The 72,089-nt window shown below is 37.7% G+C and overlaps 1 protein-coding gene across 3 annotated transcripts; it reads left to right on the plus strand.

Moving 5' to 3' along the window:
- The first annotated feature begins 6,970 nt into the window (after positions 1 to 6,970).
- On the plus strand, positions 6,971 to 58,993 carry HACE1 (HECT domain and ankyrin repeat containing E3 ubiquitin protein ligase 1). 3 transcript variants are annotated; one of them, XM_069851122.1, is made up of 24 exons: positions 6,971 to 7,100; positions 11,867 to 11,921; positions 13,079 to 13,168; positions 14,966 to 15,070; positions 16,397 to 16,472; positions 16,746 to 16,877; positions 18,051 to 18,133; positions 20,476 to 20,572; positions 21,777 to 21,878; positions 24,273 to 24,379; positions 26,072 to 26,222; positions 31,470 to 31,807; positions 36,528 to 36,596; positions 37,253 to 37,340; positions 39,092 to 39,203; positions 39,295 to 39,392; positions 40,489 to 40,576; positions 41,447 to 41,596; positions 46,400 to 46,596; positions 51,324 to 51,455; positions 52,163 to 52,261; positions 52,558 to 52,628; positions 57,572 to 57,685; positions 58,131 to 58,993. In XM_069851122.1, exons 1-24 carry the CDS (start codon positions 7,025 to 7,027, stop codon positions 58,231 to 58,233), a joined length of 2,733 nt encoding a protein of 910 aa, XP_069707223.1. In that variant the 5' UTR covers positions 6,971 to 7,024; the 3' UTR covers positions 58,234 to 58,993. The 3 variants fall into 3 exon arrangements, with proteins under 3 accessions (XP_069707223.1, XP_069707222.1, XP_069707224.1); XM_069851121.1 differs by having other exon boundaries at positions 26,072 to 26,318; positions 58,131 to 58,992; XM_069851123.1 differs by lacking the exon at positions 6,971 to 7,100 and having other exon boundaries at positions 11,871 to 11,921; positions 13,079 to 13,236; positions 26,072 to 26,318; positions 58,131 to 58,989.
- Positions 58,994 to 72,089: the final 13,096 nt, after the last annotated feature.

A 72,089-nucleotide genomic window follows, 5' to 3' on the forward strand; every position in this document is an offset into this window, starting at 1 on the left:
GTAAGATCATTTAGAAATTGGAATAAGCTCTAATGAAATTAGAGTAAGCTTTGATCTTGGTCCTTGAACAACCTTAGTTCTTCAAAAGTTGGAATAAAAGGGAAAAGCTTTGGATATGCTCACAGTTCATCACTGTTTAGGAGCACACTAATACTGTTTATTTTCATGAGCAGCAGCAGCCTTTGGCAAAGCTGAATGCGAAGCGTTGCCAACTTAAATATAGAAGCAGAACAATGAGGGGAGAATTGCATTATATTGTTCGTTTTACTTAAGTAGAATTCAAATATTAATTTTTTCTAAGTATACTTTAAGTATGGAGACATTCTATAGTCAATCCTTTTTCTTTCCTGATATCAATGAAATAAGAAAGAGAAAAAGGCAACTATAGAATGTTTCGGATGAGTAGAGGTAGGCTGTGACAGAGGATGGATTTCAAAACCATGGATAATGTGATGACACTGCATTTATATCACATTGCTTGTTCCATTATCTGCCAGAAAAGTCATGTGATAAACTCAAGTTAGGCTGATATTCTTGTCAAAAGGGGTCCTCTACTCCATCAAGTATTTGCAGCAAAATAAATCACATTTTTACATAATATTAAAAAAAAAAATTTTTTGTGCTCTATAAAGCAAGTATGGGACGCTTACAGGAGGTGTTCTGTACGAGAGCTGCAGATGAATATTGTCCTGGCAACAATATCATGCAGGTCTGGAAAGGAAGGACGAAAGTGTAGCAAGATCCAGAGAGCAGAACCCCGTGAACAAGGATTTTTTGGCAACGCAGCTAGCAATAGGCACATTTACTCTTCTGTGGAGATCCGCAAAGGCATCTGCATGGAATTAAAAGTGCCAGATGTGAGCACATGCTGTTCCCAATAAGAACTGTTGTACTACATAAGGCCAGTCTGGCTTCTTGTGTCTGACCACGATAGGTAATGAATACGTCCTCTTATGGAACAAGGCATGCACAGTGTAATTCTTTAGCTGGTTTCCACACCCAGTTGTGGGAGTCTGTCATTTAGTGACTGAGTCAAGATTCACCCACCCTCATCATGCTTAAAATATGCTGATGACCCAGTATTCCATGTGCTGTTTAATTTTTACTGGAACACATTTTGCACACTGGCTTCTGCAACACATTTGTTTTAAGCTTGTTGCTTGCTAACTTCATTTCCTAGTCACCTTCTCCACACAGATAAGATTTTAGTATTTTATAAACCTTTCTCATGCTCACTTGAATCCACCCTTTTCACAAGCAATGGTTCTAGTCTTTTTCATCTAATACACAAGCCATTCCACGTCATTGACCATTCTTCTTGCTTCGCTTCCTGAGTTTTCAGAGGCAATAAGAACTTTTTTTTGAACCAGGTTGACCAGATATGTGTCCATAATATTCAAAATATCTATTTTTTTTTCTGCTTTTACATGCTACAGAGCTACAAAATCAACAGCTTCACATATTGTCATTTGTAATTTAAGCTACCATTCTATCACCAATAAAACAAAGGCCTGAGAAAACAGATGGGCTTTGCAACATTCTTGAAAGTTGAGATTCAGACTGTCAGATGAATGGAGACCAGGAACTCCAGTGCTGAAGGTCTCTCACTGTGTGTGCCCTCTTAACATTCTCCAGTATTTTAATGGGCTGACTTTCAGATGGAATACTTCAACTGCAATCACCTGCCAGGGGAGTTCAGGCACCTTGGTGTTATCCAGATATCTCAGAGCCTTCTGAAGATCAGGCAGTGTTATTACATGTTGGCTTGGTTTTTTTATTTGGGTTTTTTTTTTTCTTTTAGATATGTAGGCAGGTTAGCAACCTGTTTTCTTCCTTTGAACCTTCACTTAATATCTGTTCATTTTTTCCCTCTTGTTAAAGGCTGTCTTAGAATTTAAACAACTATTCTGTTTTTACCTGCTATCTGTAAACTAAGTCTGGTCCCTAGGAAGCACAGTCACCTTTCATTCATTGTTGGGGTGTGTTAAAATCACAAGTCCTGTCTGCATAATCAACATCTCGATGATCTTTTAAAAAACACTGTGAAAAATGAATCTGATAAAAGGACTGGAAGACATCTTAATTTCTTAGAGAAGACTGGAGCTTACCCACTACATGTCTTGTAGGTATTAGTTTGAGACAGGAACTCATTGATGCAGCACACTAATAATTATTCTCCCTCTTTTCTGACAGATCTACTACAATATCCTGTGTAATGTTAACCATTAGAAACATTCATCTGACAAAACAATAGTTATTAAATTGGCATTCAAATAATTAAGTAAGCCATTTTGCTGAGAAAAGAAAGTTTTTAGTTGGTATCTCATACATAAATTAATGGTAAAGCTTAATTTCTTAAGTTTATTAGCATTTTCAAAATACAAAATTTGCATATAATGAATTAACTTACAGACTTCTTTTTTAAAGTGCTGTGGGTATTTGCAACATTTTTTTTTGAAAAATGGAACTTTTTTTACATTTTCACAGTATTCCATCATCCTTCGCTACAACATTAAAACCCGCTGTATAGTTCTATTCCTCCTCAACGATTTTGTATTTTCACTTAAAATTGTCCTCTTTGCATTTTGGATTTTTTATATTATGTAAATTACCTGGTTTTGTGATTGGGAATACTTGTTTAAAAACATTCAGGGTGTGAACAATGTGTGATTAACTGACAGCAATCCCCATTCCTCATCCCCCTGCGCCATCGGCTGGGGAGGAGGTAGAGAATTCTGGACTCAAGTTGAGCCTGGTGAGAAGGAAGGGATGGAGGGAAGGGTTTTTTAAGATTTAGTTTTTATTTCTCATTATCCTGCTCTGATTTGACTGGTAATAAACCTAAATTATTCTTTTTACCCAAGTTGTGTCTGTTTTGCAGATGACAGTAATTGGTGCATGATTTCTCCCGATCCTTATCTTGACCCACAAGTCTTCAGTTATATTTTCTCTCCCCATCCAGCTGAGGAGGGGAGTGATAGAATGACTTTGATGGGCACCTGGCATCCAGCCAGGGTCAATCTACCAGTTGTCTTCTGTGGATGTTCATTTCATTAACTTCTGCAGTGTTATTATGTCAGTTTTCAGCAAATATCACATCATTTTGCAAGAGCTGCAGTTTCTTGATTGTCCTTGTTGTCCTTTCTGAATTTTTTTCCAATTCTTAGATCTCTTTTCTCTGATTTATTCTTCCAGGTTGGAGTCATTGGAAAATGTTATGGTATTACCTCACTGAAACATTGTATAGAATGAAACAATGAAACCATTACACAAAGTCAGGTCAGGACAAATCCCTGTAGATTCCCACATGCTTCCTTGCTTTTGGAAGTATATAATTAATAACAACTTGTTAGGTTATAATTATCCCACCATTTTTATGTTCTCACTATACAGCTTTTTCATATAACCCACGCTTCCCTGACTTGCCAAGATTACATTAAGTAACACCTGAAGCATCATTAAAGCCAAATACCTGACATTGAATGCTTCTTCACACTTGACAACATGTATTATACTGCCAGAGGAAGAAATGAATTGACAGACTCATGTTGGCAGTTGTTTCCTTGCACAGTTCTGGGTGTCTGCAGTTTTTGTTCTGGCACTTTCATTGGAATTTAGCTTACAGAGACTTGCTGATAAATTCCCAGGTTTTCCTCCCCCATACTGGCAGGTACTACACCTGCTCTTTTCAAACCCCATCAGTCCTCCAGGAGTCCATTTCAACAAGGCTTTGACAAATCTTAGGAGCGAGATCATGAGGTGCAGCTGACTTTAGAGCACCTAACTGATCTTTCCTTAGCCTATTCTCAGAATAAACACTTTCTCCTTGGATTCAAGTACTTTATCTGTATTTCTTTTGCAGTTGGGAGTGACAACTAAACCAAAAATTACTTCACAAATAGTTTATGAACATTGGCTCTTTGTTTCTTATGTCTTACACCATTTATTATCACTGTTATTAAATGCTTGTTTCTTTTTTTTTAAGTTACAGGTCCTAAATCTTCCTTTTCCTGTGTTTACTTTGAACGTGCTAGTAAAGCTGATCACACTTTTCATCCTTGCTACATGCCTTCTTTTTCGGTAACTCCTGAGGTTTAAAGGTCCTAGAATCTGGTTGGTGAAAGCCTCTTTTCCCCTAGCCTGGGGGGGTCTTTAAACAAGTATGCAGCCTGGCCTGCAATTTCAGGGTAGGGATGACAGCAGAGCTGCCCCATCCTGCCTCAGTGCCTTTGCCAGGCACTGTTACAACCTCTGGCTCTGCGGGAACAAAGGCCCTGAAGCCACACTAGCAGGGCCACTATTTCAAAAAGCAGTAATTTTTTTCAAAAGCTGTAACAAGCAGATGTTTAAATACCTATATTCCACAGATTTTGAAAATCTATACTCCTACATCCCGTTATTCCCTTAGGAAACTAAAGCAAAAATGCATAACGCTCCCCTGCGAGGAGAGGCTGAGAGAGCTGTGGTTGTTCTTGGTGAAAAGAAGACTCCGAGGAGATCTTATCGTGGCCTTTCAGTACCAAAAGGGGGTTTATAAGAAAGATAGGGGTAAGCTTTTTAGAAGTGCCTGTAGCAATAAGACATGGGGTAATGGTTTTAAACTATAAGAAAATAAGTTTAGACTAAATATCGGGAAGAAATCTTTCATGCTGAGGGTGGTGAAACTGATACAAGAAGTGGAGTGTTTTTGATTTAAACTAAAGTTTCATCTAAGTAACTGTACGTCATGAAAGTTAGACAAAATGTCCATCCATCTGATAGTATGTTTTCTTTAAAACTGTTTTTCCAGACATTGTTCATTCTTTGAAGAAGGTAATATCTTGTGTGAAGTGTGATCTGTGCTGAATTGTGGGAGAGACACCAAGTATATGGAAGATGAATTGCGACTAAGATAAAGCATGAAGCTGGTACCAAGCATATCAGAATAGACAGGATTAAAAGACCAGGTGATTCCAATAAGAATCTTGAGCGTGTGAGAAAGCCAGGCTGGAAAATCTCACCTGGGAATGAGAATGTGTGTGTGAAATAGACAACCCAAAATATCCTGTTCCGAAATATCTTGTTTGTCTTCTTAGTTTGGGAACTGAAGAGCTGTATAAATCTGCTTGAAAGAGAGAAGCCAGTGTATTTTCTTAATTGGACTTCTGTGTGCCTTTCTGATTAAAGGATTATACTTAGAGAAAACTGCAAGGTCTGTGTCTCCATCACCAAACTGAACAGATGCCTCTTCTTCTGTAATCACCTCTGTTTTCAGTCTTTCCCTATATTGAATGTAAGGTTATAGAGAGAGCCAGAGGCAGCTCAAAATTAGCAAGAGTTTTGACTGTTATGAAATTCATAATAACATTAAAAGTAGACTTTGGAAAGTAATAGAATATGCATAAGGTTTCTGGGAAAATTTATACATATGCATCTAAGTGGGAAATATATTTTGTAACCAGCTTTTGTCTCGTTGTGCGTGGTTGATCACTCTCTTGTGTTATCCAGGCCTGACAAAGGATGCTTACTTTCTGAAACTCCAAAACAAATCTTCGGAAGTTTTATTTGCTGTCATTTTCAGTATCAAAACACTGGAGCAGGTTCCCCAGAGAGACAGTAGACGTCCCATCCCTGGAAACACTCAAGGTCAGGTTGGATGGTGCTCTGAGCAACCTGATTTGGTTGATGATGTCCCTCCTCATTGCACGGGTGTTGGTCTGGATGTCCCTTACAGCCGAAACAAACTTGACATGAGCCAGCAATGTGTGCTCGCAGTCCACAAGGCCAACTGTATCCTGGGCTGCATCAAAAGAAGCGTGGCTAGCAAGTCAAGGGAGGTGATTCTGCCCCTCTATTCCTGTCTTGTGAGACCCCATCTGGAGTATTGTGTTCACTTGGAATCACCAGCATAAGAAGTATATGGAACTGTTGGAATGGGTCCAACGGAGGGCTACGAAGATGATCATAGGGCTGGAGCACCTCCCTTGTGAGGACAGGTTGAGAGAGTTGGGCTTGTTCAGCCTAGAGAAGAGAAGGCTCTGAGGAGATCTTGTAGTTACCTTCCAGCACCTGAAAGGGGCCTACGAGAAAGCTGGAGAGGGGCTGTTCACCAAGGCTTCTGATGATAGGACAAGGGGGAACGTGTATAAACTGGAGAGGGGCAGATTTAGACTAGACATTAGGAAGAATTTCTTCCTAATGAGAGTGGTGAGAAACTGGAACAGGTTACCAAGGGAGGTTGCAGATGACCCATCCCTGGAGGTTTTTAAGGCCAGGTTATATGGGGCCTTGGGCGGCCTGGTCTGGTGGGATGTGTCCCTGCCCATGGCACGGGGGTTGGAACTAGATGATCTTTAAGGTCCCTTCCAACCTAAACTGTTCTATGATTCTGTGATTCTATCACTACAAGCTTTTGTAAAAAAAAAATTCTATGGGAGGTGCTCCAGCCCTTGGATCATCCTTGTACCCCTCCTGTGGGCCCATTCCAACAGTTCCATATCCTTCTTACGTTGAGGACTTCAGAACTGGACACAGTACTCCAGATGAGGTCTCCCAAGAGAGGAACAGAGGGGCACAAAAGAGGAATAGAGGGGCAATAGGACTGGGGGCAATGGGTCTAAACTGGAGAGGGGCAGATTTAGACTAGACATAAGGAGGAATTTCTTCACTTTGAGGGTGGTGAGGTGCTGGCACAGGTTGCCCAGGGAAGCTGTGGCTGCCCCATCCCTGGGGGTGCTCATGGCCGGGTTGGATGGGGCTCTGAGCAGCCCGGTCAGCACCAGTCGGACCCGCAGCCCCTCACCGCTGCCCCCCGCGACCCCTCACCCCCCTCAACCCCCCCCCGCCACGCGCCCCCAGCCCGGTGCCGCCGGCCCCGCCCCGCGCACGCGCAGCCGCCGCGCACGCGCAGAGGGGCGGGGCCCGGGGGCGCCACCGCCGCCGCCGCCATGGGCTGAGGGCTGGGAGAGGGGTTTGGGGTGTCCCGGCGGCGGCAGCAGCGGCGGCAGCGCGGGGTGGCCGCGGGTCCGGTCCGCTCGCCCCGAGGATGGAGAGAGCCATGGAACAGCTCAACCGGCTGACGCGGTCCCTGCGCCGCGCGCGCACCGTGGAGCTGCCGGACGGTACGAGGCGGGGAGGCGGGAGGCGGCGGCTTCTCCGTCCCAGCCCCGCGGGGCGGCGCGGCGGAACGGGAACCGGCTCCCCTCCAGCTCCCCGAGGGCCTCGTCGTTTGTTTTTCGTGGCGAAAACGACGGCGGCGGCGGCTTCCCCGCCCTCTGCCTTCCCCCGGGGTCTGCGGTGCCGCGCTCCCTGTTATCTGTCTTAAAATCCTCCCTCGGATGCTTCGTCGGTGGCGCATCCTTGTGCATTTGCTCTTTTTATAGTGCTGACTTTTCTTTAAAAAGGTGTTATAAGTCGCTGCTGCCGTCGCTGGTCGCCGCCTAATTGTTATTATTCTTTTTCCTACTCTGAACTACTTCTCGTGGGTGCTGCCCTCCCAGTACCAGGATGGTGATAGAATCATAGAATAACCAGGTTGGAAGAGACCCACCGGATCATCGAGTCCAACCATTCCTATCAAACACTAAACCATGCCCCTTAGCACCTCATCCACCCGTGCCTTAAACACCTCCAGGGAAGGTGAATCAACCACCTCCCTGGGCAGCCTCTGCCAGTGCCCAATGACCCTTTCTGTGAAGAATTTTTTCCTAACGTCTAGTCTAAACCTCCCCTGGCGGAGCTTGAGGCCATTCCCTCTTGTCCTGTCCCCTGTCACTTGGGAGAAGAGGCCAGCACCCTCCTCTCTACAACCTCCTTTCAGGTAGTTGCAGAGAGCAATGAGGTCTCCCCTCAGCCTCCTCGTGTAGCTTCACGTTCTCACGGCAGGTAGTTCGGTGTTCCAGCCGCCTCCAGCTTTGGGAAGGCTGCTCCTGCAAAAGCTGTTGGATGTGCAAAAAGTTTCTGTTCTTGTGAGTCATGGGCTGTCATTCTGCTTTCTTCAGGGTTTGTGTTTACAGGTGATGCTTTCTCTGTCTGCTTTCCAGCTTGCATTTCCCGTGGTGGAGGACAGGGAGTGAATGATATTCTGTTTTCTTTGTGTTCCCGGTTTGGGCTTCCTGGCAGCTGCACATGGATTTCCCCTTACGCGGAGCTGCTATGCTCTTTTCTTATTTCCTTATATGTCAACAGTTGTGGTGTCTGCCAGTGTAGTTGCTCATAAATTTCACAAAATGACAGAAATTTCCGGCAGATTTTGCTGCTTCTTTTAAGCTCTTAAATGGCAGCAGTGAAAACTGATGTAATAATGTAAGCTTAGACTTAGAGAAATATTGTAGCAGCCCCAGTTTAACTAAATGATGATGGTAGTAGGAATAACACTTAGCACAACTGCTTTGATTTTACTACAGTGCTGTTGTAGGCAAAGTCATTCTGAATTTGAGTTCAGCTGTTTTCTTCCCATCTTGACCATTCATTAGGCAATGGAACGGTCTGTCCAGAGAGGTGGTTGACTCGCCTTCCCTGGAGGTGTTTAAGGTGCGGGTGGATGAGGTACTGAGGGGCATGGTTTAGAGATTGGTGGGAATGGTTGGACTCAATGATCCGGTGGGTCTTTTCCAACCTGATGATTCTATGATTCTGTGATTATTATCTTATGCTTCAGAGGTTATAATGTCTGTGGCAGTCCAAGTACAAGCCCTGTGACCTCCGGAACAAATACTTATCTTGCCCTTAGTGCAGAAGGAAAGTCAATCCAATGTATTCTCTCAGAATTACATAAAACAAATCACAGCTGGACTGAAATAAGGCGATAAATGGATTTAGTCACTGAAGTCTCAAATTGCATTCCAAGATATTAGCCTGTTATATGTCTCCTTTCTTGATCTTGGTGTTCTCTAGGTTCATGCAGGCGTGCCCAAACTCTTCTTGAGAAGCAGATTTGTGTTGTACTGTTTTGTTCCAAAAATGTACTGACATGATCAGCTTGGAAAATACCACCGCTGGTCTAATATGGCATGTGGTTCGGTGGCTTCTTGTGTGCTGTGTTTGGCCTCTTGAATTATGAGGGTTATTTTCTCCACTTACGCATGAATAGCTTTAATTTGGAAGAGATATAAGATTTCCAACCTTAAATTAAGAGTCGTAGTACGCTCTTAGGAAATGAAAATGTATTGGAACTTTATTATGCTGAAGAAGGTACTAAATCCAGGTATTCTTTTGCACGTGCTGTAGCCATTAGGCTATTATATGGATAGTGCTAAGTCTTCTTTAAGATTGTGTTCTGTGCGAAATTCAGGCCAGTATGTCTTATGAAGATAAAAAAAAAGTGTTTACTGCTGAGTACAGTGCTAATGAATATCCTGAGCTGACCTTGCCAATAAGAAGTAGTGTTGTTTTTTCATCACTCTTCTGAAATATCCTTCAGCAAGTGTTTTCTGGGAACTTAAGGCTTGACACAGATTTCTGGATTTTGCTGTTAAAAGGTCAGTGCCTGAAAACTGGGTCTTGCAAACCAAAGCTTGTAGGTTTTAGGCCTTTTGTTGGCTCTGACTCTGCATTTTGGGTGCTTTTGTGGTCTAGATAGTGATGACTTGTAATGCATACAGGTTAGATAAGTTCTATGTGTTCGTGAGGCATATAATGATTTCTCTCTCTCTGGTGTCATGTACTTTAAGTCAATAGGAGTTTGTTTATAAATAGGGATAATATTTAATAAAAATAGGCACAAATCTCTTCAGTCTCACACCATTTTAATTCTTTCTATGCAGGAAAACTCTGGGAAAATGCATAATGCTCCACAGTGTCGATTCTGTTAATAGAAGAGTAAAGGACTTAGTTTTGCAACTGTGCCATAAACGCATTTTATGGCCCAGCCATACTCATATTTAACTGTTGTGTTTTTCTAGATCACAATACTTGAAATATAGTGAAATTGAATTAGATTCAGTATTAAGCATTTCCCTCAAGTGTGCTGGTATATTTATATTTAAAGTTTTTTTTTTTTTTTATTTGGTCTCGTCTCTTTAATAAAGCACAATTTTGGAAATACATAGGGATGTCATGCACAGATACAGTTGGCATTCTAAAGTTCTGTTTTCCATTTCAGTTGAAGAGCTTTATCTTCTTAGTAAGAGATCTGTGGAACAGAGCTCAAACAAGAATATTTTTCTCAGTTGCATATATAGGAGCTAATCGTAGGTACATTTAAAAAAAGTGATAGAATCTTTTCCATAATTGGTATCTTTATTTAGCATCTATTTAATTTTATTTCCAGGACTCTCTCTCTCTGCATGTGTCCCCTCCTTCCTAGCCTGCTCCTCCACCCCACAACAGTCAAATTCTAGTAGTGTGAGTTGGGTATGGAGTTATCTGATGATCACAGAGCTCTGCCATAAGGAACAATACATAGATAGTTAAACCTCTTGAACTTGGTGACAGTTAGGATTCCTTTCTGCATCTCTGGAACATCATTTGGTGTTTTGAGAGACTTGTGTCTCTTCTACCATGTATTCACAGTAAGCAACATGGATTTTTTTTTTTATAAATAACAGAGTTAATATAATTTGGGTACACTTTAGTGTTCAAAGGTAATAATAAATTAGCATTGTTTATTTTGTTGGCTACAGACTGCTTCAGACAGTGGGTAACATCACTAATCTTGGAGCACTGTAGAAGAATAATAATGAATAACATAGCTGCAGCATGATAAAGGTTTCTCTGATTCCACTTGAAGAATTCTTTGTTTAATGTTTGGTAAATGTCAGCTTGCTTATCTAGTGGAGTGAGTGAACTTAGAGAAGCAGGGTACGTAAAAGATACGAGAAGCTGTAGTTGTTTGGGTCTGTTTTAATTCTTCCTGTTCTGATTGCTTTGTAACTTTGGTATGTGGGTCAATTAAAATGATGAGTAAAAGATTCAAAACAAAAGTTTTATGAGAACAGTCCTATGCTTCCATATCATGGAACCACGTACCTGAGTTCTAAGAAAGTACAATCTCTCCTGTCATAAGCTGACACCTATGAGGAGTCTTTTAAGACTGTACTTCCAACGGTGGATAGTTTGCATTAAGACAGATATTATAGTCATTATAAATCAATAATAGTTGTTAGTAATTATTATCCATTAATATTCTTAATTATTATTATACATTAAAGCAGTTTAAATTTTGTGAAGTTCATCCTTTGAAAATAATGTTTTACTCCAGAATGTCCATAAGTGACCACACAGGCACCTCATACCTGTAGAGTGTGCTGCTGTGTGCAGCAGTAGTACTGAGAGAGACTATATAGCTGAATGTCATTCTCTTCCCGCTATTGACTTGGATCTTTGTGTTCTGGCCTTTTTTCATTGCCTTCAAACGTGGAAACTGGGTAGGAATTAAAATGAAATATATTGTATTCAGGCATTCAAATTTAGAGACGAAAATTAATGGTTATGGAATAATGTAGTTTAAAGAAATAACTTTTACAAACTTATAGGTATCAGGACTATGGAGGTCACCTTGGAACACAGGACATTTTCTTTTTAAAAGAAACTATTTACTTTTTTTTGTTAATGCACATTTCTTAAATACTTTGACTTAATTAATGGAATTGTCAGTTGAAATAAATTAATGCTCCATTGAAAATTCTGTAATTATTACTTTGTAAAAGAAAAAAAACTACATTGAAATGCCACGTATTGTGGTCCTGTTAATTACATCTTCTGTCTGAGTATGGTGGCTTTTTCTTTATAATGAAACTTTAGGTATGTATAACTTCTGTGAAAAGAATGGTCTATTGAACAACTATGATCTATTGGACACTTTAAAAGGTAAAGAAGTGCTGCTAGATGAGTTTACTTTACATAGAAGATTTCTTTTTGATAATGGAGTAATTTAATTTCTTCACAGATAATGAAACTGCTGTCTATACGCTAATGCCGATGGTTATGGCTGACCAGCACAGGTGAGAGCTTCTTTCAAATTTAATTTTTTTTTTTTAAGGTTTGGAAAAAACAGCTAGAATTGTAGTTCCTAGAGCATTCTCAGTTCTGCTGCTATCTTCTGTAGCTGAAGTTAGTTACTGACTGTATACATCCTAGCATATCCTTACCTGAGAAACTCCTTTTGTCCTATGTCATAGTCCAGGGCTGGGATTTGTTCTGTTGATGCATGTAGAGAAATTTGTCCTAGCATAAGAACAGCAGCATTGCTTTGTAACTGGGTTGTAGTTCTGAGTGTGTATTTATTGATGACATGGAAACTCTTAGTCTCATTAGACATCTTGGAAAGACATGGAATAAGAGTTTGATACTTCTGGGATTCCTCATATGAGCAGCTGTTTCCCTTATCCGGTTGTCGTCAAAGTGATTGGGATCTGGGGGCTGTGTAGCACCAGCTAAGTGGTGCTACCTTCTGTGGAGTTGTTAGGCAAGCAGGTAGTAACTCCTCCTGAAGCTGTAAACTGTTTATCTAATCAGGATAAACATTTGTTCTGCTACATAAAACCTTGTTGAGATTGTGTGCAAGGGTTTTAAGTTGTGTGGTCAGCTCATTACTGGAGGTTGAAATCACCAGTTCACTTTCAGTTTGTACTGTTTTGAAATATTTCGTCTTAACTAATTTTATATCTGTACTAATTAACTAGGGTTTAAAGTCTCCTATTTAAATTTCTTACCCTATTGGTGTATCATGTGTCCTACTTAATCATGGTGGTTTCACGTACCAGACTTCCTTCTGAACTTTGCCTGTGTTTGGGAAACCCACTAGGTTGGTGTCTGTGTTGAAAATGGGAATCCATGTTTTTCTCAAGCCAGAGCTATTAGTACACTTGTTTTCCCTATTTGTAAAGAATTTATTTGGCTATCCAGTCTAATTCTTACTATTTTACATTTGAAGCAGTTGCCCAGTGTCACAGTTCATTTTTTATGTTTAAGTAAGAAATGAAAGAGTAAAAATACTGTTGATACACAGATGCTTGAAAGCTGTTGGATCTCTTGTTCAGAAATTAGTTGCAGGGAAAAGAAGTGGTGATGGAGTGAGAAATGAGCACTTGTGTACGTGTTACGTTTGTTTGGATGTTGTGAGCTATTTGTTTAATTAAAACTGTTTTTCTGTTTGAAGGTCTGTTTCAGAGCTGCTGTCAAATTCAAAATTTGATGTGAATTATGCATTTGGACGTGTGAAGAGAAGTTTACTTCATATTGCAGCAAAGTAAGACTTACTTGAGTCCAGTCCAGAAGTTAACAATGAAAATTTTACCACAAATCTAAGGCACCAATGTAAGCTGGAAAACTCTGTAGTATCAGTTAACATTTTGGTTTTTTGCACTTACTTTTTGTATTTTGTTTCTTTTAGCAATGTGCCTGCCTCATTTAGAGGGCAGACTTCACACATGGCTTTCCAAATTTTAGTGAAGGAAATCTGGATGGATGCTTTTATCCTTTCTGTGACTTCTCAGTAGATGAGTCTAGAAATATAGCCATTATGTGTATCCTGTATAGCTGAGTTACTTTTGCCTTTGTAGACTTAGAGAAACTGTTTTCAGGTGCTGATTTTTTTTTGAAGTATTCTAAAACAGTGGGAAGCACTTGGATGTTCATTGGGAAGCAGCTGTTCCAAAGTGTTTCATGTGACCATAACTTTAGGACATACAGTTTGACCTCTCCTAATACATTTTTGTATTCTGGGTAAAGGACTTAAATGCAAATTTCGAATCCATTACCTAGATTATTTATTATTTATGTAGCTCTTCAATGGGGTTAAATTTGTATTGCCAAGAAACAGCCAGATTAACATTGTTGATAGAAATGAACCAGATGGTTTTTTGAAATGGCCTTTTGGGAAACTAGACTTTATACTTATGAATGAGTGCTCTATATTTGCGTTCCATTTAAAATATCTTGCAAGTTTTTACTTTAAAGTAAAAAGGAAGTAAAAATAAAAGAAATAGTAGCAGCATTGTATATAAATGGCAAATAATTGGGCACAATAAAGGCAGAAGTTCTGTCTTCAAGCAGATTGTTTTAGAAACACCTGTTTGCCAAACATTCCATCTCAAAATTACATGCTGCTTATATAAAGTTTACTTAAAGTACTTAAAAAAATGCAAGCAAATTTTTAGCAAACATCTTAAAATTATGTTTGAAAACTAATATCTTTGAAAATTATCTTTGAAAAGCTGTATTTATTGTGTTAGGCAGTTTGTGGACTCTTAGTTTGTGGATCATGGCTAGTTGTTGGTAAGAGATAGAGATCATCAAGGTGCTAATTTTGCAGCTTACTGTACAGTTAGAATTTAGTTTCTTTGGATTGTTATGTAGCAATTCTAGCATTGGGAAAACTAATAACAATAGGTAGATTTTGATGTATACAGAAATACTGTATCCTCCCGATCAGCTCTTTTTCTTGAAGAGTTCAGGAGTAAGATAAACATAATGCAGAGTTTCTTTGTTTTTGGTGACATTGATTGTCCTGAGGAGCTGCTATATTATGAAAAGTAAAAGGAAGCTATAGATTCAAAACAAATAGCAAAAATATTTGTAGGAGTTCTAGAATTTTTCTGATATTTAAACTTTTATATGTAACTTCCAGGCACTGGTGCGTAATAAAAAAAGATATTAGAATTTTTATTTAATGGATAATTCAGTGCAGTGAATATATTAAAGCTGAAGGAGTAGAGAGGAAATAGTAAGCAAAACATTTTAGACAGTGTATGTTTCAAACTGTTCGTAGTCTTAAAGAATCACGGTTGTTTAAGTCACTAGAATCACGTAGTATGTAAGTACACAGTTTATTAGTACAAGTTATGAAAAGTCTGTTCTCATTGCATTTAAGTATCTTTCCTCTAGCTTTGTGTGACTTGGAACTATGGAGGGTGTGAAAATAGTTTTGTGTAAAGATTTCCTACTGAGTGTATTTCGTACATAGTGTTGCTGTTGTCTTTGTCAGTATAGATTTGGTTTATAAATATCCTTGTTACAGTTTTTCTCTTCCTTATTTTGTTTGTAGCTGTGGATCAGTTGAATGCCTTGTTCTGTTATTAAAAAAAGGAGCAAATCCAAACTATCAAGACATTTCAGGATGCACACCTCTTCATTTAGCAGCAAGGAATGGGTAAGAAAAATGTTTTTAAAACCCTTAAATTTTGCGCATAGTGCATTTGAGCTGACATTTTGTTGTATTTGTGCGTAGTTCAAACAAAATACCTTTTTTATTTTTACATTTGAAAATGGAGATTACACACTTAGAGGTAACTTGGAGATTAAAATCTGTACTTGAAATATTCAGAAATTAATTTTATATAAATAGGAAATTGTTTGAAGTGCCAAATTCAGCACCAGTCATGTTAGTGTTTTCTTCTAGGCAAGCGCTTAATGGTTCTTACAACAGTGATCAAATAAAGGCGTGTGTTCAGCTTCTGGTTAGCTAAGTAAGAAAATAATTTGAAGAGAACACTGGAGCGCTTGGAAGGGTTCAGAGGTTTTGGATTTTTACTCGGATATTGTCTCCAAGGAAATTTTGACTACAAGGAAAGGAATACAAAGTTTGCATGATATTAGGAGAAGGAAATAAAACCCCAAAACAGTGGGAAAACACCTTTTTAAGATCTTTTAAGATATTATTTCTTGAATTATAGTATGTGGAAACACACAGCTGATAATAGTAATACTGTCTTTTTCTTATTAGAGTGTGTGTGTTAATAAAGTAACTGAATTGTGTCATGGTTGGTTCTTCAAGTGAGGAGCAGGTAGTGTTTAGTGTTTAGGTATGTGGGAGTGGTAGCTGTAGAAGGTAGAAAGAAGCAGCCAAATGGTACATGGTGAATACAGAAATACACAGAGGAGACAGTTATGTGGAAAGGAAGCATGAAAAAGTTGGAAGAGGTACCAAATAAAAAGAATTAACTCTTAAAGGTAAAGCACTTGGAGCAGTATAGAGGATTAAAAGACCAAACAAAACATGAAGTAGAAAAGCCAGCCTTGCTTTCATTAAAGCAGTTATTGTACTTGCCAGAGATTTACAAAGTGTTGCAATGAGTGTCTCATTAAATAATGATTTAGTGGTGTACTGTAAATGTGTTCACTGAAGTGTACCAATGATGATGAACTTCTTGGACTTCCATTAGCTGAACTCTAGCTACTTGTCTTAAGAGCGTAGTTCATGCTGAGCTGAAGCTGTTGGAGTGGTAGTTAAGTACTTCTACACTTTCTACAAAAACATTCAGCTCTACAACTGTGGTTTTAGCCCTGTGTTGTCGTATGCCACACTTGCACTGTATGAGTCTGTAGTGCTACTGGTGTGCTCAGTACTTTATTCCTTATAAATTAAAACTACCTGCTGTGATATGTACAAAGATGAATTGAGTGGAGCTTAAGAAGTTATTGGATCTTTGTGAGTGATTTTATCTGGCTGGTTTTTAATGTATTCTTTTGTTTATAGCCAGAAGAAATGTATGAGCAAGCTGCTGGAATACAGTGCGGATGTCAACATTTGTAATAATGAAGGCTTGACTGCAGTAAGTGCTGTTGATTCTCACGGTGCTCTTAAAATGAATGAAGAACTTGAAGATTCTCATTTCTTAAACTCTTGCAGTCTTACATGTAAATAAACAAAAAGGTTGTGTCGAGTGCCCTTAAGAATCAAAAGATTTGATCAAAGTACCTAAGCATATGATATTATTTCAAAGCTTCTCTTTGTGAAAATTTTGTCAATAGTATAACCAGATTTAAAATCGTATTTATGAAACACTTATTTCTAAAGAAAATATAAGTTGTAATTTTGTGCTTAGATTCATTGGTTGGCTGTCAATGGACGAACAGAACTGCTTCATGATCTTGTTCAGCATGTCAGTAATGTCGATGTTGAAGATGCAATGGGACAGACAGCACTTCATGTGGCTTGTCAAAATGGACACAAGACGGTAAGTTTCTAAATTTTATTAATGTGTTGGGTTTGTAAAGAATTGCTTAATGCCTCGGTGGTTTGTGTGTGGTTTTCTTTACAACCTTTAGGTGAGTCATGCATGTGATTGTGGTTAGAAGTGTGAAGAACTCTGTTGTTTGTCTAAGTATTGACTGCATGCACTTCCATGGGAATAACTGATTTATTCTTGTAGAGATGATTGATTTCAGTGTTTGTATGTTCAAGTGACTTACTGTATTCTATTCAGCTGTTCTGTAATACTATTATTGCCTTGTTTAATGAAGGTTTTGATGTACTGTTAAACATTTGAAAATGTTCTTCCTTACTTCTTAGAACATGTTTGATTCATAATTGTACCAGTTATTATGTGCTTTTGAAGTCTGAAATGATCTTCATGTACCGTGAATAAAAATGAACAGAGTTGGGTCATTTAGATTTTTAATATTAGAAATAAACAAGTAGGCATAGACTCCTTCATTTTTTATTGAGGCGCGTGAATAATTTTTAGGCTTAGTCTTGCATTAGAGCTGACTGTTTACTCTCAGAGTCTGGCTGCTTTACTTGAACTGTCTCACAGCCAAATAGAGTAGTGATTTTGAATTATGGAGATGTCTCCAGGTGTATGTACTGTTTAAAAAACTCATAAAAGTTACATTTTTACCCAGATCCTTTCTGTTGTCATTGTCAGAGCTCAAATTTGGAAGATCACGTTCTGTGAAACTGTTATCTGTATACTTACCTACTTTATGTGACTGGAAAATAGCAAAAGTTGTTTGAGAGTCTGCTTAATGTTCTAATATTTTAGAATTTGCTTACTTATTTCTTTTATTCCAGAGTATGTTTAAAACTTTGCCTTGTGATAAGGCTGTCACTGACCCGAAGCTTATTTCTCTAGAAAGTGTAATTTTCAGTTTTGAAATGGCTTGTAATTCCAGGAGTCTTTGGGATTAGCTGAAGTTCAATAAAAGGCATTTTTATTAAAATGGGAAGTTCAAAGGAAGCTTTATGAGCTTTGACAGCTATCATTTTCCATCTAGCGTTCAGGAATTTTGGTTTTGAGATTCATTACCAAAAATTAAATTTTTGGTAATGCAGACATGCGTGGCATGGTTGCAAGCCAATAGAAATTTCTGTTGCTCTTTCCTAATGCTGATATTTTCTTCTGTTCTAGACAGTGCAGTGTTTGCTGGACAGCGGTGCAGATATAAACAGGCCAAATGTGTCAGGGGCAACTCCGCTCTACTTTGCTTGCAGGTATGTATTCTTAAATTTGAATACTGTGCTATAGGTAGAATCGATTTCCCAACCCTCCCCACCCCCCGCCTTGTGCATTAGCAATGGTTAGAACACATAAAATCTAAGAAACAGAGGCTGACTGGTATCTATTTGATTGTAGTTTGGTGTCTTATTTAAATACGTAGCTTAGTACTGCAGGCGTGTATACCTGTTTCTAACAGATGTGTTAAACATATAGCTGTGCATCTTCTAATACGATTCATAAATTAATAACTGCTGAACTTTTTTTCTGAAAAAATGAGATCTGCCAACATAGACTATTTTGAGTAAACTAAAAATGCAGCCTTTTATAAGGCAAGTGCATTGCGATATTACAGTGTACGTGAAATGTGCATATATGCCTTAAAGTTACAATCTTGATTTGAAACTATGTTGTTGCTTTGATCAGTTCTGTTTTCTTCACAGTTTAGTTTTATTTCAAAACTAATCACATATGATAGACGACCTTTTGTTTTAATTGGAGCATTTCTGCTATTTGGTAGAACATTTACAATTTTATAATCCCTGTGCTTTGGTTACAGGTTAAATAGTTCACCTATGATTAAATGTTAGTATAAACAAAAGAGGAAATGAACTAACCTGGCAGCCTGCCAAGAGTTATGTTGAGGGAGTCCTGGTCTCTGGAGTTAGTTTAAGCTGACTTCTGGCAGTTGAGAAGAAGGGGAGAATAAATAGCTGCTAGCTAATTGAATGCCTCGGTGCTTGATCTAGGGACTGGTACTGGCATCCACTTTAAAGGAAATAAGCAACTTGCCTTGGCTTGGAGATTTGCGATGAGAAAGGAATGTGTTGCATCTACAGTAGTGATGTTCTTTTAGAAATTAACAGTTGGAGGCACTGACAGGCTAGAATGAACGGGATGCATAGTGGAAGTTGATGTCTTCGCATTGCCAGTTGATTGTGCTGCCACCAAGGAAGAAAAGTTGTAGATCCTGGGTGGTAGGAGGAGCAAGATGTGGTAGCAGTGGCTGGTTATGGCTGGAGAAAGGGTATGGACGCTCAAAATCTGACTCAGAAACCCCTGTCTTTTCAAGGCGTTGGGTTTTGCACTTACTCTAGAGAATTACAGTGAAGCGATGCCTCAAGCAGACTATTAATCTTAGCTCCTTTCTGAGATCTGGTACTTGACACTGAATGTTTGTTTGCATTATATTAACCTGTTGGTTGCCTGGGCTTGGAAGGACATGGTTGAGAAGAACTAAACAGGGAACTGTTGAGAGACCCTCAGATGTTAATTGTTGCTTTTTCCTCTGCCCTTCCTGAACTGTTAGTGCAGGCAGCCTTGGTGTGCTTCAGGGCAGCAAATACCCTTATACATTTGTGTAAAGGGCACACTACAAACTAGCTTGTGATCCAAATCTTCATTGAAAAACTTATTTGTAAACCTAATTATGTGTCTTTTGTATTGTTGTTTTGTTTCACCCGTTAGATACTTCTGTATTACATTTGTCAGTATGTTCACTAAGTACTGGTGAAGGCAGCAGTGAACTAGTGTGTCAGTGTGTTTTTAATGAAGTCAACATCTAACTACTGGTACCTAATTTCTCATTTTCTTCAGAAGAAAGGGTTTTGGAAAGCATGTACTCTAGGTGCTGAGGCATATAAGTCTTACTGTTTTCTAGGCAGTGATGGCCTGTTGGAATAGTTGTGAAATTCTCAACTCTAAGAGACATAAATGTCCTATATAACCTTTAAATAGATGAGTGAGACTATGAAATAAACTGAGTGCGAAAATAAAACTCATTGTTCTTCACATTTAAAGGCTAGGTAAAATATTCACTTGTATTGATTGAAAGCAGTCGGAGCCAAAAGTGATAATTTGAGCTCTGGTGCAAAAAAAGATTTTGTATCAATAAGAAAACCTACTAATGTTTTACTAGTGGTTAAAGCACAATTAGAATATTTTTTCTCTAGTAGGAATGAGCAAAGAACTTGGTGAAGAAAACTTTGTGAAGTAAATTAGGGTGTGAATTGAGAAAGAGGTCTTCTTTGGGTAATGCAGCTCATGCATATTTATGAGGCTAGGCTGACATGAATTATTTCTGAATGATGAGCGTGACTCTTGCTTGATAAATGGCCTATACTGAATTTTGTACTGTGCTTCTGCAGTGGGCTTGAAAGGTAGTAGAGCAATTTAAGTGGTGTTATCTTCCGTCCTGTGTAACTGCTTAGTTTCATACCATAACTATTTGTTTTCTTGTAACTTACATTGGTTTTGCTTGTTTGATGCAATAAAGCCAGATTCATCACTCGTAATAAGTGCTGTATTAACTCACTTTTTTTTGTCTTCTTTTGAATAGCCATGGCCAGAGAGACACTGCACAAATTCTTTTGATGAGAGGAGCCAAATATTTACCAGACAAAAATGGTGTTACTCCTTTGGATCTCTGTGTACAGGTATTGAGTTAGCAACACTATTTTTCTGTGAACTTCTATCAGTTACTGTAGTGTAGCCTGATCAGAGTTAAACTTTTTTTTATTTTTAAGGCCTTTTTTTAGGTGTGAATAGTGACACCTGGTGTTTGTTCTTTTGTAGTGATGATCTTGCTGTGTTCGTGATCAGCTAGTTTATAAGGTCATGATACTAAGTGAAAAAGGAAAAAACCAAACTATTTGCTTCCCTTTAACTTGAAGGGTTTTATCATTTGCATACAGCTTTGCTTTTCAGAGTAGATCCACGCTTTTAAAAGATTGAAATTAGCTTCGTATTTTTCTTGCCAGGGATATTACCTTGGTTTTGAAGAGCTGATTTTTAATTCTTGCAGATTCTGGATGGTTTATGTTTTAATACTTGGTTTCTTGGCTCCAGGAATGATTAAATGCATCTGTTTAATGAATCTGTTGTTAGTGAAGTGAGTTATAAACTGTCATGCAAAGAGAAGAAGCCTCTAGAGTTGCAGTATTTAATACATTGCATGGTCCTCTTTCTGGTGTAGAATGTGATGTGTTTTAAGTGCCTGCTTAAAAGTACACCTGTGTTAAATAAGTGTTGAACAAATAAACCACAAATTCAAGTTCTCTTCTTTCCAAAAAACGTTTTTCTCAAAAGTTTGTGAAGTTAGTCTGGGCTGTTGATTTAAAGCAGAAGTGGAATGATACTTGTGTGTTGATTTTAAAGTTAAATAACTCTTTAAAGCCCTAGAATAGAGTTTATTCTGTTTCTTCCTTTAACGAGTCATACTTGTGCCTTTATGAACCTTTAGGAAAATATTTGTTTTTAAGGATTAGAACCTGGATGTAGTTAGGTAGGTGTGTCATCCATCAGCGATGGGAAGAGAAGGTAAATACTGCACTGTTTTCAATTTCTGGTAAGCTGTAAGGAGTTCAAATGTTGCTTTGGCTTTCTAAGTGGTAAAGTGTTTACGAAAAACAGAAGAAAGGGACCAGGTGTATGTGAGCAGATACACTGAAAGTATTTGATTCCATCTTCTGCTGAAAGTTGTTGATAACTTTGAAACATATTTAATTCCGGTTTGTTTTAGGATTGTATTTTTTCATTCAGATTAAACAAAAATTGTAATCTTTAGTAGATTTTAGTGCCTATAATACTAGAGACCCTAATTCTAATATTTCTAATGGTTTTTCATCTGTTGATTTTTAGGGTGGGTATGGAGAGACTTGTGAAGTATTAATACAGTACCATCCTCGACTTTTCCAGACAATAATTCAAATGACACAGAATGAAGATCTGCGGGAAAACATGGTAATAGTGTTACGTATTTTAAAGCTACCAGTCTGTCTGTGTTGTGGAGACCTGATTGCTTAGTGTTAGTGTTCTGATTAGAAGACATTACCAGCAGTTGATGCACAGTGCTGCAGTAGATGACCACTATGTACTTTCTCTGGCTCCCCCATGGAAAATTTACAGTCTTCACATAGTTTTGAACACAAGAATTTGGGATTAAATGTAGGATATACTTTAAATTTAGTGTTCTGACTTTGGATATTTGCCAAACTTGTTGCAAGCTTCAGTACCAAGGTGCCGGTGGAGCGTTCTGTATGTACCATTTCTTTGCAAAATGGGGCCTGTTATCCTTCATTTAGTGAATATCTGCAGTTATCCATTTAAGCTGTGTCTTGAGGCTTGAATCATCTAGAATGAACTTGAATATTTGGCGTATGAGCTCACCTATATGAAGTTGCCTTGTACAATTAGAGTATAAAAGACTACAGCTGCAATTTCATTTGGTTATTGTTGCTGTAGATTGAACTGTTCCTTTTTTGGTGCTTCTATACCTATTTTTTTTTATTATTATGGGGTAGTACAATCTAAAGAAAGATAAAGTAAGGAAAAGAATTTTTGTTTCTTGATTGTGTAGGGAGAAGGAAGCATGGGATGCTTATTTCCCCTTCTTAATCCATCTAGCTGTGGGTTTTTAATATATTGTTTGCTTGAAAATAACTGCAAACAATCTCACAGACTTAAAAGTAAAAAAAAGGAATTGTGTATTTAGTAAGGTGTTGGCTGCCACTTCACTGAACTTGGTTTGCTAGATTTTTTTACGTTTGTCTTGTTCTCTGTAATACCATTATTTCCACTACGGGACTGAGGATTCACAAATCTGTTCGGAAACAGTGTTTAGATTTCTGAGCTAGAGTTGAGTTTTAAAAAATAAAATGGCAGGTGAGAGTTCTCAAGTATGTATTAGAAACATGGGGAGGTGGTGTAGATGTTTTCAAATAAAAGGGAGGGGTAAAGGACTAAAACCATGGAATGAAAAAGACGTACAAAACAGTAAATGGCGAAGTATGCTATCATGTATTGTAGTAGGGAAAGCAATAAGCAAGAAAAGTGAGGGTTTCGTCTGTCTGTGTAATGGTGGAGGTGTGTGCAAAACTGAGATCTGAACAAGGAAGTATACAGACTATAGTATATAATACATGTTATAGTTACATGCTTCCGTCAGTAACACATATTAAGTATGGTTTTCTGTGGCTAAGATCTGAGGTATTTCGCCCAAAGTCATATATATATATATGACCAGTTAATACTCTCATGTGTGTTAGAAGTCAGGACTCGCATTTTAAATGTTCTTGACAAACTGGAAAAACTATCAACAGACTGCACGGAGAAAGATACAGCCTTAGATATTTGTAGCTAGAGATTCAGCTGAACCCTGAGGAATAACTCACATGATCAAGGATGGTGAAGCATTAGGAGAGATCACTAACGCAGGACTTCTGGAGTAGAAGACATCTGTTAACCAGGCAGGCAAATTGGGCAAACCAGTTTAGAGCGCAGATACAAGTGCTTCTGTCTCAAGGTGGAGTGTTGGACTAGATTGTATTTGTGAGAAGGATTCCTTTTAATTCCACCTTTCTACAGTTCTGTGAGAAGGATTACAGAACTTTCTGAAGGTGAGAGAGAAGAGTGTAAATGAGAATACAGTAGGAGTTAATGAAGAGCAGTGCCACTAAAGAGTTAATTTTTCTGTGGTAAAAAAATAGTCAAGGCTACAGAAAAGTGTAGGAGAAAGGAGTTAAAGACTGGGCAGTGTCTGGGTGTTCGCAATGTACTCTTTGTGAGCCATTTGATGGTATTAGTGAAAGAAGAGGGGCAATTTTGAGAAGGGCGTAATCGTAACAGTTATTGATTATCAGGGTATGACTTCTTGTCCAAGAAAGGACATTCAGTATCTTGAGCAAAAAATTAATATAGTGAGAGCAAAGTCTAAGATGCAGGGTTCATTTACACTGTGTCATAAACTGAGGAGTGAACCGAGGAGAGTGTTAAGTTATGAATCATGAAACTTAAAATATACTTCTAGCTTTCAGAAGTTGAAAGTGTATTCAGCTTTGTTTTCATATTAAAATAAGTTGTTCTTATGAATTAATAATACATGGTTAAGCATCCAGCACTCGACAGGTTTCTGTAATATTACATATCCTATAATACATACATTGACACTAGAATATATATCTTTCAGCATACTTTTTAACTTACAGTGAAATGTTAACTGAGGTTAGATTAGCCATTGGACGATATAGATGTACATTAATATTGGTAAGTATTAATGCTTGGATGATAATGTTCTAAATTAAATGTTTATCCGATGCTTCATGACACTATGGAATTTCTTTTGTTTTTATGTATCAGTTGCGGCAAGTTCTGGAACACTTGTCTCAGCAGAGTGAAAGCCAGTATCTTAAAATCCTGACAGGTCTTGCTGAAGTTGCTACAACAAATGGTCACAAACTGCTTAGGTAAGTGTGAGAGGATCATAAGTAGCCTGATAAGCTACCTGGTAGTTAGTGTTACTAACAGTTATAATAGTCTAAACTGTCTGATGCTAGGCACATGCTGGAGTAGATGGATCTTGCATCTGATTCTGTATGACAGCACCTACTTAGATTGCTGTATTCATGAGGACTTCAGGAGAGAAAGTTGGTGTCCTTGTGTAGCTGCTGGCAAGTGGAAGCTTGAGTTCCAGAGAAGTGTATGTTTTGCTTGGTTAGTTTGGCTATGTCAGCTCTAGGTAGGGAAGCTTTTAGCCAACTATCAATCACACTTTCCCCCCCCGCCCCCATCTTTACTTTCTGCATGCTTTTGTTGTATGTTTGAAGAGATTTTTTTACTTGTGTTCTCAGTTGCATTTTTATTTAATGTAATGAAGATGAAGGCAGGACTTGATGAACACAGACCTCTGAGCTTGGGCTTCTTCTCTTTCCTCCTTCCAACATGTAGTGTAGAAAATGCACTCTGTACATTAAAACCTCCAATAATGATGCTCTTGCATGGCTGACCTAGTATCATCACTATTAATTTCCTGGGTGTTATCCTGCAGCCTATTGCTGTTGGGTTTGGTGGTTGTTTAGTTTAAAAGTGCCTTAAGTTGTTTCTTGTAATGCTTCTAGCAGGTAGCCAGGAGTGCCATCGAGATTCTGCTGGAGGACTTCTGACTCGAATACCAGAAAGGCTGTTCAGTTAGCTTTGCTGCCATCATGTATTTCTACTTTCCAAGAAATAATTGTACTATGGCATGATTTGGTCTTGCTGGTGCAGATAGAGCCTAGGTGAATGTTTAAAAATGTTCTAGTAAAAGCTTCAGTATACTGTTAAACACACTTCAAAGTTTCCCTTTTTAAGTCCTCTGCTTGGAGACCAAGGAATTTAAACTGAAATTTTGCTTGGAAAATGCTGCTGCTGCAGTTTTTGTTATGTGTTCAAGATAGAATTCTTACTGCTTGAGGCTTATAGACATAAAACTGAGTTGAATTTGATGGAGAATGTTCTGCTTGTGCATGAATTCATGAATATATCTGATTCTACACTGTGTTGGTACAGAGTTCAGTTAAGGCACCAAACTTTTAATGTATTTATCAGATAAAAAGCATATGAGGCTTTTACATAGTATCTTTTAGATCATGTTTCTCTTGATTAGTAGTGCCATCTTTTATCATCCTGATCCCTTGTCTAATGGAGGTAGTTAATGGGTGTGTTGGATAGTAGCTAGGTGAGGATGGGGCGTGGCAGCGTATCTGGTTAATCAGTACACTTCTACCATTGGATGCTATATTTTCTAGATTAAAAATGTTTTCAACCAAATATCCCAATTTGTTTCATATGTTGTGATCCTTACTGTACTAAGTTAAATTTCTTAGCAGTGGTTCATAAAAAGTTTACACGTGTGTAAAACCAAATTAAGTATTTTGCAAGACCTGGAATTCTTATTTCAATTCTAGTTAAAATTTTGGGTACATACTAGTAAAATTATAGTGCTTATGTTTGATATTTGGGGCTGGTGCAGGAAAGAAAAGTTAAAATTAGTTAGCGTTTAAAGGTTAGAATCTTTCTCAGCATGTGTGTCGGAAGCTACCATTAGATTGTTTACTCCTTAACATACTGAATTGTTTTATTTAGGAAGAGAAACTTATATATTCCATTTTTCCCCCCAGCTTGTCAAGTAATTATGAAGCTCAAATGAAGAGTCTGTTAAGGATCGTGAGGATATTTTGCCATGTCTTTCGCATTGGCCCATCCTCTCCCAGTAATGGAAATGACATGGGCTACAATGGAAATAAAACTCCAAGAAGTCAGGTGTTCAAGGTCAGAAAAGTATATGATGTTGTTAGGAAGATAGACGTTAAAGAGATGAATTTCACAAAGCATGCATTCATTAATCAGACATCTCATGAACAGGAAGTAAGTTTGGTTGATGTCCCTATCCCTTCTTAAGTTAAACCTACCTTTTTCCCTTTCCTTAATTATTTTTTTTTTTCACCAAATTCGTTTGGCCACTGATGCACATCTCATCTTCTGATCTCTGTTTATTTCTTGTTTACTGTTTCATTTATTAGATGTTGAAGGCTTAGTTGCAGAGCCAGTTTTGGTAAACTTTGTTTTTATTTCTATTATTGTATTTAGGAGCGTAGTAATCTCAAGATGTGATGATGGTAATATAGTAGATTTTATTAATATAATTTTAAGATGGTATTTGGAGAAGCATTGAGAGTTCTGATCACTGGTTCATACAGCTTCACAAGATAAATGGAAATAATCGAATTCTTAATCTGTTTGGTGTTTTCACTGTTATGGTGAAGTATTTTCCCAAGTTGTTCTTGAATGTTATTTTACGTATTTTGAAACATACCAGTTTACTACCACCCTCACAATGTTATTGATTTATAACTGTTTCCAAATGCATGCTTTAGGTGCTTGCCATCTAGATGTTTAAATTCTGAAGTTTTTAATTTTGGTACTTGTCTGAGGAAATCCCTCTGCTGAAAACCATAGCTTGCCTTTCTCTAAAGCAGTTTTTCCTGTGTGCCAGTCAATCTGCATTGGGGATGACTGGCATGCCATTCAGAGCACTTAAATAATAAGAACTGAAGGGTAATCTCTCTTTTTCCCTTGTCTCCCTCCATCCTCTTAAATAGCACAGTTCTTATCAAATTGAAATGGCAGTGATTACATGAGAATTTTCCTCACCTTTGCATTTCTTTCAGGCTCTCTTGAAAACAGTATTTTGAAATTACTGCATTTGTTTGCTGGTATGATGTGTTCATCAGGTTACTTCTGTTGACTTTTAAGACAGAGCTGTATTGATAAGGTCACGAAATATGATACTTTTAATTCCAGCTATATTTAGTTAAGTAGCTTATCTCTTGAAAGACAAAGTATTAGACTATCTAAAAAACAAGCACAAATGTTTGTTTTTCTGATAGCATAACAGTTTTAGTAATTGATTTATATAATGATTATAAAACTAGTGTTTGAGTATGAAAAATACTGTGTGAAAGTTGTAGTGCATTGTACATATGCAATGTAATAATTTGTCCTTTACACTGAACTGTGTTGAGATAGATTGGCACGTTGTGAATTTAACCAGATTTCTGTTTTCAAAAAACAAAGCCTTACCTGAATCACAAGGATAGTTTTGTTAGACAGCATTTTCTAACGGTTCTAATCAAAATTGGTTTAAATATACCAGCTTAAATAACTAGCAGATATTACCTGTGTTTAATGCAGGAACTATCTGTGGTGAGATACTCTGTCGCCTTTCTGTGTAGGTATTCTGCTACATTTTTTCTTCAAGGTTTTAGGAGTAACTGACCTCATCTACTTGCATTTTGTGTTTGTTCATAGCCCAAAAAGAAACAAAAATGAAGATTTCATGCTTTTCAACTCTAGATCATTTCAGAACTCACTATAAAACAAAAACACTAAACTTGATATTTGCAAAGGAAATTGTTTCAGCAGATTCATGTATCTTTGTGCCCAAACAACTTTGTGTGCTGAATGAGTTGTTTCTCAGTTTAGTATAAAGTTAAGTTTTTTTTGTAGTGGACTTACATTACGCAACTGGCAAATATCAGTATTTCCAGTTGTACTGGAAAATATCAGTAATTCTTAATTGTGTAAAACCAACATTTACAGTTTTAGTAAATAAGTAAAATACAAACTACTGTTGCATTAGCTAACAAACCAAGAAGTTTCAGGATTATTTAAAAATTATTATTGTTAACTTAGTTATTTGAGAAGTATTAAAACTGAGGCAGCCCTTCATTGGGACCACTTGTCTCCGTGATAATTTTAAGGTTGGTTTGAACTTCAGTCTTCAAAAAAACCTCAAAACTGCTGATGAGAATTTATTCTTGTTTGGAAATGGGGCACACTGGTCTGGCAATGCTAAGGTAGTCTTCAGTTGTGTTCCTATTAGCCTGTTCTGCCCTGAATTTACAGTAGCTGGGTAGTGGGAGAAGAGACACAGTGCTGTAGTCAGTTGAGTGACTTTTCATTCTACCTTATTCCTACCTTCCCTTTCCTTTTTTGTCCTTTCCTTGAACACATAGTGGTTGATGATCCCTTTGGCCTTTTAGGAGAAGGGAAAAAGCCTACTGTATATCTAGATTATTACAATGGTATGGAGGAGGCTACATGAAGACCTGTCAGTTTTATGTCTTCACTCGTACCAGTACTTGCGTGTGGGACGTGCATGTCAGTGGAACAGAACTGTTTTTCATTTTGTTTGTGTTTTCTTGAATATAGGCTGCGTAACTCTTTAGTGGAGACTATTAAGGAAACTGTAGAGATTGCTGCTCTTACAAGGAACTTAAGGATTTCAAATTTCAGATCAATATTGAAAATTTTAGAGAAAGTAGCTTTAAATTGTAATTTGCTGCCAATCTTAATATTCAATTATGGATATAAATATTGTAGATAATTTCAATTTTGATGCAGGTTTTATGGGAAAAACAAGTCTCTTGGAATGCTTGTTCGTGTCCCCTGTAAGATCTTGAGTACTTTACAGAGCACAATGAAGTGGTACAGGTCACCACCCACACCTTGAATGTACTTCTGCTAGGTCCAAATAGATTTTTACCTGATGACCTTTAATGATGCTCTTCATAACTCCTTTTAAAAAGCTAGAGCAAAAACATTTTATCCAGTTTAAGAAATAAAATATTTCTTGTGGCTTTTTTCCTAATGCTGTTCAATTATTACAATAATACAGAAAAAAATTTTGAAGAATTGTCACTATAACTAACTTAGAAGGGATTGAAAATGTGGGTATATCTAGATCTGGGGCCATCTTTGCTTTATGGAAGTTCCCTGCATGTAATTCATTGCAGGCCTGGTAAGTTGAGGCCTATCCAAATACTTCACAAGTGGAATGTTATGGTTTAACTCAGCAGGCATCTAAATACCACACAGTTGTCTGCTCAGTCCCTCCCAGTGGGTTGGGGGAGAGAATCTGGGGGGAGAAAAGGTAAAACTCATGAACTGAGAAGATGACAATTTAGGACAGAAAAGGAAGGGAAAATGATAATCGTAATAATGAATATAGAAGTGATCTGCAATACAATTGATCACCACCTGTAACTGATGCCCAGCCTGTCTCCAAGCAGCAGCTGCCCCTCAGCTGAGTACCTGCAGTTTATATACGGAGCGTGCTGTCCTATGTTATGGAATATCCTTCTGGCCAGTGTGGGCCAGCTGTGCCCCATCTTCTTGTGCATCTGCAGCCTGAACACTGGCAGGGCATAAGAAGCTGAGAAGTCCTTGACTTAGCGTAAGCACTGCTTAGCAAGTTCTAAAATAATATTTTATCAACATTATTCTCACACTAAATCCAAAATACAGCACAGTACCAGCTACTAGGAAAGTTAACTCTATCCTAGCTGAAACCAGGACATGGAAACATTAGCTTTTAAAGACATGTTCTTGTACTGATCTTGGAAGAAAGAAAATGGTCATTGAATTTGAACACTCAATCTTGAAACAAGCTACTGCTATCTCAAATGAGGTCCTGCTGATGAGAAACTTAATAAATAGTAATTTTGACGATGTTTACGTTCATTACCTTTTCATGTATTACTCTTCCAATTGCTGTTCAGTATGTTCACATATTAAGGAAACTTGCTGCAAAATCTCCCTGTCTAGTTGAACAAAGTTCAAGCTTGTAACATTTTTTTTCCTCATTTTAGAGAATATTCTTTTCTAGAATTGAATTGACTTCTCTGCTCTGACACAGTTACTTCATGGATTCAAGGACTAAGTGAGTGTCATACAGTATGTTGAGCAAAGCCTACTAGTTTTAGAGATCAGGCTGACTTTCCCCAGAATTCTTGTTGATAATGGTAAATTTTTTGTTGGTAAATTTCAACAGAAATTTTTAATACGCAGCCTCTACAAGAACTAATTTACTGTGTATTGAGAGCATGTCTCTGAGGTGTACTGACAGTGCTCTAGCTAGTGTAGGCTCCTGGTAGAATGTGCTCTGTATAGGTCTTGATTTTAAAAGGCAACTTTGGAAGACGGGAACATATTTTTCAGTATCTGCTAAGTCTTTGAATGGTTTAACTGGTGAAAAATGTTGATGCAGCGTTAATATACAGAAAAAGAGTGCATTTGGAAGTTCATTCTTACTTTTGAAATGTAGTGAAAAACTTGAGTTAGAATTGCCTTCTTGTAGGGTGCGTATCCCTGTGCTCACTAGATTGTATGCTTGTGAAACGTCCCATTAAACTCCATTAAGGGACAGGACAGTCAACCCTCCTGTTTTTTTGAAATGCTTACGAGAAAGCCACAGGTTTCTCAGCCCTTTCTCTCCTCTGTAGTAGGCCCACACGTCAGAGCAAATGTGTAACAATGGAACTGTACCAAGTTTCAATTATATTGATTTTAAGCTAGTTAAAATAAAGCTTGTTAAAATAAAATAAAATAAAATTTACAGCTTTAAAAATTTATACATGATCCTGCTGATACTTGTTTCTGTTTCATAAAACTAGATATTAGTGACCCTTACTCCGAGGCATCTGTGATATTATCAAAGTGCCCTGTATGAGCTCACACTATGCATAAAGCACATTGTACTATATACAGGCATGAGTCTAAATCTCAGTGGTGTGGTCTGCAGTTTGTTCCATCTATCTCACAGAGGAAGCTGCTTTGGCCTTAAAGAACTGACACTCTGTTATTCTAGAAACTCAATGTATGTGTTCTTGTCTCTCTACTTGACAGCAGCAGCCAGGCAATAGTGCACTGTGTAATAGCCCTGAGGCTAAACTCTGTTCAGTGTTTCACTCTTTCTAAATTATTTTATCTTTATTCCATATGCTACTTGATTATTCTCCTTCTGTATAAAATTTTCACTTTGTGCTCTGTGGTTACAAGAATGGATTTTTTTATAAGTATTTGTTTCATGTCTATAACATGACTCTAAAGGAGCATTTAAAGCTTTTGATGGATATGCATGATGTTTAGTTGCTTTAAGAGGATTATCACATCATTTAGTATTACCTAATGTTGTCATGTTTCTTTTTTGTCTGTTTTTGCATGTGTTTGTTGCAGCCACTGGAACTGCTCTGGCATTCTCTAGATGAATGGCTTGTTCTTATAGCCACAGAGCTGATGAAAAACAAAAGGGACTCTGCTGACATTACTTCTATTTTACTGAAACAAAAAGGACCAGATCACCAGGATGCTACTCCTACGCCTTCCTTTGCCACTGCAGGAACTGAGGGCAGAAAAGATCTCTCCACTGATGCTGGCAAGTCTAAAACATATGATGTTGCTGGGAAGCAGGAAGCTTGTGCTGATTGCCAGGATGTTATCTCCATGACAGCAAACAGGCTCAGTGCTGTCATTCAGGCCTTTTATATGTGCTGCTCCTGTCAGATGCCTCAGGGGTAAGGAGGGGATCCTGTTTGTCATCTAAACTGTTACCATTTATTTTAAAAAACATATATGCTTTCTTGGAAGAATGTCGGTGCTGATTGGGTATTAGTAACGGTCAAGGATGTGCTTTAACTAGTTGAATTTGAATGATTTTTTCTTTTTTTTCTGGCTTTAACGGCACCAAACAGCACAACAAATTTTCCATAGCGCTGCTGCCTGTGAACATAGCTATTCTGGGGCAGATTTCTTATTGAATGTCTAATGACTCTTTGTGATTATATGGGATACTTGCAGGCAATGTAATGTTGGTCTCTTGAAAGTTGTTCTTGCTGCTGATTCTTAGTGTGAAATTTTCCCCTAAATTTAATGTGATTATCCAACAACAGCTACATTTCAGAAAAAAGTAGAAGTGGGTTATATTTGTGTATGAAATGACAACTGGAGCAAAACTTCTTTGGCTATATTAGCGAAATTTATAACAAGGAGAGTTCAATCTCAAAGTAACTCACTTGGTGTGCAATCTAGGGGTTTGCAAGCATAGTTTAGTGTGGAGCAGGCACTTACAGCCTAGGGAAATTTCATGCCATCAGTGTCTGATTTAAAAAGTAAAGTAGTGTGTCCACTGTAACTGAGGTCATGGTCTGTCCAAGATTGTTAATGATAGCGTGTGTGAACTTGCAAGGAAAGGATCCTTAGACCCCCTTGAGTGGAGGATTAGGCAAGTGCCATGGTATTATATATAAGCTTTCTTGAGGAATCTGAAAGCAAGGTTTCCACTACATGGCAACTCTTCGTTATAAGCAGCCACTGTAAGTATTTTTCTTTCTTGGCCAAACCTTGTGAAATAAAAGATTTCAGGTTGACCAGTAGTATTTGTCTGGGGCACGCTCCTTTGTGGATGCTCTGGAAGATGATCCAGGGATCAGTATGTTTCACAAGTGCCTCAGTCCTTTCAATTTTAATTTTATTGCACCTTGAAAAAGGAACTGCTGGTCAGCCATTTCCCTTGAAATCTCCACCAAGCCTTGCTAAGATAAAATGCCAGTAAAATATTATTTATAGAAGTGATTAAGTATATTCTGCTTACCCCACACTCTCCTGGCAATTTATCTCTTTATACCAAAATTCAGTTGGAGAGATGACTGTTTCCATTTGTCCAGGAGACTTACTGATGGGCCTGTGGATCTGTCCTTGTGCATAATTTACACTTCAGATTAGGGAGAACTGCAGTGGATGGTAGGTAGGTTTAATTGAGAGTTATTATCCTAAAAGCCAGGAGAGTAAGAACTGTTCCAGTGACAACTCCCTGGGATGCAGGAAAGTAAGGCAGAGCACATCTGAATTCTGTGTTGCTCTAGGATTTTTCGGAACTGCATAGAAAAGTGCAAAGATCTGAGACTCATTCTGTTTTACTGAAGTTTTCATTTTAATAGGAGCAAATGGCACAGCGGTGTAACTCAATACTGCTGCCTCTTCAAATAACACTTGAAATTGCAACAAATCACATTTTCAGACAAAATTATTTAAAGTTACTCTAATTTTAGGTTTTAATGTCTGTGTTTAATGGAGGAGAGTAAACACAGCTCAGTTTTCCATTGTTCCTAATATTCATACAATAAAGATAACATTTCATGCTTAAATGGAAAATTAGCTAGTTAACATTTGAAATACTGATGTTATTTTCTTTCACTTGCCATGATTGCTTTTCTTCTCCAAATGCTGATATTGAATCTAGGAATTTTGTTAATATAGTGAAATAGTGTTCCAAGTTTTCAGCACCAAACCTGATGAGTGATGTTAAGTGTTTTTTGTGGCTTTTTTTTTTTTTTGTAATTTTCTCCGTATATTGTATCTTACGGCTTGTGTGGCAATTTACAGGTAGAGAGAGTTTATTTCCTTTCAGGGAAGACAATCTTCTAGTTATTTAATATTTTCAGATCTTCTTTCAGTAGAGAAGTGGTTTTAAAATGTTTATATTTGATCTCTGGAAGATTTTATTTGCTTGTTTGGGTTTTTTTTTGTGTGGATGAGAGGAAGGATATTATGAGCTTATTGCTTCGAAACAGAGTAAAGGAGAGAAGGGAAATAGCTCAGTTCTGTGTCAAATGAGCAGCTTTTTTCTAAATTGGTGTGGGGAACAAATAGTTGTAGGATTGTTATCCTGAACTTTTAAAAGTGCTATTTTTCACAACCTTTCAAGGTGCTTGATGAGAGGATTTTATCCTTGTTTGCAAGTATCAATTAACTTTTGCTGAAGCTAAAAGATCCAGTTAGGATTTCCTCTTTTTAAAAAATAATTGTATTGAAAGCTGGAAGGATTCAGAAGAAAACAGGGAATGGAAATCCATGCATTAGAAACAAAGGGAGTGCCAGATAATGGTCGCTTAAGAATTAGGGCTTCTCCTCCCAAAAAGGTGGTGGATCAGTAGCCCAGCTGAAGTGCACCTACACCAATGCCTGCAGCACAGGCAATAAACAGGACAAGCTGGAAGCCATTGTGCAGCAGGAAACCCATGGCATAGTTGCCATTGTGGAAACATGGTGGGATAACTCACACAAGTGGAGTGGATGCTGCACTGGATGACTATAAACTCTTCAGAAGGTATAGGCAAGGGATGAGAGGTGGTGGGGTGGCCCTGTATGTTAAGGAGTGTTTTGTCTGTAGAGCTTAGTGATGGTGATGATAGGATCGAGTGTTTATGGGTAAAAATTGGGGGCAAGATTTTGTTATAGACCACCCAACCAGGGTGAAGAGACGGACAATTTACTATATAAGCTGCTGGGAGAAGTCTTACGATTGACAGCTCTTGTTCTCGTAGGAACTTCAACTTATGAGATGTCTGCTGGAAATGCAATACAGCAGAGAGGAAACAGTCTGGGAAGTTCCTGCAGTGTGTGGAAGATGACTTCCTGACACAACTGGTGAGGGAGCCAACTAGAGAAAGTGCCCTGCTGGACCTGTTGTTTACAAACAGAGAAGGAGTGATGGGATGGTTGGAGGCCCTCTTGGGCGTAGTGATCTCAAAATGATAGAATTCTCAATTCTAGCGTAACTAAGGAGGGGGGTTCAGCAGAACCATCAGCTTGGACTTCCATAGGGCAGTCTTTGACCTGTTTATGAGACTGGTTGACAGAATCCCTTTGGGAGACAGCCTTGAAGGGCAAAGTAGTCCATGAAGGCTTGATATTATTCAAGAAGGAAATTTTAAAGGGGCAGGTTGTCCCCATGTCCTGAAAGACGAGCCGGTGGAGAAGATGACCAGCCTGACTGAACAGAGAGCTTTGACTGGAGCTCGGGATAAAAAGGAGAATTTATGGCCTTTGGAACTGGCAGAAGTGGTCATCAAACCCCTTTCCGTTATTTATCAGCAGTCCTGGGTAAACAGGGAGTTTCTGGTTGACTGAAGGTTAACAAATGTGATGCCTTTCACATTTGGTGTGAAAGAGGATCTAGGGTACTACAGGCCTGTCAGTCTGACCATGGTGACAGAGAAGGTTATGGAGCAGATCACATGCTGTGTGATGGCACTCAAGGTTCAGGACAATCAGATGATCAGGCTTGGTCATCATGGTTTTATGAAGCAGGCAAGTTAGTCAGGCAAGTCCTGCCTGACTAACTTGATCTCCTTCTATGATGAGGTGACCTGCTTAAAAGGTGAGGGAAAGCCCTGTGGATGTTGTCTAGCTTGACTTCAGTAAAGCCTTTGACACCATTCCCCACAGTGTTCTTCTAGAGAAGCTGGCTGCTCTTGGCTTGGATGGATGCACTCATCACTGGGGAAAAACACTGGCTGGATGGCCTGCCCCAAAGAGCCGTGGTGAATGGAGTTAAATCCAGTTGGCAGCCAGTCACAAGTGGTGTTCCCTTGGGCTCAGTGTTGGAGCCAGTTCTGTTTAGTATCTTTATCAATGTTCTGGGCACAGGGATAGGGTTTGCAGATCACACCAAGTTGTGCAGGAGTCTGCTTGTGGGAAGGAATGCACTGCAGTGGGCTCTGGGCAGGCTGGATTGATGGGCTGAGGCCAGTTTTATGAGTTTCAATAAGGCTGTGTCAGGTCCATGTACTGCTACATGTTGAAGGGAAACTGTATCATGCTTTACAACTACCTGAAAGGAGGCTGTGGTGAGGTGGGTGTTGGTCTTCTCCCAAGTAATAATTGATACGGCAAGAGCAAATGGTCTAAGTTGAATGAGGGGTGAGTTAGATCGGGTATAAGGAAATATTTCTTCACTGAAAGGGTTGCCAAGCCCTTTGGAACTGGCTGCTCAGGGAGGTGGTAGAGTCTCCATACCTGGAGGTATCTAGAAGATGTGTAGATGTCGCACTTACAGACATGGTTTAGTGGTGGACTTCGCAGTGCTAGTTAAGGGTTGGACTTGATCAACCTAAATTATCCTATGAAAAATACTTATTTCCATCAGTTTGAGCTTTTTTGTTCATATATTTAATAACAGTGGGTAGGTTGCTTGACCTTAATTATTGGCATTTTTGCCTATTCTGTTAGTTTTACTATAAAATCTTAATGCTGCTGAGTATTTCGTTTCATGTTTGACTAATTGAACAACAGGAGTTTTTATTTGCATAGTATTTTATTTAAAAGTATGCAACATTATGTAATTCAAATTCTTTTCAACTTTAAATTTTAAATTTTTTTTATTTTTCAAATTTTTTTCAACTTCAAATTCTTTTCAACATTAACTAAAAGCATCTTGTGATTTTCTTTGAACAGGATGACTTCACCTCGTTTTATAGAATTTGTCTGTAAACACGATGATGTCCTTAAGTGTTTTGTTAACCGGTAAGCTTCAAGAAATAGGTGATTTCTAATTCCTGTGTTGTTTTAGTCAAGAATAATTCACACTCATATTTTTGTTCTTACTGCATTGTGTTTTCGGTTTATTGTTGTGACATATGCACTTTAATGATCCTGCCAAATTCAAGGAAATGTATATTAATGATTCAGAGCTCAGAACTCTTCTCTATATGTAAGTGATTGTTTTGTAAGATTCTGCAGTATGTCATGAACAAAATCTTTTTCACAGAGCAGCAGGATAATTTCCTTAATGTATTCTTTCCTTGTATTTGTTCCAAATAAAGCCTTTCCTTTAAGGCAGATGAAAACTTTCGTTCTGCCTCAAGTTTGTTATACTTACTGACTTCTTAAAGGTGCCTGAACCATCTTTGTATGCTTGGCTGTTTCCAGAGTTTTGCTGGGACTGCCCACTTGATAATGTCTTTTCTCTCTGGAAAGCTGCTTGTAAACCTCTGTGCTCAAAGGATGAGGTAGTATAAGTAGTTTGGAAGCAAGTGTTAGGAAATTGTTATGAAACAGAAGAGTCTGGAACTTTTCTTTATGACTAATTGCATTATCTCTTTATGTAGACTATGTATATCATGAAGGAGCATTGTTACTAGATCTCTGACTAATAGCCTTCTAACCTATTTTTCTTTCAGAAATCCCAAAATAATTTTTGATCACTTTCATTTTCTTCTTGAGTGTCCTGAACTAATGTCCAGATTTATGCACATCATAAAAGCTCAGGTAAATGTCAGGAGATACTTAGTTGCAACTTCTGTGAGTACGAAGCAGAAAGATAATATTTCTAAAAATTCCCTTTGAGGAGGATGGAAGAACTAAGTGTGGCCTCCAGTGAATGTGGGATGTATCAGATTAAACAGACATGGCAGCCAGATTTCTGTACTTCTAGTTCTTTAAAATACATGTGTAAGTCTATTTGAGATGACCAGTGTTAAATGTGTCATACAAGTCCATCTTACAGTTAAACAGACTTAACTTTCTATTATTAAATCTGTTTGTGCACATCTAATAGGTTGAGCTTTAAAATGCTGCACTTTTTCCTTAATTGATTTACATTTTGAGACAAACCAGAGGATAAATACACTAATATTAGTTGATTTGAGTGGCAGGTCCTTCAGTGAAACATCATGTTGGCTTGTTACCCTTTGCTGTTTCCTACCACTTCCTTTTGTTTGCTTGGTTTTTTTTGAGTAAAATCTTCATGCCTTGCATACCCTAAACTCACTTCTCAGTTTAACACAGGATGTGAATTCAAAACTGAAGAGTTACTCCAGAGAAGACTAGCGTAATTAAGTGGAAAAATTAGCGAGCAAACCCCTGTATGGAAGTCTGCTGCTTTACAAGTCACTGTAGTGTTAAGCATTTACCACTTTCTCATAACTGACCTTTAAAAGGTTATGGTTGTCTACGTGTAGCTCAGGGACAGAGTTGTGTATTTGTTAAATTAGAAATGATGATCTTTGGGTGATAATGAGCTATCTGAAATTCCATCATTTAGGACATACTAGTATACTTAGCATTGTTCCCTACTAGAAAACTTCCTTATATTAAGAGATTTTTGGTCAAAGAGAGAATTTGCTGAAAACAAAGGTAGAATTTGTCTAATCAACCAGAACCCATGTCCCCCACTGAAATAAGTGTAGAAGGTCTGTTACGAAAGCTTTCATTTTTTGAGTTGCAAACAGCTCTGTACCTTCATATTTAGTTATACTTTGGTTTTGGTAATCCAGTTTTGGTAATCCAGTTTTGGTTTTAGGCCAGTTTTGGTTTTAGACTTATTCTTTGGTTGGAATGCATGTTTTTTAAATTCTTTACCTATGAATAATGAAGAGACCTTGAGAACTGCTATCCTGTATGTTAGATCAACTAAAAATGCGTGCTGTGAATTGTGATAGGTGAGAGGCTATAGCTGTGTCATGTCAATTTCAGAAGAACTGGAAGCTGTCAGCCTAAATATTGAATCAAGCTAGGACCTTCTCACCTAGGAACTGCTTTGGAAGGTTTCTGGTTCCTTTGGGCTGTTTTTTATTGCCTGTACTACGTTACGTTTACTACAAATAGACTTATTTGTATTGCTTGTGCTTCTGTGCTTAGCTGTGGTTAATAATCAGTAGAGTTACAGAAGCAACTAACTTACGTCTTATCTATATTTGTAACACCCTTTCCCCCCTAAGAAAAAAAAAAGTAGATTTGTGGTATTTTTTCTCCTGTGTGGGGAACTCTGGTAGCTATTTCTAGATAACTGGTGGTCCCATCTTCCTGCATTACAGACTTCAGCAAGCATTCAAGGGTGTGTCTAGTCTTTTCGTCTTCCCAAAATACTGTCTAGCATATTGAGGTACTACCAAGTAATTCTCTGCGCATCTCAGAAATGAGTGGAGAAATATGCATAAATATTTTCCAGTCATGCTCGTGAGAGAGGGGTTACTTGGTTGAATACATCTATGTAATATAATTTACTTCTTGTTTTGTAGCCATTTAAAGACCGCTGTGAATGGTTCTATGAACACCTGCATGCTGGGCAGCCAGATTCAGACATGGTGCACAGGCCTGTCAATGAAAATGACATCCTTTTGGTTCACAGAGGTATTGTATTATAAATGGAATTAGTTTGTCTTTGAAATACATTGAAATATAATGAATTAAGATAAAGAATTAATTGGTGCTTTGTATTTAGATTCTATTTTCAGGAGTAGCTGTGAAGTTGTGTCTAAAGCAAATTGTGCAAAACTAAAGCAAGGGATTGCTGTGAGATTTCATGGAGAAGAAGGCATGGTGGGTAAAATTACATGGTTTTTCTTTATGGTGTTTATGTATGGAAATACTAATTTTCTTTCACAAGTATTGTTTTGAACTAAATCCTAATGTAAAATAACTTCTGTGCTTCATTAAGAAATATGTGGTTACACAGAATCACACAGAATAACCAGGTTGGAAGAGACCCACCGGATCATCGAGTCCAACCGTTCCTATCAAACACTAAACCATATCCCTCAGCACCTCGTCCACCCGTGCCTTAAACACCTTCAGGGAAGGTGACTCAACCACCTCCCTGGGCAGCCTGTTCCAGTGCCCAATGACCCTTTCTGTAAAGAATTTTTTCCTAATGTCCAGCCTAAATCTCCCCTGGCGCAGCTTGAGGCCATTCCCTCTTGTCCTGTCCCCTGTCACTTGGGAGAAGAGGCCAGCACCCTCCTCTCTACAACGTCCTTTCAGGTAGTTGTAGAGAGAAATGAGGTCACCCCTCAGCCTCCTCTTCTCCAGGCTAAACAACCCCAGCTCTCTTAGCCGCTCCTCATAAGGCCTGTTCTCCAGCCCCTTCACCAGCTTTGTTGCTCTTCTCTGGACTCGCTCCAGAGCCTCAACATCCTTCTTGTGGTGAGGGGCCCAGAACTGAACACAGTATTCGAGGAGTGGTCTCACCAGTGCCGAGTACAGAGGGAGAATAACCTCCCTGGACCTGCTGGTCACGCCGTTTCTGATCCAAGCCAAGATGCCATTGGCCTTCTTGGCCACCTGGGCACACCGCTGGCTCATGTTCAGTCGCTGTCAACCAACACCCCCAGGTCCCTCTCCTCCAGGCAGCTTTCTAGACAGACTTCTCCTAGTCTGTAGCACTGCATAGGGTTGTTGTGCCCCAAGTGCAGGACCCGGCATTTGGCCTTGTTAAACCTCATGCCATTTGACTCAGCCCAGTGGTCCAGCCTGTTCAGATCCCTTTGCAGAGCTTCTCTACCCTCCGGCAGATCGACACTTCCACCCAGCTTAGTGTCGTCCGCAAACTTGCTAAGGGTGCAAGTAACAGTTACCCAGCGTAACTGATCGTGTGGTAAAAGTTCTGTCTACTATGTTTTATTCTCTTGACATACAGGGCCAGGGTGTGGTGCGTGAGTGGTTTGATATCTTATCCAGTGAAATAGTTAACCCGGATTATGCCTTATTTACTCAGTCGGCTGATGGTATGTCTCTGCTTTTTTTTCCTTTTCCTAATTTTAGGGTATTGTCTTTTATAAAAGCATTTGTATAATCCAAGAAAAAAAGTCACTTAAGTTTCAGAATGTAAGATTGTCTTTTTTTAAAATCAATGCTGGCAGAATTGGTCTCATATATATAGGGAAATGATCTGTTAATTGTACACTTTCTAACTGCAGATAAAATATTTTTCTTAAATTGAAGTTTCTTAAATTTTGTTATCTGTTTTTTGAAGAGGAGGTTAAGTTGTTTTGACGAGTCTGTGAGATTTCTGCCTGGTAGTAGAAAGACATAACACTTTCAGAGCAGTGTAGAAAGTGTTTTGCATTTTTCTGCATCTACAAGGGAACTGTGGAGGTGTTACTTTATTCCTTGTTAGAAATCCACAAATTTAATCAGTTATTTTTGTGGCAAAACCAGATGTTGATCTCCAAGGAGACCAGTACTGGACGGTCTTCTATGTGTATCTGGCTGGAGCCAAATGAAAGGAAGCAGATGCATTCTGATCCTTCCTTTGAGCACGTTCACAAGTTAATAGAAGCATGGTCCATTAGAGCAAGCAGAAAATGCATATAACAATAGAGTAAGATAGAGGGCCAAATTTAACAGATCATAAATTGCCCTTATGTTGATGATAATTATTTCAGAGTTGTGCCTTGGGAACTGGCACATCATGGTAATAATAGGATGCCATTACGTTCTAATGCATTTTCTTTCTGATATCTTTTTGATGTTCTTCCAGAACCCCAAAATAAAACTCCTTCAGTGGTTTCAGGTGCTTAGTGTATTTGATAAATACGTCCTTCATTTAAAAAGAAAAGTTAGTCATGAAGTGTGGTAATCTTTTTATTTTATAGGAACAACTTTCCAGCCCAACAGCAACTCTTCTGTAAATCCGGATCATTTGAACTACTTCCGTTTTGCAGGCCAGATCCTGGGGCTAGCTCTGAATCATAGGCAGTTGGTGAACATCTACTTCACGAGGTCATTCTACAAACATATTCTTGGTATGATTTTATTAAATTCCTGTTTACTAGTCAGAACAGCTGTCTGAGCAGTAAACCTTTTCCTCTTTTACTTTTTTTGATTGTGTGTGTTGAAAGTGAAAAAGTCTTGGAAATTATTTTCTTTCTAATTTGTTATGTTCCTTGGAGTCACAATATAATATAACAGGAATTGCTATTCCAGCCTGAGCCTCTCAGGAACTGTTACAGTTGCAAAATAGGGAAATATATTAGCAAAACTATGTGGGAATTTTATACAGTTAGCAACTTTTAATAAAATAGCTAATCTTTCAATTTATATTTGAGTGTGGATCTTAAATTAAAAACAAGGAAGGCATCATTAATATGTCCAAAGCAGAATTGTAAAATTTAGTTGTCTTAAATAGTGCTAACTAGGAATGCCTGAATTGCAGACTAGTGCAACCAATTGTTTTTGTGGTGTATACAATTCTTTGCATCACAGCTGTGAAATTCATCTGCCCTACCACGTAATTTTGTTCTTGAGAAATGAAAATAATCGTTCTATAGTTAACTTAGGACAGACTTATAAAGTTGGTGATGTTTATGGACTCTGGCAAAAATCTATGGGCATTCTTTATTATGCCTGCAGTTGTTCAGTCATGCAACATTTTAACAATGTGAATAACTGTTGAGAACCTCTCTGTGTACCCACTCCAAGAAATACTACTTCTTCCCTGAAACAGTGTTTCAGAACTAAGCCAGGTTCATAATTTCTCCTTTCTGAGGAAAGTTAATTCATATGCATACTGTGGCGTTCAAGAGGATTGGTCAGAAGTCTATTAAAAAAAAAAAAAAGTAACTTTTCTTTTAGTAGAGGAAGATCACTGTTAGCTGGTGGTATCTGTGGTCTAGGGCTCTTCTCTGTTCTTCTTTGAAAAGCTTTGTGCCTCTTGATTGTTGAACATGATGCCCCTGTTATGCATTGTTGTGAAAACTTTTCCTGTTGCCCGAAGATGTGATGGAAGGGTAAATTCCCTTTGCATTTCCTGGTACATAAATTCATTTGCAGCTGCATACAGGATTTCCTTTGTGTTTAAGTGCTATTCTTTGTTCATCTTTGGAAGTATAAGATATCTTGATGTTCAAAGTTTTTTAGCTTTCCTGAAGAACCACTCCTTACTCGTAAGACCCAGCAAGATTTTCAAGGAATTGTTTGCATCTTGTTCTGTTTTTCTGTAATCATTCTGTCTGCCTATGGTCTTTCGGTGATGTTGGCTGAGTCTGGATCAGATCAACTCTTCAGATTTACTTTTTCTCTTCCCCCCAAGTATTTGGGGAACATTGTTGCAGTTTGGTAGTGTAGGCTCAGTCAGCTTTCTCAAGATCTTCTAGACAAATGGATGCATTTTACTTGTCTCTCTCAGTACTACTTTCTGCTGCAGGAGAGTGACTGTCTTGGGCGAGAGACAATGGAGGACAGCCAATCTGAAGCATCACCACGTTGTCAGTGCCTCATCAGGCTTCCCTAGTCATTGATCTTTGCATAGGAAAGTGGATCTAAGTAGACGCATCTTTGTGTGGCACGATTAGGGACCAGCTTAAGGGCTGGCCTTTGTAATCAAGAGGTTACTCAGTGTGAGCAGAAGAGTGGTGCTTACAGTCTAATGACTGTATGATATATTCACAAATGAGAAAAACATATTTTTCTGCTGTTCAGTGACACCTTGAGAATAGGCAAGTGTTGTTATTGTCACCTCTTTTGGAAATAACTACTAATGAATTTGGGTTCTTTTCTAGCTTGACTCGTAATTAATTGTATACTGGATTTGTTGGATTTTGAATTGACAAGATGACCTATTGTTTAGTCTTTCTCCTCCGCCTCTCATTTTGGTAGAATAACTTGCAAACCAAACAGCAGTGAGTAGTCTCTATTAATAAATATCTCACGAGTGCCTCTTAGTAAGGTCTTGTCATTCTGTTGAACAGGCATTCTGGAACTCTCCAGAGGCTTATGCACATTCAGCTTCTTTAAGTTCAAAAATTTCACAGGTTTTTATCACTTGTTACTTAACAGACAAAGAGAACTGGAAAAATTATACCTCTGCTTCCCAAAGTAGTTGCTTTTTCTGCCTTGATCACAATGTAGTTTTTTAAACCTTTCCAAGGCCTTTTCTGTCAGCTTTGTAGATCTCCTCTCTTTTTGGTCAAGGAACCTGAGTTCACATCAGCAGATGACCCTGAGGGGTTTTTGTTTTATTTTTATTTCAGATTCAGCTATGGGTTATGCTAACTGTTGTTCATGCCAAATACAAGTTACCAGGTTACAGACAGATTCCCTTCAGCTACTTGTCAAGCCTTAAGTAATGGAGCATGAAATCTTTTGAGGCCTGAGACAGTTTCCATTCCTTTGGTTTCTCACCTTGTACCGAGATACTTGTTTTGTGTAGCTCTTCCTGTTGGCGGCACCAAATCCACCAGTTATATGGTGAGACATCCTATATCAGAGGAACAAAGTGAACCTCTTTCAAAGGAACTCTTCTCTTTAGTCAACAGACATGATGTGGAAGTGCCTTAATTAGAAGCTGAAACCTCTAAGAACAAATGTCGCTACTTTTTTGAGACTCAGGTGGGTGCATCACCTTTTTTTCACTGTGATGAACTGAGATCTTTCTGCAATAGTATCTAGTAGACAAGGAAAGATCAGCAACTTAAGTGATGACCCAGCTAACACACAACTTATGTGCTTTATATGATGTTCTGTAGCTTGCATGATTTTTTTTTTTGTTGTGTGCTTTGAAATCAAACATGTAGGTCTTCGTGTTTATTAGGGCTGCACTCTGTTATGGATATTAAACTGAGGCAGAAATATAGCCAGAAATTAATAAGGCCTCTAGGGTTTGTTTTTAGTCAGACTTCTTATGTATATGCCTTTGGCTTAAACGGGGTAGGAGAAGGTATTTTCACTCATGCTATTGTCTAGAAAAAATACAAAGTGTAATAACTAAGGAGCCAATTACTTTTTGGAAAAGGAAGCTTCTACCTGCAACCCACCAAGACACATAGTGGATAAATTCCTAGCTATGCTATCTGCTGTTAGACTTAAGTCTCCTCTTTTGCAGTGTAATAAAAAATACTCCTTGAAGTGGCATAAGCAAAAATTAATTTCTTGGTCAGCGTATTTTGAGCTGGAGGCCTTAAATCTGTGAATATTACTGAACTTGTCTCAGAGCTTACTTGTAGTATCTTTTTGAAGTTCTGTGGTGCACAGAAGTACCTGTTCATCACAATTATGCCAAGATAGATTTCTCTTCCTTTTCAAACTACAGACACCTTAAGGGTGTAGTAAGAGAAAGTATTTAATGGGATTCAAATTTTGTCCTAATACATCTAATGGAGTTTCTTTATAGCTGCCTGGCTTGAGTCTGTTGGTTTGTAAAATATCGTTTACGTAAATGAGTGAGCTTAGTGTTCTGCTTTCAATATGCTGACTATGAGCGTAATCTCATCATAATGCTCCAGTTCAGTTTCTTCTCTAAAGGAGTCTCAGATTCCTACTTTTCAGTCTCCTTCTTTTCCCATGTGGTTTGCTTATATCCCTCAGAGACATCATTATTTCCACATTTCATATGTGAAATGCACATATACTTACCAGTTGACAAAAGCGAAAGTCCTTTAGAAACTACTAGACAACTGTTAGATTGTTTTGTTTGAGAGATGATTGTGAAAATTCATTTGTAAATTATCTACCCCTCTCTTAAAATGGAGCATTGCTTGATTTTATTAGAAAAGCAATGCCTCACAACTTGTGCACACACCATTTCAGCACTGCTTAGCTCTTCCAGGGAAATACTGTAACTGTTTTTGCACTTACATGTTTGCACCAGCTGCTAACCTTTTGTGTTACTCTCTGGGGTGCTGCTTTTGCAGACCACAACATGCTAGGAGTTCTACTAATGGGCAGCCTTGTGACACTTCACAGTGCACAGAAGATGGTGAAGCAAAGAGAGTGCTTCCCGATTAACTTGCTTTTCTCTAAACCTTCTACCACCCTTTCTGCGTGCCCCTTTTCCCAGGTATTTATCTGCCTTGGTAGAGTTAAAGTATCTATCATGATGGAATTAAAGTAATTTGGGTTTGCTTTCTTGTGTAGTGAAGAGGGTAGCTTTCTTGTGCAAACTGTTTTGGGAGCATTTGCTCAATTTGTTTCGGTGCCATGTCTGTGAAAGGGCTGTAAATAGAAAGTTTCTATACTTTGATAAGAGTCGGCCTCTAGCCACTCTCCTCTTCTTGCTTATAAATGACTTTTAAGTTCAGATTGAAAATGTAGAATTCCTATAAATAATTTTTTTCAACTGTATGGTGTGTCTTGTAGCAAATGATTAAAAACAAGAAAACTGAAGAGTAAAAGAGTTTTCTAAGTACAGAAAGAGTCTCTTTTTTTTTTAATAGAGATACATGATATTTGGTTTTCTAAAAGTTATGTAGAAAATTAAGATTTTTTTTGTTTTGGGAACCCAGTCAACATTGCATGTTCTGTGTGGGTAAATGCTTTTACTGAAATCCACTAGCGAGCTAAAATTGTGCAAATTGTTGCTCAAATGCTATGCTATTTGCTTCACTAGGAAGGAAAACATACAGAGGAAACTTGATTCTTTACTGTTTTTAAAATGTACTATGTACTGTTCTGCTGTAGTTAGTAATGGTGAATCCTTTTTTTCCCCCGTTCCTATTACTGCATTATTCCGATTTCTCTCTAGAGGGCAGTCTTCTACCATGTATTAAGTAAGAGCCTCTTTTTGCTTTATACTATTTGAGGGATTTTGTCTTTATTTTTTTTTTTCCTAGGTATACCTGTAAATTATCAGGATGTAGCGTCTATTGATCCAGAATATGCAAAGAACTTGCAGTGGATTTTAGATAACGATATCAGTGATCTGGGTTTAGAGCTGACCTTCTCTGTTGAGACTGATGTGTTTGGAGCAATGGAAGAAGTGCCGTTGAAGCCAGGGGGTGCAAGTATACTTGTAACGCAGGAAAACAAGGTGAGTACACAGGTTTATTCAGAAGTTGATAGTATAAGGAAAATCAATTGGTCTGACTTTCTGAATAACTGGCAGCATAAATGACGTGCCTGTGTTGAAGGAGATACACAAAATAAAAAAGCCACCAATGTTCTTCCTGTATTTTCTGGCTTTAGCACATTGTAGAAATTGTGCTATTTAAAATTTCTGTAAGTGTTTAGCTTTGAGATTGTTCTTTCTGACAGAACTTTTGGAAGGAAGATAGGATAAACTTTAAATGAAGGGTTTATTTTGAAAGTTACAAATATTCCCCAAGTTAAGTCCTGGATACATATACCAGGAAGGTAAACCAGTAGCAATTGCCAATAGTAACAGTGTAAGTAATATTGCCAAGTGTCCTGCCTGCTAGGGCAGTCTGCAGCACTGGGTTGCTATACAGTAGCATATGGATAATTGACAAGAGTGAAAGGCTGCAGGAAGGTTTTTCAGTCATTTGCAGTTCACTTGATGTGTTTGAGAATAATCTACCTTTTTAATTTACTTTGATAGTAACAGCTTAGTATGTGCAGCATTAGCTTGAAAACAAATATGGAAAAACACATCCAGATTTTGAAAATTATCTAGAAATTAGAATAAGCATCAGTCTAATTGCAGTTACTCAAAACTGTCTAGTGGGTAACTGCAGGAGTGTCATGAGTAGACATGCATCTTTTTTGTATCACTGACTCATTTGATCTTGCTTTGTGTTTTGTTTTCAGTTGTGTTGAGCTAGCCTAACTTGCTTTGTGTACACGATATTCATTCAGCTCTACCAGTTTGAATAGGCAGCTGCTGTATTGGTAAACGACCACTAGGTGTCAGCATTTATCTAACAAAATTTTAGTTTGTACTGGAACAACTGACGTTGGATTCTTGTATGCTTAGTCCTCATTTTCATTAAGGCAGTGTCATTCCAATAACAGGAATACATATTACTAGCCTGCTTCTGCACTGTTTCCTGCAATATAATAATTCATGAAAAAATATAGATGGCAAAACAAGTCTAATTGTGAAGTAAGTGGTTGATTAACTTCTTTATTACCTGTCAGAGAAAGCAACAGTGTTGATTCTTGTTTCTGGGCAGTTGTAGCTCAATATATAAAATAGATATACTTGACATAAATTGTGGTTTCGTAACAGCTATTTAAAAATTATCAGCATGAAATTAGAAGCTTGCCCATATGAGAATACCCTTAGTCATTAGTGACTGACATTGCTCTGTTAACTTTTGACTTGGGGCACAGACTAGAGTGTGGTTGAACATGTGTAGAACAGATGTATCCATTCTAGTTCAGCAGCCTTCCTCAGCTGTGGCAGGAGGGGATGAGAGTTTGTATAGTTTTCTTTTGAAAGGTGATAAGAAACAGGTGACTGTTGTCTTGGCTTTGAAACTGTTAGTATTAATCGATTTTTTTTTTTTGCACCTGCAAAATGTGAAGTTAGCAAACATCTGTAAGATATTACTGTCTCTTGTTCACTGATTTTGACTGTGACAAACCAAGCAGTTGAAAATTATAGATCTGTGTTTTAATGGCAATTTTTGTTTTGTTTTTCCTCCTATTTCTTTATCATCACATGGTTTTGCAGTATGTTTTAGCTTAACATTTCTAATAGGTTAAACAGGAAAATGTCTACTTGGCAAAGCATCTTTTTTTTTTTTTTTCTTCCCTGCAAGAAATATCTTTCTTTTTCCTGCCTTTACCTGTGGAATAAAAGATAAAATACCACTGCTTAAAGCTCATTGTATTTGCTATATCACTGGGGGAAGAAAATATAGCTTCTAAAGGAATATGCTGTGTATGCACACTAGCAAATTACCTGTTTAAAGGACGGCATTTTAAAAAATGAAATAATGAGTAGATCTTTATTTCTTAAAAAAAGTCAACCAAAGAAATCCCCTGCCAAAACCAGACACACTCCTCCCCCAAATCACCCAAACAATCCGTCTCTCTCTTATTGAAAACCAGAATAAAAGAGAGTAAATGTCCCTTTGAGGAGCGGTAGTAATAGCTATAAGAGAGAATTTTCTTTTTTAAGTCAGCTGTGTAATAGGTGAATGGTTGTGGGACCAGCAAATGTTCCAGTTTTGCAGTTGAAGCATCCACATCGCTCCAGCTGAAGAATCGGTTATAGTAGTGATTCAACTGCCTTTTTTCATGGTAATGAAGAGGCTTCAAAGGGAAAAGTCAGGCTTTGTCCAGTGTCCGTGCTATGCATTTCTCTTTGTTCTTTGCTGTGTATAGTTTTCCATCTTTCTGCTTAGTTTTTAGGAAAAATAGAATTGAGAAAAAAATAGAACTAGGCAAAGTCTGACAGTACGCTGTTTTAAAAAATGGTGCAGATGTCTACAATTCTTTGGCTTTCTCTGTCTTCCGAGGAGTGGTCTGTGTGAGCTGCCTGTGCTGTTTGGCAGTAAAAAATTACGCATTTCTTTTTTTTTCAAGCTGCTTTAGAATTGAGCTGCTCTCCGAATCTGAACATCATAATGAACATTGATCCTTGTCTTGCAGTATATGGGGTTGTGAAATCGGGAAGCGTGATCTCTGCCTGATTTACCTCAAAGGGAAAATAAAGAGCAACCCCTCACTCAGACTAGAGTTTGTCATCATATTTGTGATGCCCATCTTGTGTGTGTTCAATCAAATCTCCCCTCTTAAAAGAAGGCTGGATTGTACCTTTTCAGCACTGTGTAGGAATGCGTATGTAGATCTGAAATTATGTAGATATTTGTTTTGTAATGTGCTCCTAAGGCTCCTAAGAGGGAATAAAATGTAAAGGAAGAGAATAGAGGGAAAACAATTTGACCAGTTTTTTTTACTGACATATATTATGTGAATTCTGTGGTACAGGTCTTCCAGCATGCACCGGTGGTAATAGTCAGAATGCTTGGCTGATCCAGGCTGTTTAAAATGTTTCTTGTTACAACTAAAGCACAGCAACTGTTTTCTCATAATGAAAGTATGAAAGTGTTTTAATGTGAATATTTTTGTAATGCAGAAAGTGCCATGTTTTTTTCTAATGGATTTTTTTAAAAATAAGATTGCGGATTTTTCATTCTACAGCCCTGTTTTCTGAATAGCCTAATTTATGTAAAAGCAATTTAAAAGATATAAAAGAAATGTTTCTAATCATTTGAAGACAAGTGTTAACACTACTTCTAATCCTGATATTGCCAAAGTTTGATATCTTCCTAGAGCTCATAAGATGTGTTTATAGAGACTAACTTCTGCCTAGTGCAGTTAAATCTCCTTTGGCTACCCATCTAATTCCTTAGAGAAGGGAGGTGTCTTCTGTTCCTCTGATAATAGAAGCAACCTAGAGAGATTACTAAATCAAAACTAGATTTTTGTGAACAGCTCTGCAGTTGAAGATAGGATTAGATAATGTTCCTCTTCTTCAAAGCACTTCACAAATAAATTGTATTCTCACTCTAACAAAATGGTGGTATTTGATTTAAAAATATCTTTCGGCTGCAAAGCAAATGAGAACTCCTCTACACTTCTGTGAATGCAAAGAACTGCCTTTGAAAAACAGCATTCTGTTTTGAAATGCTTCATACATTGTTCCGTTTTTCAGAAAGGGAGGAAAGAAATAATACTGGGTTGCTTTTGTGCAGGTTCAGAACCTTAAAGTTTAGATTGATGTTCTTTGTTAAATTAAAAATTAGGGTAGTATTTTTTTAAGATTGTTGTCTTGAATGGAAGATGATGGTTGAGATGGTTTAACTGGGACATATGTTTCGTGATGTCATTATTAAAATTATGATTAGGAAGTCAAAGCTTTACTTTGAAACTGAGAACCTTAAATAATCTAGAAATAAATTTTGTTCTCAAGTAGAAATCTCATTTCTTGAGTAGAGAAACTTTATTAATAGACTTGCACAGTTTTATCAGGGTAGGTGAGACATGTTTCATGTAGTCACTTTTGTCTGTTTCATTCTAGAAACCTTCCTCCAGTAACTGCCTCCTAGGCTTTTGTGTTTTCAACAAAAGCAAAGTTCTGGTGGTTTCTTTCTTTTGAACTGGCATCTTTTAAAGGAGACGGAGCCCCCAGATTTCTGAAATACGCAAAATATGATGTCTTTTCACATGGTTATGGTATAAATGTTTTTCTGGTGGTTTTTTTGCCCCTTTTAAAAACTGAGGCAACTTTCAAGACTTAAGAAAATTGAAGTTGTTTTTAGGACAGCAAGGCTTGCAGGGATAAGTAATGTATTCTGTTAGACTAGACTTTTAGAGATGCAGAGAAAGCAAGAAAGATTTTTGCCTCTCAAACTTCTCCAGAATTTACCCTTTTTCCTGAATTATGTCAGTTTGCTCAACAGAATAATTTTCTTTACAAACTTTGCCTTGTTTATGTCCTTAGATGATCACAATGATGGATGTATGATATCCAGGCATGAGATACTAAGTTTTATTCACTTCCTTTTCTTTGGTCCAAGTCCCTGTTTTTTGACTGATTTGTGTTAAGGTTTAAACATTTTGTTTGGGAATTGACGGTGGAAGGAAGGAAAGGGGAAGAGTAAATGCAACCTTGAACCCTGGGAGGCCTCCTGAATTATTTTAGGCTGCTTCCTTGTGTGAAAAGTGCATAGGGCCTCTTAACATCTTACAGTAGATGAGGTTTGTAATGTATGGTGGACTGCATTTATGCCTTTGTGAGTTTGCATGAGCCCTATGTATGTCTTAATGTAATTTTCTGCATTGCAGGCTGAGTATGTTCAGCTTGTCACAGAGCTTAGAATGACAAGAGCCATTCAGCCTCAAATAAATGCCTTTCTACAAGGCTTCCATATGTTCATTCCACCGTCTTTGATCCAGCTTTTTGATGAATATGAACTGGTAAGAAGAAATGCCTATACTTTCTAAAAATACTTAGTTCAGCATATTTCATCAGTAATGTAATGCCAGAGAAATAAAACTCATTACACACAAAATAAACATCTTGTGTCTTTCACTTTGGTTTGGCTTCCTGTGCATAGCTCAGTGAGGATCTCAATATGTATATTCCTGCTTATCTTAATTACTTGGAATGACTGTCTTCCTGGAAGGTGATAACTTCATGCACCAGTGATAAATGCTTTATATTGTAATTTTGAAATGATATCAGTGTGTTGTGTCCTTTAAAACTGTTCATATTTTCTTTCAGGAGGAAAAGTCCTTTAAAATTAGGGAGATGCTGTCTATTGTTTTTACTACTTCTGAGTCACAGAATCAAATTCCAATAAGTTTTTTGTGATAGTTTGATCTTTTGTAGCTAAGATAGGTCAAATTTTGTCTCTCATCATGCCAGTACTTGGAATGTTTTTCTTTTAGGTTCTTTGGTGATAATTTCCACCTCTTGATACTGTCTGTGTGCTTAAATTAAACAGATCATGTGAATTCAACAATCTTTTTGTATTAAAATTTAATTGTAGGTTTCACAAGGTGGCAACTAAACAGAAATAGAAATGTAATTTTTATGCTTTTTAAAGCAGTATCTTTTAGGATAGCATAACCACTTAAAATTAATGGTTAGTCAGGACACAATCTGTGTTCTTCTTTTGAAGGAGCTTTTATTGTCTGGTATGCCAGAAATTGATGTGAATGATTGGTTAAAAAATACAGAATACACCAGTGGCTATGAGAGAGGAGACCAAGTTATTCAGGTAAAATTATTTTTTTTTTTAATAATGTAGACTATTGCATTTTAATAAAAAATAATCTGCTTTTATTATTGTAATTTTTCTGTGTATGCTTATGGAAGCTTATTTTGGCTGAAATTTATGGGGATTTTTTTTACACTATATTCCTATATTAAATTACTTGGTTATGTATGAATTTAATATGAAAATTTCCATCATTTAAGTAACAAATGAGCAAATATTTGATTTGTTGTTTTACAATTACCTTTTCAAGTACTGCAGGTATTTAATGGAAGATAACTAACTTATTTTTTGTTTAGTGGTTCTGGGACGTTGTGGAAGAGCTAACTCAAGAAGAGAGAGTATTACTATTACAGTTTGTTACTGGCAGGTGAGAAACTCTTGTTAAAAAATATGTTGTTTGCATACTCTGAAATAAGTCAAGAGACTTCAGATTACCGTACAAGATCACCTAACTAGAAAGTTGTTTTGCATGCTTTTGTTCTTTATAGGTTGACCAAAGTCGACAAAGTATATGTTAATATTTTTGCTGCCTTTTCTGCCAGTAAAATGATCGATTACTTATTTATTACACTTGACTATTTGCAAGAGGCCTTTGTATAGTTAAGTTGCCGTCCCAGACAGTTTTTAACAAGTCAGTAGTGAATTTAACAGGGCTTTATATTCTTCTTACTCTGTTGCATATTTATGTGGCTCTTAGCTTTTCCAGTAATCAATATAGGCTTTAATATATGAGGTAACTAGGTATCGCTTCAGTCAGTGTAAACAGAACATCCTTCTTCTAAAGCTGAGTTGAATTTAACATTAGTGCAGCGTGCCAAGTTCAAGTGAAGATATAACCTTATGCAAAACTGTTTGCATTACATAGAATTTCTGTATCAACTGTTATTAACTTAATGATTTGAAGGCAGTGGAGGAAGATTTTGAGCAATAAATGCCCCTATGTGCATACAGACATGTTGCAAAGTAGATCCATAAGCATACAGGTGGCACCTGAGCTCTTTGATCTGTCTTTTTCTGGTGGCAGGTAGAGATCGTACCATCTTCTACTGTCATGTTCTTTTTATATTTTAGGATTAGTAGAGCGGTTGACTTTTATTTATAAGGTTTGTGGTTAAGCAATGGGCAAATACAAATTAAGATCATCAAACTTGTTTCGTACCAAGGAATTTCATAGTCATAAATGTATCGTCAAATGACACTGTCTTCAAACTCTATTAATTTCACTTGATTTATTATCAATTTAATTGGTTTTGGGGATCACAGAGAATTTAAGAAGCTTGTGCTGTGCACATCTATCTTTTAGTTTTCTGCTGAAATGATTCCTGCAGTTCTAGCTGCACATCTGTTGCATGACAGCTGCTGGTCTTTCATTTTTAGTGGACTAGTCCATTTCTAAACCTAGATGGCAAATAAGGATCTTTAAGATGTAAGGTCATGTTTCAAATGCTTCTTAAAACATTTGAAATGATACTGAAGTGTCATCCACTATTTTCAGGCATTTGGGATGATCTGCTAGATTCTAAGGGATGCTTTCTATCAAGTAAGCAATTATGTTGTCTGGTTAATATGTGCTTGAGCACCACTCATTTTGGTCACAAATCACAGTGACTTGCTCTTACCCATTTCTTCTTAGCAGGAAAGCAATTTTTGGTATGTCTTTTAAGAACTCTGTTCTGGGATTTAAAACCAAACTGCTTAGGTTTTTTTCCGTATCAGCTAACAGGAATGCATTGTGTTTTTATTTCGTTGATTGAAATGCAATAGGTGTAGTTTGAAAGGTGCTTTGATAGTGGTATGCATGTGGCATTTTTTCATGTGAATGCCCAGGCAGTCCTAGATTCTGGGTATGGAAGACTTAGCTCACTGACCTCTCAGCATCTAAAACACTTGTTAGTCTAGTACAGGCCAATATCTTAAGTAAAGTTGTACTCTAATAGTATACTTGATTTCAAACTATGATCTTTTTCTGGTGTCACATTTCCTTAGTGAAGAATTTGTTTCTGTATGAAATGGTTGGCAGCCTGCATTCAAAATTTTCATGGTTTTTTTCAGAGATTATAAAATCAATGTAGGAAGTTAAGTAAAAAAAATATTATTATAATGTCTTCAGCTTATACTATCTAAATATTTCTTTAAACTTTGCCTTTAGCTTTCTCACATTCTTACACCTTTTTCTCCTCAATGTAATGAAGTCTTGGTTTGGTAGTTTCAGGAGAGATACCATTGCATTCATGATTAATATGAATCTTCAGGCATCTTTTAGCAGTGAATTAATTGTCGTGAGCAGTGTTTTAACTGAAGATTCTGTGTGTTTGGGGAACTTGGCATGCTCAAGGAAAAGCCTTAATGTTCTTGTGCCTCATGTTGGTGATCTGAAAGTTTACTTATGCACCATGTACTTTGTCTCTGCTGACAGCTGCTTGAGATGGTATTGACAATTTCACATGCTTTTACTTCCTCCCCACTGCCCTTGATCTCTTTGGTGTTTCTAATAGTATTTGGCTGAGTTATTGTTAATTTTCCATGAGCAACTTTTGATCAGGTTTTGAGTTAACAGTTGGAGGGAAGTGTTGACAACTTATCATGATAAATGCTACTTTATTGGTATTCTGCAGATATCAAGATTGCTGTGTAACTTCTTGGAGGACTAAAGTTTCTCTTGAGTAATAAGCTGTATGCTATTGTAAGGGAAACATATTTAATACGTATCAATATTTATGTATGCTTTTAGAAAGTAAAACAAAACACAAAGGAGCTGGCTTTAGTGTCTCCTGTATTGTTTTCAAGTAAATTAATGCAAAATCTGTAAGTGGATAAATAGGTAAAAAAGTAAGGATTCATGTGTGAAATCAGACATTTTCATATTGTTGAAGTTTGCAAAGAATAATATTGTCGCTCTTGCTGAAGGATATTTGAGCATGCAGTAAAAGACTTAAGATCTTTTATCTTATTTGCACGTATTTGGAAGGCCTTCTTTACTATGTTGGCCATGTTTTGCTTGGAAGGAAGACTCATTCTTGGATGCATAAGTTGGCAGCCATCTGTTACTTTTAAATATTCAAAGCCCTGATCATACTATATGAATTTGACCTGTCGCTTGCAAAACATTTTAATAAGTTAGACTGTAAAAAGCTTTCGCTAATAGTGGGCTGAATGAGAATTTTTCAACAGGTTAGTCTGTGTTTTATTGCTGGTTTGAATGCGGAATTCTTTTAGTTCATCAGAAGGAGGGAAAATAATGGTCACTGCAGAGGTGGCACTGTGTTAGAAAAACAAGCCAAACCCATGGTATAAAAGTGCTGCTGTAAAATCTTTACAATTGTTCTGAACTGTGGCTGCGAATGCTATTCTTTGTGTGACAGAAATGGCATGCTGCAAACGGTCAGTACTTTCCTCCATCATGGTTACCTTCTTTAGCAGTTCTAGTATTATATGCCAAACATAGCTGTCAACGAGCTAGGTGGTATAGATTTGTGTGTTGGCTACTATAGTTAGGTCTTAAAGGTACGTTTAAAAAGTATTACTGTGAGCTCTGTCTGAGTTCCTTAACATTTGGCAATAGCAACCCATACTTTTTTGCATGTTTGCCGAGTAGTTTTACTGTCAGTGGAAACTTTATTTCTTTTTTCTTTTCCATTCTTGCTCCTAGTTTTTATAGTCACTTTGATTTTGTGAGTATTGGGCATTGTTTTTAACATAAGTACCTGCTATCTAAAATTATAACAGCTGTTGTGTTTTTTTATGGAAGGTTTGTTTTGTTTTTTTTTAGATTCTTTCATTGCTAGCTAAAAAAAAGTCACAGAATAGCTGTAGTTGGAAGAGAACTCTGGAGATTGTGTAGTCCAATCCCATGCTCAGAGCAGGATCAGCTGGATCTGGATACTCAAGGTTCTTGTCCAGTCAGGTTTTGACTTCCTTTAGGGATGCTGACCCCATTACTTCTTGGAGCAACTAGTTCCAGTGTTTGACCACATCACCGTAAAAAAGTTTTTCTCATGTTTAATGGAATTTCCTGAATTTCACTTTATGCCCATTGCCTCCTATCCTGTCAATGGGCACCACTGGGTGCTCCATCTTGAGACTTGTGCTTCGCCTTATTTATTCCTCCCTTTTGGTATTTATATGCATTTATCAGATTCCCCTGAGGCTTCTCTTCTCCAGACTGAACAGTCCCAGCTCACACTCCTCCTGTGGCAGGTGCTCCAGTCCCTTACCATCTTTGTGGTCCTTTGCTCATCTTGCTGCAGTTGTCCTGGCCTGGCCTACAGTCCCTGTCCCTCCTCTAGTAGGGAGCTTGGAGTTAGACTTCTGATATTTTTCACAGAGTACAGAGAAAAGATCACCTCCCTCGACCTGCTGGTGATGGTCTTCCTGGTGCAGCCCGAGAGGCTACTGGCCTTTGAAGCAGGGATGCATTGAATTTTTGATAGGAATGGTTGGACTCGATGATCTGGTGGGTCTCTTCAAACCTGGTTATTCCATGATTCTATGAACTGCTTCAGTTCTTGTCCTTTCTCTGTAGGTTTTTGATTTTTTTTTTTTTAGCTTGTTGGGATTATTTTTTCGTCTGAGGGCTGTGCTAATGACATCTTACCTTGCTATGCATACCAGCTTATATTACTATTATAAAAATATCTGAATTTTCTTCTATTTGTCTGTGTTTGTGTAAAATATAGGGAGAGACTCTGAAGACTGCAGGGCTATTGTCTGTTTACCCCTCGAGTAATTCTTGAATAATATATTGATAAAAATTAAAAAATTGAGTAATATGATTAAGTGAGAATGCATTCCTGAAGATGCTAGTGACTTTTTTTTTAGTGTGTTCTGGTGTTGCTGTAGGTTGTCACTAGTTGATAGTGTGACTGATAGTTTTATTAGTTACTTGAAGTATGTGGTCTGAAGTGGTAAATGAAAAGACACGTCAAGGGCACTGGTCAGTTGTCTCATGGATAGTAATTGGAGAATAAATTTTTTTATAATGCAATATTTCTTAACTGTAAATGTAGGTAAACATACGCGTTTGCCTAAATGGAGATAACATTCTGTTATAAACACTGGTTGTAGAAATGAGTCCTGTTTGCAAACAGGATTCTCTTAAATGTCATTCAAACAATTTGCCTAATGTAAATGTAAAAATGCATTGTTCAATATTTTAATAAAAAGGATTTAGACAATGAGAATTTTGATACAGCTAAGAAAGAGGGAACCTCTGTCTAATTATTAGCAGTAAGAGATACTTGCAGTATAAAGATTATATTTTTTTTGTGTATAAAATTCCTGTAATAGTCTAACTTCTGTGAATTTTCTCAGTTCCAGGGTGCCTCATGGTGGTTTTGCTCATATAATGGGTGGCAGTGGATTGCAAAATTTTACAATTGCTGCTGTGCCATATACTGCAAATCTTTTGCCGACATCAAGCACATGGTATGTTAACTAGTCTCATTGAAATATCTTAAAAACAGGGCTTTTTCATGTTGGTTACAGTCAAAAGTACAGTTCCTTTCAATATTTACTTTAAATGGCAAAAAAAAAAATTTAGACAGTTTGTGTAGTATTCACTACCCAATGTGCATGCAGTGGGTTTTAATGCAGATAATGTTACATTATGTTTGCTCATAGTTTACTGTTTCATTTTGCTTAACTGAAGGCCATGGGATCAATAAGGGAATATTCAGGTTAAATGATTACAGTTCACTGAAGTGAAAAAAAACGTAATTTGCTGCAAGATATTTGAATGCTCAGTGGTACTGTAATGCAGCACAGGTTTGTTTTCTTCCGTAAATGTGACATCTTCAGGGTTTTCAATCAGAAAACTTCACTGTTTTTTTTCTGAACTGTGTTGTGGCTTTTTTTCTTCTTTTCATCTCAGTATCAACATGCTCAAGTTACCCGAATACCCAAGTAAAGAAATCCTTAAGGATAGACTTCTTGTGGCATTGCACTGTGGAAGCTATGGTTACACAATGGCATGATGAAGTCTAGAGAACTCGTCTGACTACTGATGTGCGATTCAGAATGGCAGAAGTAATTTTGGAAACTGTCAGTAGAAGAACAGCTTAGATACCGCAGCCCATTGGTAGAGCTGAGCCTCAGAATTCATACACGATCATCAACTTTTCCTCCATTATATGTTGTCAAAGTAACTTTGATACCATCACAACAAACTTCTCCGTATGCTGTATTTTCATTTTTTAAAATGACAGATCTGTACGGAAATCAGTTTACATGCTTTTCATTATTACTTCAGTCTGAATCAGATAGTTTGTCAGAATCTCTTTCCACAGTTTACTTTTGATTTTCAACTATATGGTTGAATGACATGTGTTTTAGTTTACTTTGTACTCAGATGGCATTCTACTAGTGGACAACCTTGTACTTACGCCTTGTTGCATGTAAAAGTGCTGTTTATTTTTGTAGAGAACATCACAAAGTTCAATTTGGATATTGTACAGTAAGACAGATCCAATGTATTTTCCATTCCTTTGCATAGTAACAGAAATAAAGTTTTATAACTTTTTAGTCTTTTAATGTATATAGTATGTAAAGATTCGACTGTTATCACTGGAAAAATAACAGATGAAGTTAATATCTAATTTATATTAGAATTTACACTATATTCTACTAAATATTTAAAGTATTTGTGACTTTATAGTCAAGTTGCAGTTTAGAATTTGTAAATACTATTTAAGATCTATATTCATTTGTTTGACTGCCTTTACTCTTTCCTTGGCATAATTGTATGTTCAAAAGATATTATTAAATTTTAATATTTTTACCAGAATTGGACTGTGGCAAGTTAGTGTCTTTGTGGGTGGTTTATTCTTTTTCCCCCAGGATTTTATGCATCTTACTATAATTAAAAATGTCGTGGAAGCAGCATTTGAGGAGGCATTGTCAAAGTTTATGGGTGGACATAAGCAAATCCACAAGGAAGGAATTTGAGCTTATTGTGGTTAACTGACAAGACTATAGTAATAAGAATATAATGTTAAAATTTATATAAAATTAGAATATATTACTCAGTGATATGTAGAAATGCATAGCAGTTGCTAATTGGCATGGGTTTTTGATAGGCTTTTGCAGATGTTGGGGTAGATGATGCATTTACGTAACTACTTTTTAGGGACCCTAGGATAGGTCTACCTTACTGTTTTTGTTCAGGCTAGGAGTCGGTTGTTGTTGGGGTTTTTGATTTTTGCTTATTTATAAATTAATCTGATCATCCCTGCTTGTCATGCTGTTGCTGCAGAGACTCCAAACTGGATTCTCTCCAGCTGAATCTAAAATATGTGATCCAAAAGTGTACCAAATGCCTAATGGGTGAACATCTAGTTATGTCTGCAAGACCACAATGAACTGAAAAGTTTCCTACTGATCCATTCATGTTTTTCTTACTCTTAAGTGCTAATACATGTGCAGCCTGAGTTCACCAGCTGATAAGCCTGGGCTGCTTATTTTCTTTATTTATTTTAATCTATAGCATACCTAACTTCTCTTGGGGTGTGAGAGAGAAATCTAATCTGATTCTGTGATGCCACAGTAATTTTCCTCTAACTTTATTTCCCTTCCAATTCTGTTGATGTACACGTAGGCATAAATGTCAGTTTAAATTATTATGCAGCGACTTAAGAATACCACTTTTGGTTGGTGGAAAAAACAGACTCTGCCAGCAGGGCAATCCAATGAAAGCTGTTGCTTCAGTCAGTGAAGAGGTGCTGTTCCTCCCTGGCATGTTCTTGGAAGCTTAAGACTAGACAGATTAGGGGCAATTGTAGTGTTAAATTCCAGCTATCTTGGATCCTCCAGTTAGGAAAAGTAGCTTTTCTTCACAGTTAACCAGTGCCTGGTTCCCTTCCTGTTGAGCTTATTTCTTTGTGTGCCCCTGCAAGGTAGACTGATTGCAGGACAGTGTTTTGAGCAATACAAAGTATTTGTCAGGAATTATATATTTCTCTACTTTATGTAAACTGGGATTTTATCTGTGTCTTAGAGTTTTACTGTAAGTACTGTTGTTCATTACTACGCATTCTGGGACTGAGTTTTTTTTCCTTTGCTTTTTTTTTTTTTTGTTTCACGGAAAGGGTCATTGAGCACTGGCAGAGGCTGCCCAGGGAGGTGGTTAAGTCCCCTTCCCTGGAGGTGTTTAAGGCATAGGTGCATGAGGTGCTAAGGGGCATGGTTTAGTGTTAGATAGGAACGGTTGGGCTCAATGATCCGGTAGCTCTCTTCCAACCTGGTTATTCTATGATTCTATGTATTTCATGGTAGTGCGTAGTCGTTTGCAGGAAACAGAAACCTTACATACTGCTGCTGAATGTCCGAAATGCGTCATACTGTACGTCTGAGTGAAGGGGAGAAAAAAGAATCAGATTAGTTTTTTTTTTCCACTTATAATTTTCTATTACGCTGTAGATGACATAGGTATCAACAAGCTGAATTTGGTCTCAAACAGTATTCCTAAAGTATTTGGCAACTGGTTTTGAAATGTAAGAGAGTGTAGAGCTTTAATGTTCACAGCAGTTCCCTATGACGGATCTTCCTCACGTATTGTTCAGAAACAGATTACTTCTCCTTCCTCCATGTGTTAGTAGTGTCCCATATGAATTATCTTGTAGTATTTCTTGTAATATTTGTACCAAATACTCCCTTGGTAGATCAGAATGGAGAAGAGAAGGCTCTGAGGAAATGTTATAGTGACCTTCCAGTATCTGAAGGGGTGTGCAGGAAGTCTGGGGAGGGACTTTGTAAAAAGGCATGTAGTGATAGGACTTGGGATAATGGCTATAAGTTGTAGAGGGGAAGATGGAGACTAGACATGAGGAGGAAATTCTTCACAATGAGGGTGGTGAGGCACTGGAACAGGTTACCCAGGGAAGCTGTGGCTGCCCTGTCCTTGGAGGTGTTCAAGGCCAGGCTGGATGGGGCCTTGAGCACCCTGATCTAGTGGGAGGTGTCCCTGCCCATGGCAGGGGGGTTGGAACTAGATGATCTTTAAGGTCCCTCCCAACCCAAACCATTCTATGATTTTTAAAATACTGCTGTAACAAAAAAACCCCCCACGGTTAAAATATGTAGAAAAATCTTGAACAGACTTTTTTTTCCCGCTGAAATCCTAAACAGTACTATTTGCTGCAGTTGACCATGTGAAGTTAGCAGGATGTAATTACTGCATTGAAAGAATGTTTTTAGGACACCTGTGCCCTATTAGCAATGGGATATGAAAGCCCTGTTGAGAAACTATAACTTAATATAGCTTGTAGTTTAGAATGATTAATTGGTTTATATTTTTTCTCTCCCACTGTGCCAGAACAAGGCAGGGTGAGCGTTTTATCTCGGAAAGAACGGAACAGATGTCTTGTCAGATCATAGATCATGAGTGCTCATTAACTTTTATTATCTTTATGAAATGTTAGATAGCAAAGCCTAGTTTTAGATGCTTGAAAATGTGTTGTGCATCTAATGTTGCAAAACCATTAAAACCATAAACTGTGAAATGTAGTTTAATGGCTTCTATTGTATGCTCCATAGTGAATATGATTGAAAATAGAATGAAAGGGAAAAGATGGTTGGCCTGGATCTTCCAGAGACTGGGAGATTTCTACATGTACAGTAGAAAAAATGCTAGGACCATCTTTGCTTTGGAAGCATGTGAACTCTTTATTTAGGAGTATATTTCAAAACTGTAGTTTTAGTTTATTTGGACTGTTCTTTAAGTCCGATGAGCTGATTCAGTTCTGCAAGTACAGCCCAGTAGTGCCTCAGAAAAGCCTTGCTCTTTCCATTCCAGACCTGGAGTGGAGTAGAAGCTCTTTTCATGACATCCAGCCTATATGTGTACAGTGCATAGAGCAAGGAAGGGTGAAGCAGATTGCTCAGATTGTATTTCTAAAGCTTTTAAATTTAAATATTTAAAACTCCTAGTTTTTCCTTCAAGATATGCAGACAAGCAGTACTCCACAAGTGTTCTGCTGAGTCTTAACGTGATTTCCTAGTAATGATTCCTGTGCAATGCCACAAAAATAGATGTACAAATTTAACTGTTTGTTATTCCTTTTGTACATACAGTAGGTTGATCTTTCACTCTGAAGTAATCTTTGCAGTTCTGCTCCCTGGACACAAGAGGTCCTTTGATGTTCAGGCAGTGGTGGTCTTTTGCTGGCACTGGCTTGCTTCCATTTCTCCCAGTGTCCTTTGCCAGCCAGGCAGCCAGGGCTGAAAAGCAGAATCCAGCGTTCCCTCGATGCTAAAGACTTAATTTTTTTTTTACTTGATTGAATCTTAAAGAATACAGCTGCTGAGTGCTCCTAACAGGATTAAATGTTTTGGTAATAACGCTATTTTAGTTCTTTGTGTTACTGAATTATTCTTGGTATTATTTAAACACAGTTGCTGACTTCTCGGTTCAGTAAAGATCCTGTGTTTGATTATCATCTAGAGTAACCTTGAATTCCGTGCCATATACCACTGGTAACTGTGTCAGCAAGTATTCACAAAAGGCAAATTTCTCAATTGATGGGTTTTTTTGGTGTTTCTTCTAGAATTAAAAACAAAAGGCCCTCATAATCAGAAGTCTCACTAAGCGTGCCCAGTCAGCATTTTAAAGACCTTATAAATAACTGATTATTATAAAATGTTCCATTAAATACATAATTCAAGCAATTATTAAAATACTAGGGGATATTGAAAAAGCACTCTAGTCTATCCCAATTTCTAATACAACTTTTGTGTTGATAATTTCAACAAGGCCATTGAATTCAGAAAGGAATTTTTTTTTTTATTAGGCACCTTTATGAAGAAGGAAGACAGCTAATGAATTAAGGAATGCCTTGTCTTAATAGCTTGTTCCTTTTTATAAGATCATTGCAGTCTCTAGTGTGGAGATGATCTTTACCTTAAATGGCTTACAATCTGTAAAAATAACAGTATTTTCCTGTGATTATGTTTGGGTTTCTTTTCCCCCAAGATGTCATTTTGCTTCTGTATCTTAGCTTTTGGGGAATGGTTTTCATCTGGGGGCAGTAATGCTGGTAATTTAAGAAAGGAGTCTTCCATAAGGTCAGATGTCTGATGTTTGCCTAATGCTGGCAGGCCCGAATGGAAATCAGGATTTCTTCAAGGTTTTTTATCTCTTTTTTTCCCCCATGTTACATTCTTCTCTTTTTATGGATGTAAACCAGAAGTTTTTGGCTCATGATTGATGTCCACCTCATCTCTTGATTAATCAACAGAGATGTGAGGAGAAGACAACATAAGCTGCTAGAAGAAATTTGAGATGGTGTCAGCACAGGAACAGCTGTTTGCCTGGGAACGCTTACACTGCCCAATCCTGACAAACTGTTCTGATGCAAGATTATTTTCCAGGAGGTGCTTTTTCTATAGAAAGACTTTCTGGAGAGGGTACTTTAGGAAGCCAAGTAGCTGCAGGCTTACATTTAACATATTGCTTTATTGACTGCCATTCTGGCATTCTCTATTTCCAGGTAGCAGGTAATCAGTCCCTTCTCAGAAACCAGAAAACAAAGATGGTACTGTCTCTATGGGGATTTTTCTTGCCTGTTAGAAATAATGCTTGAAGATAACCAGATGATTAACAGGTTGCTAAACATGAACTGTGGGAAGAGGAAGTGGATGTCCCAGCCTTAATTCTTACCAGGCGGGCATAGTGATCTATGTTTAGCATCTTTTAACTCCATCACAATTTTTTTTTAATCTAATGCAGATGTTGGAGAGTAGAGAACAAGAAAATGTTTTCCTAAGACAGCTTTTCAGATTTTGAAGGCTAGTTTATTTTTCTCTATAGTTTCCTTGCTATATTATACTTAATATATAATAATAAATATTTAAGTATAAAGCAACAATATATGTAAAATATAAACACTACATAAACACAAATAATTTTAATTTTATATAATATATTTTAAAAATATATATACAATATTATTAGTACTACTATAGTAAAATGCTACATACCAGCATGTTTTAGGCTGTAGAGTTTTTGTTTTCTTCTATTAATGCTACAAACTGGATGATTTCTGTATAGATTAAATTAAGTAGACTTTCAATTTTAGCCTTGTAGTTGGGGATTTTGCATGTTTGCATTTTTCTTTCCTTCATTTTGAAACAGTGGGTTTTCAACTAGGCTGTTGACATTATGGGCAAATCAGTAGTTTGTATATGCAGCTGTTGTTACTAAGAATTTTTAGCATGTCCACAGAAGAGTATTTTTCCAGTTTAGAAGTAAAATCGGCCAACTACTAAACTGACGCTAAGAACCAAAGCTTTAAATCAACTAGATTAAACTACCTCAGGGATTCTTGAGTTGTAAAGATAAGTGCTTTTGAAGTCAGAACATCTGTTTGTACCCAGACTTTCTATAGATAATCATATAGCTGATAAACTAGAGACTGTGTTATGTGTTTTATAGACACACTTGTCAATTCAAAAATTTTTTACTCTCTAAGGACAATAACAGAATTAATGTACTTTTATGGACTAGCTGTAGCTTAGAGGCAGGAGGAATCAAACCATTTAAGGAAACCTAGTATAAAGCTACTAGCTTACTCTTATACTTGGTTCCATTTGGAAATATCTCTATTCAATTAGGTAGATTAAAACATTTCTGGTTATGCTATAAAGCAATATTTCTAGTTACAGTTACAAAAATCTGCATGTAATCCATACTAATAGAACCACTTCATAAAATTTGAATTAAAATAGAATGTATTTCCTCTGCACCTTTAGTGTGGGTTTTAATAAATGACATCGTTGCATGTTTTTCCATACATGGCACATAATTTATTTGGAGCATATTATTTTTAAAATGCTTACTTAGTATATTTGAAAAGTTACAGGCTCTAAACACCAATGAGAAAGGCTGCAATGGTCCACTGAACTATTTCCCTGAAATCAATGTCTTCCATCCATTTTGGTCTCTTCATGTTCTTGACTATTGTATATTGCTACATTTTCTCTTATGAAAGAACCCTTCCAATTTCTCACCCAGATTTTTCAGGAGCTTTTTCTCTGAATGTAACATGTACTCATTGATGGGGATTCCAAATCAAATCTCTAAATGTGTGTTAATTTTTTTTCACTAGTAATTCTTAAAAAAAAAATGATTAGAAACTGATTAATGCCCAAAGGCATAGGAATTCAGCAGAAGTGCAAATATTGGGAATGCATGCATCCCCGAGCTCGCTGTTTGCAGCCGTATATGCTTGCTACATTAAGTGCTTGTGACATTCTGTGCCAAGAGTTCAACTATTGAGTTTCATACAGCACTGAGTGATTCATCGGCGTTATTAGGATTCTCCTGGGGTAGCTTCACCGTACTGATTGCCTCTGACAGATCAGTTTGCTTAGATTAAAAAGCAATTGTTACTGTCCAGTCAGATTTATAACCTCTGGTAAAAGGAAACTGAACCCTAGTGCTGTCCAGTATATAAAAACACCTTGGTCTACAAATTACATGGATTGGAAAGAAAACCAAATACCTGAAGAGTGATACTAGTTTACATGCACACGGGCAAAGATTTCACATGTTTCTAATATACAGCTTGTCTGTACTAACAAGTTTATTCTGATGTATTTAGGCGAGTCTACAGCATTCTTTTAGATTAATTCTTCTAATTGCTTTCTCTGCGGAAATAAAGTGATGCAGCTATTGACTGGTATTTAGATGCCTGTGGATGTTATGGCAGCATGGCTTCTAGGTGCATGTCACCTGAAGGAAGGAATTGTACTATAGGGAATCTTAATTCCACGATAGATTATGCCTGGTGGGGTGGCCTGGAGAAAGCTACTGTGCTTTACCACTGATTTGTGGCACAAATTAGAGATGCTTTGGGTATAAGACATACACTACAGAAAATAAATCATAGAAGCACACTTTTGAAAGGGAAGAGTATCTTCAGGCAAGAGGCGAATAGTGCCCTGAGTGCAAATGTGGAATAGCAGTTGTCTAGACAACAGATATGTCATTTGGCTGGCAGGTGGGAGAAGTGCCCAAGCTTCCTTGAAATGTGATCCTTTTTTCTTCCCTACCTGATCTGCAGTCTGCTGCCACTGACACTGGGTAGATTGCTCAGGCTTGGCAGGTCTAAAGGAGAGTTGGTAGAATAATAGAATCATAGAATCACCAGGTTGGAAAAGATCCACCGGATCATCGAGTCCAACCATTCCTATCAAGCACTAAACCATGCCCCTCAGCACCTCGTCCACCCGTCCCTTAAACACCTTCAGGGAAGGGGACTCAACCACCTCCCTGGGCAGACGGTGAACTTTCACGTTCTGATATCCCCTTCCCTCCTGCTGCCTTCTTAAAGTAGATTTTCTTGGCAGTATTTGCTAAAGCAAGTTAAGCTTCAGCTGAAAGGGCACCACTTCAGATTATGTACTAGAAGGGGCTCCCTTCTGTACAGACAAGATGCTACCCATTAAGAACAACAGCATGCATAACTTTGCTAAAATGTGTCCCTAATTTAAGAAAACTCCAAATGTAAACTCTGTAGGCAAGACACATGGGGGCTAATTACCATATCTGCACTTATGGTCCTTAGCTTGTTGGCATGTTTTTCAAATGAACCTTATTTATGAGCATGCATGTCTTGGAAATAGTGTATGTGGAGTTTTAAAACAAAAATGTTCCTTAAAAGTTAATATTACCTTCCTTGCCAGCAAAGAGCTGTTTTCCTGACATTACTCGGAAGTATGATAAGCCACACGCAAAGAATGAAAATCCAACTGGATTAAATTCAGCTAGACGTTGCTTTCTTTATTTAGTTTCAGTGTTCCCGTGGAAGTCTTTTATTTTAGCACAATTAAAATCTCCATCTCCAGCCTTGACTAGATTGTGGCAATTTAAGGGCATACTTACATTCTCTGCTATTTGTTACAGTTTCTTTCTGTGTATTTGGTGGTTTTCATGTGTCTCTGCTAATAACATTACCAGAGATATGGACTGAAATACTGGAAAAGTATGAGTGAATAACTGTGATAACCTTTAATGTAAAGCTATGTTTTCTCCAATTTAAATACTTTGATTAAAACTGTTCAACAGGCCAAAGTGTTAATTACAGCTCATAGATGTGTGCACTTTATTTTTGTGTCTATGTGGAAAAGCCTGAAGAAAATATTTTCCTTATTGTCTTTCACAGAAAAATACCATTGGCTATGTCTTGAACTGCTGGACTGTAGGGTTTATTTCGGCTTTTTTGTCTGTCTTGTTTCCAGTACCAAACTTTTTTGTTACTCAGTCTTGACCGGTTTGAAGTGAGTTCACCAGGGGCTTTTGCTCTGTCGTGTATCTTTGTGTTTAACAGCCAGCAAAGTTCAATGGACAGACAGATTACATAGAGACTGCCGAGGCTCACGTTTGATGTCTACCTCTGCCACTGACCTTCTCTGTAACCTTAGTAAATCACTTTGTGTCTCTGTACATAGACTCATGCTATTATAGTCAGACTGTAAACTTCTAAGGGAAGGAGGAGCCCTTTGAGTATCTGTGTGATGCCCCACAGAACAGACGAGTTCGGTTGGGACATCTGGAATTGTCTAGACGTAGTGTCTGTATTTTCACACAGAGGTTAATTCTGGCTACCATTCTTGGTAGAAAGCCCTTGTGTGGGGCCTCAGGAGTCTACTTGCTCTTTCGTCTCACCATCCTGCTGAGAATTCTGGCAGCTGGAGCAAACCAGAGTGGGTGGCTCTCATAAACATGCAGTTAGGAAACTATCTTGAAAATGATGTTCAGTGCTCACTGATCACAAATTCTGAAAATAAAATGAAAATGATAACAGAGTAAAACAGAAGGACTCGGGATCCACCAAATGCTCCCTACGGTTTGCCTCTGCTTCTGTGTCTTGTCCTTTGCTGTCACCTTGACTATATGCTTGACAAAGTGTGGGCCAATAGGTTCATTCCTGTTATCTGTGTGGAATGCAGTCATGCTCAACAACTAGTGAACTAGTGGTGATGCTGCATAAGTGTGACCCAGACGCCTTAAATTGCCCTAGAGGCATCTTCTCAAGAGTCTTCATTGCTCTGTTACTGGAGCCTTTTTTGTCCAGAAGCTGATGGCTGGAATGGAGAGGTGCATCAAGGTGACAAATCCCCGTGAATTAATGCAGATTCCTTAACTTTCAGATAAATAAATTTCTAGTTGTCACTTTCCAGTTTCTGTTATAGGTGGGAAGTTACTTTTAAGCAGTAGGGTTTATCTTATAGGAAACATTGCTTTCCTCTCACAGCAGAAATGGAACTCATTTTCAGAGGCCTTGATGTCAGTGCCATGCTGCTCTTGTCTGAGATTTTTCTGTGGCCGTTCAACATCATCTGGCAATTTCTGTACCAAGATTAACCATCTAAAGTTGAGCCCATTATATATCTTGTGTTCAACCTGCCTTTCCTGTATACATACAACTAGTATATATACTAGCTGTCACTAGTACAGTCTATACTTAAGAAAGTCTGCCTCTTCATCTCTAGCATGTAAAGACTCTGACACTAAATCTAACATGTCTTCAATATGTATTTGCCACAAATCATGATTTTTTAAGTTTAATAAAATAGGCCTAATGTCTACATTTTAGCAGATTTTTTCTAACTCAAACTCCGTAGTTATTTTTCACCAGTATTGCACTGGTATCATGTTTTAAAGCCTACTTCAGTAGTGTGATTGCTGGAGGTACATGCCCCCTGTTTCTGCAAAAATTTTCCTGGAGGAGAAAAGTGACCTGGGTATTGGTGCTTTCTACGAGATGGAAAGCAGTTTCTGTGGAGTATAGAGATGAATAAGTGTTGCATGGCCTGTTTTGCTCTGTGATTTGTATCTTTGTAAGATGAACAGTTACATATGTGAAAAAGATTTAAGTCTGTATTGAAGCAGGCAACACTTAAAAGCAAGAAAAAGAGAAGTTAGGGGACAACTGTGGAGAGTTTCTTGCTTTTCCAGAAATATGCCAGTCTCTTCATACAGGGTGCTATCCTGCAGCTCTGCAGAGGCATTGTTTTTTTTTTTTTAGAGTACTTTATTTTTCTGTGACTCTGGAATATCAGGTCTTTAAATTTCATGCTATACTTCCCTTCAGACAAATCAAACTTCACAGCACCAGGAGTGCTTCTGAGCATGCCTTGTTGAAGGCAGGGATAGAAAGCAGTAAACCAGCAAAGAATCTGCAGAGTTTGAAGGTCTTTAATTCTGAAGGTGACATACAGCCAGATGGTGATATATGCCTAATATCAGCTCCTACCAGCCGTAAAAAAAAGTAGTGCCAAGTATAATTTTAATATAAAATATTTCTGTTGCTTTTTCTGCCTTAGGATAACTATCTGTCCTAATCCTGGGCCATAAAGCTGCGCTAGTTCAGTATGTCTGAACCTGCTTAAGAAAGGGAAATTAATTATTTGTGATTTTTATTACATTTGTATCTCCCTGGATGTAATGCAAAGTTTGACATAATCAGAAGCAAGAAATCATATGCTCAAAAAATTTAATAATGAAAGATACACACCTCGTGTGTAGGTAGCATAATCTATCTCTGAGTATAGCACATGAAATTCTGAATATCGTCTCAAAGTACCAGATCTCAAAGCGTACAGAGCTACTCACAGAACCCTGACTTTTGATGACAGTTGTGTGTTCTTTTTTACTGTGGGAGAGTTGAGAAACTGGTGGCACCCAGCTTTACAACTGAGATTATCTTGCCAGCCATTCCATTAATATTATAAGGCATTTGTTATTCCAGGGCTTTAAGCTGCTTTTTTTGACATATAGAGTTACATCAGAGAGACAACATCTGGTTTTGGTTTGCTGCACACTTTATGTAAAGAATGAATCAATATAATCTAGCAATGGGAATGCATTCAAGTGTAATTGTCTTGAATTATTTGCTGCTAAGTCTCCTTTGGAGTAGTAGAATGCTGATTTCTATCTTTGCAGATGCCAGGCCCTAAACCTGTCAAAGGCCAAACTAAATGTTGGCCAGCCTGTTCATGAGGCTTGTGTAACATGGTTGGGAAAGGAAGGTTTCTACTCAGAAACATTTACTGAGCTTCCAAAGGTACTTGGCTTTTAACTTTTGGGAAAAGGCATCGTTTTTATAAACGGCTTGTTTAAGAAAATGGTCTCTTGCTGTAAATTGTTATAAGAAGCTGCTAGAATGAGAGGATCATACAATATTCCTCTAATGAGCAGTATTATAGGATAATTAGCCTAATAACTCTTTCCTCAAATGAACTTAGTGTTTGTATATAAGTCCTTTTTTAATGGATTACTCTCTATGGGACATGTGTATTTGACATTTGAATAACTTACTTTGTCATTTCTTTCTGTGTTTAATTGCTGGACTTTCTTTTAATTGTCAGACTGATGTATTTATATTCTCAGTGAAGACTTACCTAAAGCTTCAGTGAATTCAGGTAGCACAAATAAGGACATTGTCTTAAAATAGTCTCATACTCTTTTTAGATTTTGTGTCTCCACTTAGAAAAGAACTTTGAAATATGAGAGTTAACATCTGCCCTACACTACATATTTTTACACACACTCTTGAGGAGTCCTTAAAAACCTGACTTTTAGAGGAGCATGTGGTTCTGCTTATGTTATCCTAAGACCATATTTCCTCTTGATGGCTGGATGGTAGGAAAAGGCTCTGATCATCAGTCTCCAGCGGAAACATTGGTGTTTTGGGAAGACATTTCCTCTGCTTGTCAGGGGGATACCTAGGGCAAACGGGGGAAGAAGTCTCTGTGGAGATGTGATGTGCAGGTTGCTGAATGCAGTAGCGTACACCCTCTGTTTGCTTTGGAGCCGAGGCTGCAAACAGTTCTCAAGTGCATGCCATAAACCAACTTTACTTGAAAGAGGATAAAAATAATGGCAAGAGAGTAGCTCAATGGGCAAACAAAAGAGACTATAAAACCTGTTGAGGCCCCTTCTGCTGCACTGGTAGGAACGGACTCCTTTGGTTACCAATCATTTGCAGAAACTGCAGTGCTGCTGCTGCAATGCTAACCTGAAGCTTGCCAGCTCTTGGATGTGTTCTGTTTCTTCCCAGCCACGGTGGCTGTGGCTGCTGTTCACTGTTTCTACACTGCTTTTTCTTTTCTGCCTCTCTTTTTGCCCTTTTCTCTCTTCTGCCTTGGTTTTCTATTGAATGGGAGAATGATTCTTCTCTTTGTCATGAAGAAAGCTGTCCAAAAATGAAGAACTCTGTTTTGTGGAAACAGTTAAGTTATATTTTTGCTCTGGATCAGAGCATTTTTTTTTCCTGCCGGCAGAAGTAGCCAGTAATCTTACAGTCTTCACCAAAGCCTCCTCAGCTGGCTGCTATTAGTTACATTGCCTGTGTATGAGACTGCTGTGCTTGCAAATTCATCGTGCATGTGTCCGTGTTATCCTTGGGAAATGTTTATAATAAATTTCCTTTATGGATAAAACTTCCACAACTATTTTCTGTTTTCATGGTTAGCTTTAATTATGAGGATAGATACCTTAAATGTTGGGACATATTAGAAAATGTGGCAATGAAGATCACAGTGATGCTGGAGGGGACTCTTGGAGACCATTGTCGTAGGAGTGAAAGCAGGAATGCTTAAGGCAAGTCAGTTCTTGCTGTGCTCTATTCAGTCATTACACGATGTTTTCCAGATGAACTTAACACCACCACCACCCCTCTGCAATGTAAGGATTTTGAGCAAGGGTTCTACCTTTCACTTTGTGAGAATAGTCTAATTACCATAGAAAGGGAAAAAAACTATGGTTACACAGATTGTCTTTTTTTTTTTTCAAATTTAAATTGCATCTGAGTGAAATTGAATCCATCTAACT

Source organism: Phaenicophaeus curvirostris, chromosome 2 (assembly GCF_032191515.1).
Source record: "Phaenicophaeus curvirostris isolate KB17595 chromosome 2, BPBGC_Pcur_1.0, whole genome shotgun sequence".
Taxonomy (NCBI): domain Eukaryota; kingdom Metazoa; phylum Chordata; class Aves; order Cuculiformes; family Cuculidae; genus Phaenicophaeus; species Phaenicophaeus curvirostris.

Bases quoted from the DNA above. Each gene is read 5' to 3' on its own strand.
- HACE1 (XM_069851121.1), top strand. From the start codon at position 7,025: ATGGAGAGAGCCATGGAACAGCTCAACCGGCTGACGCGGTCCCTGCGC. The intron at 11,922-13,078 runs GTGAGAGCTTCT...TTCTGTTTGAAG, and splicing joins GTTATGGCTGACCAGCACAG to GTCTGTTTCAGAGCTGCTGT. The intron at 57,686-58,130 runs GTATGTTAACTA...TTTTCATCTCAG, and splicing joins TTGCCGACATCAAGCACATG to TATCAACATGCTCAAGTTAC.